This window comes from Pleurodeles waltl, chromosome 4_2 (assembly GCF_031143425.1).
Source record: "Pleurodeles waltl isolate 20211129_DDA chromosome 4_2, aPleWal1.hap1.20221129, whole genome shotgun sequence".
Classification (NCBI taxonomy): Eukaryota; Metazoa; Chordata; class Amphibia; order Caudata; family Salamandridae; genus Pleurodeles; species Pleurodeles waltl.
Window position 1 is genome coordinate 335,950,674 of NC_090443.1, and position 72,089 is coordinate 336,022,762.

The 72,089-nt window shown below is 44.5% G+C and overlaps 1 protein-coding gene and 1 long non-coding RNA gene across 6 annotated transcripts; one reads left to right on the plus strand and one right to left on the minus strand.

Moving 5' to 3' along the window:
- Positions 1 to 6,948: 6,948 nt before the first annotated feature.
- Positions 6,949 to 22,134, minus strand: LOC138292654 (uncharacterized). Of its 3 annotated transcripts, none has more exons than XR_011202748.1 (3): positions 21,997 to 22,134; positions 18,711 to 18,875; positions 6,949 to 7,763 (listed from the first exon to the last, which is right to left on the minus strand). It is a non-coding gene; the product is annotated as an uncharacterized lncRNA (long non-coding RNA). The 3 variants fall into 3 exon arrangements; XR_011202749.1 differs by lacking the exon at positions 21,997 to 22,134 and adding an exon at positions 21,605 to 21,640; XR_011202750.1 differs by lacking the exon at positions 21,997 to 22,134 and adding an exon at positions 21,550 to 21,603.
- Positions 22,135 to 22,156: 22 nt separating this feature from the next.
- LOC138292652 (ras-related C3 botulinum toxin substrate 1-like) lies at positions 22,157 to 56,952 on the plus strand. Of its 3 annotated transcripts, none has more exons than XM_069231366.1 (7): positions 22,157 to 22,295; positions 34,637 to 34,708; positions 34,845 to 34,962; positions 46,592 to 46,654; positions 48,309 to 48,468; positions 48,872 to 49,007; positions 50,348 to 56,952. In XM_069231366.1, exons 1-6 carry the CDS (start codon positions 22,255 to 22,257, stop codon positions 49,003 to 49,005), a joined length of 588 nt encoding a protein of 195 aa, XP_069087467.1. In that variant the 5' UTR covers positions 22,157 to 22,254; the 3' UTR covers positions 49,006 to 49,007; positions 50,348 to 56,952. The 3 variants fall into 3 exon arrangements, with proteins under 3 accessions (XP_069087467.1, XP_069087468.1, XP_069087466.1); XM_069231367.1 differs by having other exon boundaries at positions 53,937 to 56,952; XM_069231365.1 differs by having other exon boundaries at positions 48,872 to 56,952.
- The last annotated feature ends 15,137 nt before the right edge of the window (positions 56,953 to 72,089 follow it).

Below are 72,089 nucleotides of genomic sequence, written 5' to 3' on the forward strand. Positions count from 1 at the left end.
TTGCCACTCTCTCCTATTCCCAGGTATGGTGGAAGAATGATGTTGAGGAATGCTCCTGTCTACAGGCCCCTGGTCGACCTTGCCACCCTTGAAGAGAGGCACGTCATCCAGTGCTATCGGCTCAACCGTCAGACCATCATAGACCTTGTGAGGCTGTTGGGTCCGGATCTGCGGCCTTGTATTTGTCATCCCAATGCCATCACACCCACAGTACAGGTGTTGGCAGTCCTCCACTTCCTTGCCTCAGGGTCCTTACAAATAACAGTGGACTGGGCCGCCGGAATGTCCCAGCCTATGTTCAGTAACGTCTTAAAGAACATCCTTCGTGCCCTACTGAAACATATTGGCAGCCATATCAGGTTCCCCAACGTGACGAACTGCCCACTGTGAAAGCAGCCTTCTACGCTGTGGCACATGTGCCACATGTGATCGGGGCTATTGATGTGACCCACATTGCCCTGGTGCCACCCGGGAGTGAACAGATGTTTAGGAACCGTAAAAACGTCTACTCAACCAATGTTCAGGTGGTATGTCTTGCAGACCTCTACGTCACTCAAGTGACTGCCCATTTCCCACGGTCAGTGCATGATGCCTACATACTGCGGAACAGCAGCATCCCACACCTGATGGCACCACTGCAAAGGGAATGTGCCTGGTTCATTGGTATGTATTGTGTCATATGTGTGCCTCTGTATTCTGCACACTCTACACCACCTTCCAGATTTCAATACAGTGTTCAATATGCCTATTACCTCTGTGCACATAGGTGACTCTGGTCATCCCAACCTGCCATGGCTACTAACACCTCTCAGGCATCCAACTAGAGCAGCAGAAGACCGTTTCAATGAGGCCCATGGATGGACCCGATGGGTAATCAAACTCACCTTTGGAGTGCTGAAAGCTAGATTCAGGAGCCTGCATCTTACTGAAGGGGCCCTACTGTACAGACCAGCAAAAGTGTGCCAGATCATTGTAGAGTGCTGCATGTTGAACAATTTGGCTATCAGATGTCACATCCCATTACTGGATGCTGAGGAGAGTACAGCTGTGCCAGTGGCTGATGAAGGGACAACACCCAGCTCATCCTCTCACTCACCAAAGACCCGCACACCGCCAAAACCAACCTCCACGAGGGAATGAAATCCATCGCCGAATGGACGAGAAACAGCCGTCTGAAACTGAACTCGGACAAGACGGAGGTCCTCATCCTCGGACCCACCCCCTCCACCTGGGACGACTCCTGGTGGGCCACCGCACTAGGAACCCCACCGACACCGTCCGACCACGCTCGCAACCTGGGCTTCATCCTCGACTCCTCCCTCACGTTGTCTAAACAGGTCAACGCAGTTTCCTCCTCCTGCTACAACACACTCCGCATGCTCCGCAGAATCTACAAGTGGATTCCGACAGAAACAAGAAGAACAGTGACACAGGCCCTCATCAGCAGCAGGTTGGACTACGGCAACGCACTCTACATAGGCATCCCAGCAAAAGACCTACTATGCATCCAAAACGCCTCCGCCCGGCTGAACCTCAATGTACCCCGCCACAGCCACATCTCCCACCACCTGAGAAACCTTCACTGGCTCCCCGTGGACAAAAGGATCACTTTGAAGCTTCTTACCCACGCTCACAAAGCGCTTCACGACACCGGACCAGCCTACCTAAACAACAGACTCAGCTTCTACACCCCCACCCGTCAGCTCCGCTCCACTAACCTCGCCGTCGTCCCCCGCATCCGAAGAAAGATCTCTGGTGGCAGATCCTTCTCATACCTCGCCGCCAAAACCTGGAACACCCTCCCCACCAACCTGCGACAGACTCAAGACCTACTCACCTTCAGAAGACTCCTCAAGACCTGGCTCTTCGACCAGTAACACCAGCTCCCCCTACCTCCTGCGCCTTGAAACCCTCACGGGTACGTAGTGCGCTTTATAAATCCAATGATTGATTGATTGATTGACAAGGGGAATGATGAGGATGATGATGATGAGGATGCAGCTGATTCCAGGGCAGAGATGCTACAACAATATTTCCACTGACATACAGGTGTGTATCAGAGCCATGCTATGTAACCAGTAGCATTGTCTGCCATGTGCAGGGCTACTACCAGGGTTGTGTATTCAATATGGGTGTAGTGTGTACACATTCATTTAGATGTGGTGCTGTTAACTCTATTACAGAACATGTATATGATTGCTCCCCCTTTTGGCACAGTCACATCATTCAGTAGGTCAATGGTCTTCCTGTTACATATGTGATGGCTGTACATAATGTACTCATGGTAGATAAAGACGTGGACAGAAACTGTGCTCAAAGGTGTTTATTTTTATGATATAAGTGCAAGGGCTGATGAGTGGGGTGATGGCGAGTGGGATCATCAGAGTACTTAGCCCACCTGTGGGGAGTTGCTGTCCAGTATGATGGCCATGTGAAAAAGGTGTTATGACAGTGGACAGTCAACAGGGAGTCGCTGTGACACACAAGGTGGTATGTTCTGAAGTGGCTCACATGCTGGGGGTGGTCTTGGTCTTGGCATCAGTGGAGGCAGTATATCTGTTTGGATGACCTTGCTTGTGTGGGGGCTCCTCAGCTACAGGGGAAGGGGTGCTGGTGTCCTGCGTGTCCTGTGGCAGGGCCTCCATTCCACTGGTTGCTGCTGACGTAGAGGGCTCAGATTTGATCTGGATTATGGTAGGGGCCTGCTGGTGGGAGGTGGACTGACATTGAATGGTGGCAAGTTCCGTCAGCACCCTTGCTATGGTCGCCATTGTGGCATTGTGGGTCTGCAACTGGTGCATGGTCTCCTGATGGTTCTCCCTCTGTAGCCTCTGGGTCTCCTGCAGGGCAGTGAGGATCGGGGCCATGGTGTCTTGGGTTTGGTGGTATGTACCCAGGACCTGGTTGAGGGCCTCCAGGCCAGTCTGATGTTGTTGCTGCCCCCTCCCTTGGACCATAGATCTCCACCCACTAGCCCTGGGCCCCTTCGTCTGTGCCCCTGGTACAGTGTGCCCACTCCCAGTAGCACCAAGGCCTTCATTGTCTGGGGCGGGTGCCCTTGACTCAGGCCCCTGTACTGTGGGGCACACCTTTAATTGAATGGTCCCTGAGGCACAGATTTGGGGAAGAGGGGCTAGCTGTGGTGTAGTAGCCACACAGGAGGGTGAGTCCAGGGTGTCTAGGTTGGGGCTGCTGAAGGTGGAATATCCAGTCGCCCCAGGTGGTCCAGGCATTTCGTCGTTCTCCATACATCCATTGGGGCCTTCATCCTGGGGAGGGCTGTCTGACCCTGGCATCCTCTGCTGGATGGCAGTAGCAGGGTTTGTTGTGGATAGATAGGGTGGGAGTTATTACGTGGAAATGTCATCGTAGTATCAGAGTGTGCCGCTTGCAGTGGGTGGAATCGTTACCCAGGGATGACAGTGACATTTGCAGCAATGACACTGCATGGTGAATGGCCTTTGGGCCATGCTTGTCATGTCAATTGTAGTTGTGCGTTTGCTGTTTGACATTGCTCTAATTGGCATTGGTAGTGAGGTTGTGTTGGCTGGCAGTCTGGGTGGGCTGTGGAATGCATGACCATGCAGGTGCACCATTGTGAGGTGTGAGTATGACTCGGGTCCAGCATGCCTAGTAATGGATTGTGGGAGTGGTAGTTGAGGAGCTAGTGAAGGTTTAGCATGCATTGTGCGGGGTGGGTGTGTGGATGGTGGGAGAGGGGTGGTGTGGCATGCAGAGTAGGAAGGTGGGGTGGTAATGGGGGGTGCATTCTTGTGTTTTATAATATGATGGGGAATGGTCGGTGCTTGGGAGGCATGCAGGACTGGAGTGGTTAGTGCTCGGGGGTGTAGGTTCCTTACCAGTATCAATCCCTCCAATGAGTCTTATCAGGCCCTCAGGATGCATGATGTCCAATATCTTCTCCTCCCAGGTGGTCATGTCAAGGGGAGGAGGTGTGGGTCCACCGCCAGTCTTGTTGATGACGATGTTGTGTCTGGACACCATGCAACGGACCATTCCCCTGAGGTCGTTCAACCTCTTTCTGATGTCTTCCTTTGTGCATGGGTAGCTGCTGACGGCATTCACCCTGTCGACTATCCTCTGCCATAGCTCGGTTTTCCTGGCCATTGATGTTTGCTGTACTTGTGCTCACATCAGATGTGGCTCAACTCTGACAATCTCGCTCACCTTGACCCGCAACTCATTGTCGGGGAAGAGTGGGTGCTTATGGCGTGACATGTTGTGGAGGGGCGTGCAACATATGGATTCTTGCTCTATGTGCAGTGGTTCGTGGGTCATATATCTCTGGCTCATGGTGGTATTCACAAGCGTTTGTGGGGGGGTGAGGTGTGTGTATTATAGTGCGATGAATAGGTGTGTGTATGTGTTTCAGGTGTGGGGTATTCGGCCTGTCCAATCTGGTGTTGCCTTCTATTGGCAGTGATTTTCTAGCCCGCCGCAGTGTGCACCGCCAATGGTTTACCACCGTGCATGTTCCGCTGTGCTGAATTGTGACTCATAAAATGGTGGGCGGATTGGTGTCAGTGTGGCGGGCCCGGCAGACGGACATTCGCTCTTTCGCTGTCAGTGGCACTGGTGGTGTTGGATTTCTAGCTGTGTTTCGTCGGCTTGGTGTTTGTGTCTCGTAATACGGCGGACACTGTACCGACAACACTGGCAGGATGGTGGCAGGATTTTGCATGGCGGTCTTGCCCGAAGACACCAAACTCCTAATGAGGGCCTTAATGTTTAGCTTCCATTTCAAATTCCTTCAGATTTACAAAATGTTTTGAAATTTGAAAAAAATGAAATTTTGCCTTTACTACACACACACTCACGCAAGCACACACATGTGCAAGCAAACACGACCCCAGGTTTAGAACCGCAGGTCTAGCGAAATCCCTGTGAAAGCAAACGCATGCTGCTGCAATGTGTAAAGTCTGGAAAAATCCCTATTCAATCCTTCCCACAAAAAACCCTGCAGTGATTAAGGCTTGGAGATACCTCTCCTCAAACAGGGCTCCTGCAGTTCTGGAGAAAGCCCTATTTGTAGGCTATTCCTGCCCCATAGGGCCCTACACTTTATTCCCGCCTGGAAGAATTTCTGTTTAAATTTGGATACCTGCTCCCTAGGGTTCTGCAGTGTAAGAAGTCTGGAGAACTGTCTGTTTGAGTAGGACATCTGCTCCATAAGTTTTTAGGCTGTGCAAGGTCTGGAAAAGTGTCTGTTCAAATGGGACACAAGTCCTATAGGGCTTGTAAGGTCTGGAGAAAGCTCTATGTAAAGGTGGGAGGGGTCTCCTTGTTCCAGATGGCCTTGTATTTTATTTATACCTGGAGAAAGCTATATGCAGAGGGGTATCTTACTGTTTATTGGGCCAAAATATCAAGCTAATTGTATGCACCTATGTTCAATTTAAGAGGAGAAAGAAAAGTTCAAAAGTGTTTGCCCCACATTTCCGTATGTTGAAATTTCTATGTGCCTAAACGGTATGCATGTGGGCAGTCAATCACAATCTGTGATGCACATGAGCAGTCCATGGCACTCTATGACTGCTACAGGTTCCCAGCCATACTCCTGGAATTCTATCTGCACTCCTTCAAAGTTGCAAACTTATTACAAACCCAGCCATACACATATCGAAGTAAATGTCCACACTTTAAATCCAGGGACACTTCCTTGTTGTCATTAAGCTCCCGTCTGTGTATTTACCCCCTATTTCTTATTTACTCCTAACTCAGCTCACCACGTTATCAAATTGAATTATGACAAATACTGATGTGTTTTTTGCTTTATTTCCTCTTGTACCATGCTCTGTCACCCAAATAAGCTTGTCTGTGCTATATAAAACGGCATGTGTCAACTTATAAATAATGCTGGCAAAAGACAGTGATCTTGAAAGACGGTCAACAGTTGTTGACATGTTTTGGCCAGCAGGGTCTCAGTGAAGGGTTTTGAGAGTTTGCCAGTCATGGTCATTGCAACCAGTCTCTGTAACCCAGCTCACTACACAATACTTCTAGCATAAGAGTTCAGGCCTGGGTTACTCCTCACCTGTTCCCTACTGTTTCAATCAGAAGTCAGACACCATGGGAAACCAGAGCTTTGAGTCACTTATATTAAGTCAGCAGCTGAAGACAATGCCATCATTAAGTTATCGATGCCTGCCAAAGACAAACATCTCTTATGGATGATGATTAATCATTGGCATGTTTCGGCCTGCTTTGAGAGCCATTAAGTTCTATTTGTGGCGAGGATCACTCAGCCTACGTAATTGTTAGAAATCAGAATTTTTTAATTTGTGGCTTTCACACTGTGGAGCCCAGTGGACCCTTCAAAACAGAAATGATGTTCTCCCATCTACCCTCCGAGTGGGCTGCGATTACTATTCTGCACACTTACACCACAGTGGGACTTTCTGCTCCTCCCTCTAGGACTCCCTTTTCCAACTCAATGTGGCTTAGCTCTGTCTTAGTTTACTGAACTGAAATAGTTCAATAAAATATACTGTTGTGAAATAGTGAGAGTCTGGAGGGCGATGAGTCACACAGATGCACACACGCTGGCAGCGAATCCCTGCAAACATCACCACACAGCTGCTCTTGTCCTCTCCTTGCTGTCATCTTCTCTCTCTTACCTTTTATTTTCTTGCTTCTATGTCTGCTGCTTCTCTCAACATCAGCTGTTTTTACATTCACCCTCTCCTAATCTTCTCTCGCTTTTGAATTTTTCACCTACCTCGCTTAGACTATTCCCTTTGTCTTTTTTGTTATCTACTTTCCTCTATGTCCACCATCCTCATCCTCAGCTGCCTTTCTTACATCCATCCTCAAAAGATCATGAAGTCAGCAAGGAGAGAATGCAGACAGATCTGTCAAAGGTATATTTTCTTTCACTACTGCCCACCCCTCGACATTCAGCAGTACAAAATAGTCAATTAAGGGGTGATAAAGCCTGGGGCCCTTTAATTAATTCTTGCATCAGATGATTTTATTCTTCTCAGTCCTGAGGGGTGAACAGTAATCAAGTTCAATTTCAACAGTTTCTTTATAACCCAAATGTCACAAAATAACATTCAAAGTCAATTCACAGGATTATATGGGTGTATTGCAGACTCAAAGCCAACGTTACAAAAATAAGTCTCAAAACCATAGTAGAAACATATAATATCATTAAAAGAGAATTAAAGTGTCGCACAATGTTAAAGCTAGTTAGCATATGCTAGACTAAAACGTCTATTGCAACAATACAAAAGATCAGGAAAAGCATATGATTCTTGGTCACTAGAACCAAGCTTTCCGGACTAACCATTTCAAACTAAACTTTAACCATCCTAATACTAAAAATATTTGAGATAGGTCTGCAAGCAGAAATTCTGTAGAATATTTGTTAAGAGAGGTGTGATGGCATGAAGCTATACAAAGTATGAGGTCTATACCTCAAAAGGGTCCATTAAGATTTAAAGATAGGAAATGGTCTGAATCTTCACTAACTAAACCTTCCTTAAATCAAAATTTCCTAAGACGATGATGTCACAGTCGAAGCTTTTAGAATGAAACTCTAATTGATTTTAATTGGAAGTTACAATTTCCAACCCCTGACACATCCCATCTTTATACTGTTTGGTCTCAAGAATTTCAAAAGAGTTACGACTGCCAAGCTTCAGAACAGTTCTCTCTTCGTCCTTGGGTAGTTTGTCGAAGGCTTTCTTATCTTTCATGCAGAATTAGCTTCTTGTTGACTCAGTCTCTGCTCCTAACACCTGCATCTCGAAAGAAACATTTAATAAAACAACTTCACAATGAATATTAAGTGCAAAAGGAAAATTATATGTGTAGGCCTTTACTCCAACCAAGTTAATAAAACACAAATATATTTTCAAACGGCATGACTTCTAAACACTACATCTAAGAATATACAAGACGGGTATGCTAAATTATACTATTAAAACATTAGTCTCAAACAGATATTCATAAAATGATGATTATAAGCCATAAACAAAGATGCACTCCACTCATATGCTTTGCAGTGCAGGAATCAAATGAATCACATTAAATGTTACACAAAATGTGGCCACCATCTTCTGTTTCCCACTGTAAACATGCATTATGAAGTAGCTTGGTGCAGCTCATTAGTGCCCTGCACTACTCCTGTTTTTTTAGGGATAATGAAGACAGAAGCAGGAAAAGAAGGCCCTTGGAGCATTGTTTATTCCCCATATTTCCTTATAGTCTCCTCACCTTCCTTTAAGACCAAAACAACCAATACAGGGATTAATTGTAGTTTGGAATGCACTCAATGAAAAAAATCGAAGCACAGTCACAATGTAGAGTATCACTTTTCAAAAAAGGAGCACAGGGCCAGATGTAGCAAAGGGTTTTTCCCATTCTGTGTTAATGGGAAAATGTGTTCGTACATATGGCCCACAGATTCTTGTGAATCTTGAGAATTCTGCCACAGCTCATCATAACTATTTAACTCTATGAGCATCTTTCTTTACCCCCTAGTGGTAAGCAGAGTTGACTTTTCCACCATCATCTGGATAGCAGGTGTAATCACCTGTGATGTTCTTCTCAGTATGACTTCATAATGAATGTGGGTAGTGTGCCAAAGAATCCACAATTACAATTGGAAGAGTGATTCTGTACAATGTGACCCTATACCCAAGAATCTTTGCCGATATACTGAAGAATGAAACACTTGTATGACTACACTTTCTTATGTCATGATACTAGCCCTGAAGAAGGTTTTCTAGAGAAATTGAACGAAACATGTTGGCTATTTATAAAACATAATGGATTAAAGAAACAAGCATTTGCAATGCAATAGGGCTCACAGTTGCAAGAGTTAGAACTATTGGCATTGTAAATGCATAATTGGACTTTTCTTAACACAAAAATAGGTCAACTCTGCCTCATTTGGTCTCTTCCTGCCACATAATTCCGATGGCCCTGCAAATAACTAAAGCACTTTAATTTACCTTATTCCTCTATCTGCAGCAAAAAATGAAAATGTCATTTAGCATCCTAATTTAAATCTGCCTTGCTAATTCCAATGGAATACCACTTTCACCACCCCGTCAACAGAGTTGCTGGCTGGCTAACACAATTCCCAAGAAAAAAGACACAAGACAGCCACAGAGGAGTAACAAGACAAATAAGAGAGAAATACACTAGAAGGGTCACCCTAACATTTCACGAGTGTTCAAACAGGCATAGTGTAATAAGGATGTTACATAGGCCTGAAGCATGGTCATAACTGCAATAAGGAGAGATTAAAAAAACATATACAATCATCATGTAAACCCAATAAAAAACGTTATCAGAAATACACTTTTGGCATTAGACTCGAATGCTCAAAACACTACAACAAAAATAGCATTTGGAAGAAACATGATCATGTAACCATACAGCCTGCGCCTAGAGGGCATAAACAGAATGGCAGAATGTAATACAGTGTAACCATATATGTTACCTGTAGAGAGTGTAGTGCTTCAAACATTTTTAAGCCTAGCAGACCTACTGCAATACTATTACAGACAAGGCTTTTAAAACGCAAACTATTCCCAGCTCTAAAACAAAAGTTCCAGCCTTGAGAATGTTTATAAAGACACTGAGGTTTGGGAGGGGTTATTATTTTGGGGTCCCCACTAACCTAATGAGTGGACCCAGAGATGACGTAGACAGAAAGAGTGTCCTAGGACCACTACAGGCTGGGTGATGGGAAAAAATGTTTCGTAAAAGGAATGTCCCACAAAGCATAATGGGGCAAGTTTTCAGAGTGTAGTGAATATTATAGTATTTGCTCTCCCGCTGTGTCGAGAGAGCCGCTGAGGATTCCTATCGTTTTCCTATTGAAACAGCTGCAGTTTGTATATTTTTTAACTGCTAAACCTAAAAAATGTAGCAATGGAGTTGCAAATTTAAATGACTCAAATTTGGTAATAAGATGATGTAACTGGTGCTTATGCAAAGTGCTCCAATGCCTCCAATCAAGCTTGCCCTTTAAACTGCCATGGCCGCCAAGGATCACGAAGGGGAGAGACAAAAGAAAAATGTAAATTACTCCAATTCCATAACAATGTGACATAACAGATACTCATGTAAAGCACTGCAATACCTCCGAACTTGTTTGCGCTATATGAAACTTCAAAGCCCCATGGCCGTCATGCAGCGAAAAGCAGTGAGACAAAAGACAAAAGTAGTGCACACACATGAAAGTATATGGCGGATCGTGCTGTAATCCATGTAGCAGGGTAAGTCTGCAAGGCGTAATAAAGCAGTCTCAAGATAGGACTTATGTAAAGCAGTTACCTAGGAAATCAAGGGAATTTTGAAAGGCAAGCCCGGGAACAAATGAAAGTGATGGGCTTGGTTAAAGCCCACAAAATAGATAAAAAAAATGTCGAGAAGAGCAGTGCTTACGCACTGCTATGCTCGACCTATAAATACGTTTTGTAGAAACTATTGGAGAGCATGTGTTTTTCTTTGGTTTTTATTCATTAAGTACACTTCAATCTGTAATTCATTACGTTTCTGCTTAAAGAGCATCAGTGCCCTTTACAGCTGGGTATTGGTTGGAAGGTCACTACAAGGGACTGGCTATGGAGGCCGGTTATTGCTTAGCCACCACTGATGTTGTACATTCTTCAGCTCCCATGAAGTTGCTGAGGGGCTCAGGGTGGTACAAGGGGCCAACCCTGTGATGTAATCGAGGGCTAAAGGGTATGTTTGGTCACTTCCAGTACCCTGGTGAATAGACATCCTTATTTTCTGAGGATGTCACAGGTGGACAGAAACTGGGCTGCCTTTTAAGCCAGCTGTGAGGCTTTTGATGGGCTGGAGCACGCGGCATGCCATACACTTCCCTAGGACACAAAATCTATTTGAGGTTAGAACGTTACAACCATTTTAATATTTAATATTTATTGGATGAAATGTTAAATTAAGCAAGAAATATTATGCTATTACATTTAAATCGAATAATATATATATATATATATATATATATATATATATATATATGTATATATATATATATTTCTTTTTGTTACATAGAACTTTTTACCACACTTCCGCAGTTTCTCAGTGCAGTAAAATAACAGATGTTATGATGACTCAATTTATGGGACTTAGTTTGCCCAGCTCAGAAAGTTGAAAGGATATGTCGGCCTTACTGGGAATCACACGTGTGACCTTCAGATCACCACGTTTGTCACTGGCAAACATTTGGCTCACTGTGCCATTCTCCAGGTAATTTACAGTGCTGGGAGTAGCACAGTGTTTGAGATCCATGACAATATTATTGAAATGAAAAGGTGGTCACAATGAACCAATCAACAGTAGGGTGTAGGAGTGTGAGGATTACATCTCAGATAAACATTACATTTCTGTCGCCTACTTTTGAATGTATTTCCAGACAGGACATCAGCCACCATTCTTCCCCTAAACCCCTCAAAAGGAAGATGCTGGCACTTACATCCTCCAAAAATATGTTAGTTCTCCCAGGTTGCAAACTGATAGTGAAGGAAGGATTGACAGGGTATGAAACACACAGGTCTCGGAATCATCGCCCCAAAGGGGTGGGAAGGGTTATCTGGGGCAACAACCCCAGGGAGATCAAAGGATACACAGTCCCAATTTTAAACCAATGTCTGCATAAGGAGTCCTTTAACCCAGACACAGAAGTGCTCTGTTCGCACTCTTAACAATCAACTACTGATCATGCCTTCTTAGGACAGATTTCTGTTCTTTTTATTGCACCTCACCCACTCTAGTAGTGGCATGCTTCCTCATCAGGCCTACCCCAGCCCCTCGAAGCCAGGGTGGCCTCAACGGACTAGTGGGAGCACTTAAGTAGATCCTACCGGGGGGGTCTAAAGATTAGAAATACCTTAATGATCACAAAGGTGTCCCTTTATTATCTGTAGGTATGATTAAAACAACATAAACAAAGGGGTACTCTAGGTTATTATGGTCCTATGACCCTCACCTATTGTTTTTATTGTGGTGACATGTTTCATAACTTCGAAGGCCATAAAGGACCCAGGTTTTCTTCAGGACCCGGCAGCAACATATAATGTGCAACGAGACTAGCTTGAATGGGGCATGCAGAGCAAAGCCCATGTGGGGTGTAAAATACAACCATAATTAGGGTGCAGAGGCCCCTCACATCCTTAGGCCCCCGTACCATTGTACGTACCACACGACTGATTGCTACACCCCCGGTGCCAGTGCATGGGGAAGCGCTCTCAATTTTTACAAGGCCCGGGTCACGTTTCTGATAGAATAGATCAAAGGATCAGCAATGTTCTAATTACGCCAAGGAATTTTATAGTTTGTGAAAAATTGGCAAGTTCCACAACTAAGGCTGGCATAGTTTCAATTTACCCACCACTGATATTAACTGTAGCGGAATGTTCTATTGGCAATTGTGTTTATTGGCTATCACACACACTGCAGTGGAAAACACAATAGTCACTGCTTTTGGAAGGCTACCTTCAGATGTCTGATCAGAAGAAAGTGAAGACAGATCGTTATATTGCTGAAAAACAAGCATTAGCAAAGCCAATAAGTTTTGTCTTTTTGGCCTGTTGGTTATCCAATGTTTTTTGCTGATGTTGCTTAGCTTTGACGCCATGAAATGCTTTTTATATATGCTTCAGCGGCAGCAATGAAAAACTAAAAAGTGCAGTAACTTATATGTGATTATGCATCAAGACACATGCATGTGTACCTGCCGTGTCTATGGTGAGCCAATGTGATGACTTATGTGCTCACATGCATAAACAATGACACAGCCACCATTAAATGTATGTCTTTTATATACGTACAAAAGAGGTTGGGCATCAATCTTTGAGCAGTAAATAAAAAACATTAATTTAAAGTGTGCAGAGCAATTGCAAAAAGAAGTGGGCCACAGAAAATGGCAGCTACCAGGCCCTCTAAAAAATGTAAAAATGTTTTTTTAGGGGAGTGGTGGGGTGGAAGATGCTACACAGAACAACTTCTGGGGAAAGGAATGTAAAATGGGGGGAAGAAAAAGGGAGAGAGAAAAATATTTAAAAAAGAAAACAAAAAGCCAAAGATAAGTGGTGGAAGCAAAGGGTTTTAGTGGAGGAAGAAGCAACACAGAGAGCGTGAGGAGATAGTTCCGGAAGGATACAGTACATGAGGGAGAGAGCAAGAAAACACATGCGCTGCCATGGAGAGCTGACAGAAAAAGAAGAAAGTAGTTTACTAATTGTGATTATTGGAAGGATACAAATCATTCAATAAAAAGGCTGGTAAGGACGATATGCTCCAAGGAGGGACAAATGCCAGAAGAATAAAGGAATTAGCTGAATAAGAAGCAAGAAAGCAGTGACAGGAAAGACAACTGGTGTTATGTAACGGGCTAAGTCTAAGCCCACTGTAAGTCTTCACTACAATAGTATGGTCCACAAAAGGTTATTTCAATAAGAGACAGCTAAAAGCTATATGTATGAGAGACGTAAAAAGGTAAGCAAAACCAGGGCATCACACTCAAGTTCCTGGTGTACTCCTGCTGCAGCGCGCTAGCTGTTTTTTCTCAAATTCTTTTCTAAACTTTGACTGCTTGGTATTTTATTGACGTAGTTTTAAAAATATGAAGTTTTGGACTTCATAACTTCGCCCAACCTTTAGGTCTTGTCTTTCTGTTCTGTCTGTGCCTGTTCTGGTCATTTGTGTGTTGTCGCTGGCACCGTATGTGGTCATTACTTGGGAGCCTATGCTTTCCCTTTTAAGGGGCGGGCACACCCACAAACGTTAACAACTTTATGAATGCTATTTAACAGAGATTTAAAATGTTGGGAAAAGGCACATGAAATTGGGTTCACCTGATGGCGTTCCCTTGCGAAGAGCAATGCACTCAGATGAATTGTTGTATTAGAAGAGGCCAGATTGAACATTCAAGCTTGCAGCCCGTTAGACTTTTCATCCTTGGAGTGGTCTCCCTTAACTTTTTGCCTCTGTTTCCCAGGTTGTTGATGTGTGCTGGACTCTGATTTTACTGTTTTTGTTACTCTGGACACTTTACCACTGATAACCAGTGCTAAAGTGCAAGTGTTCCTTTACAAAATCTGTATGTAATTGGCTTATCCATGATTGGCATATTTGATTTATTAGTAAGTCCCTAGTACAGTGCACTAGGGATGCCAGGGCCTGTAAATCAAAATGCTACTAGTGGGCCTGCAGCACTGGTTGTGCCACCCACATTAGTAGCTCCGTAATCATGTCTCAGACCTGCCACTTAAGTGTATGTGTGTGCAGTTTTTACTGTAAATTCGACTTGGCAAGTGTACCCACTTGCCAGGCCTAAACCTTCCCTTTTCTTACATGTGAGGCACCCCTAAGATAGACCCTAGAGAGCCCCAAGGGCAGGGTGCAGTGTATGGTTAAGGTAGGACATAAAGTAATGTGCTTTATATGTCCTAATAGTGAAATATTACTAAATCCGTTTTTCACTGTTGCAAGGCCTGTCCCTCTCATAGGTTAACATGGGGGCTACCTTTAAATATGATTAAAGTGTAGATTCCCTTTGGGAGCGGATGGACATGTGGAGTTTGGAGTCTCTGAGCTCACAATTTAAAAATACATCTTTTAGTAAAGTTGTTTTGAGATTGTGGGGCATATTTATACTCTGTTTGCGCCGGATTTGCGTCGTTTTTTTTTACACAAATTCGACGCAAAGCTAACTACATATTTATACTTTGATGCTGGACCCGCCTAGCGTCAAAATTCTTGGAGTTTGCGTAATTTTTTTGCGTGGACACCTACCTTGCGTTAATGAGATGCAGGGTAGGCGTTTCCACGCTAAAAATGACTCTAAGGCCTTTGCGCCTTATTTAAACTCCTGTGCAAAAATGACGCACGGGAGGCGGCTGGCCTTAAAAAAGGATGCGCAGCCGCATTTGCGTAATTTTTTAACGCCTGGTCAGGGCAGGCGTTAAGGGATCTGTGGGCTCGGAAGGAGCCCAGAGGTGCCCTTCCATGCCCCCAGGGACACCCCCTGCCACGCTCACCCACCCCTGGAGGACACCCATGGATGGGGGGACCCATCTCAGGTAAGTACAGGTAAGTAGAGGTAAGTATTTTTTTTTATATTTTGAAGTGGCATAGGGGGGGCCTTACTTGGGCCCCCCTACATGCCACTGTGCCCAATGGCCATGCCCAGGGGACAGAAGTCCCCTGGGCATGGCCATTGGGCAGTGGGGCATGACTCCTGTCTTTGCTAGCACAGGAGTCATTTCCATGGTGGTTGTGCGTCATAAAATGACGCAAGTCAGGTTAGCGTAAAAATTTTTGACTCTAACCTGACTTGCACCATTTTTTGACGCACAACCCCCATTATTCCCTACGCCAGCGCTGCCCGGTTCGCGTCATTTTTTTTGACGGTCACCAGGCAGCAACGCCGGCTAGCGTCATTCCATAAATATGATGCCCGGCTGGCGCGTTGGAATGGGGTTAGCCTGCATTAAAACATTTTACGCAAAACTGCGTTAGCGCAGTTTTGCGTCAAAAAGTATAAATATGGCCCTGTGTGCTTGAAAATGCCACTTTTAGAAAGTGAGCATTTTCTTGCCTATACCATTTCTTTGACTCTGCCTGTTTGTGGATTCACTGTCTGACAGTTGGTCTGGTTGCACTTCACACTAGACAGTGACACAAAGGGAGCTGGGATGTAGTCTGCATTTCCTGATGAGCCATCTGTGCTAGGAGGGAGGGGAGGAGTGGTCACTTACACCTGAAAGGGCTGTGCCTGTCCCTACGCCATGCAGTCTCCAACCCCCTGGTGAGTGTCTGGGGCCTGGCCTGGGCAAGGCAGGATTTCACATTCAAGAGAGACTTTGCTTTGAATTAGGCCTAAATCAAAGGAGAAATTGGGTATTAAAAGGGCACCCAAAACCACAGACTTTAGAACACTTCTGGAAACCAAGAGGAACCTCTGCCTGGAGAAGAGCTGAAGAAGAGCTGCCCTGCCTGTGACTGTGCTTTGTGGAGCTATCCTGCAGTTGCTGCTTCTGCCACAGTAAGAGGGCAAAGACTGGACTTTGTGTGCCTTCCATCTTGTAAAGATCTCCAAGGGCTTGATTTAGAGCTTGCCTCCTGTTGTTTGAAGTCTCAGGGACAGCAAAGACTTCTCTCTGCCAGCACCTGGAGTCTCTGGAGAGACTCCTACTCTGCCAAGTGGTGCCCATCCAGTTCCTGTGACCCTGAAAGGAGAAGCTGGCAGCCTAAGAGGAAGAAACCCGTGCACAGAACACTTGAAAATCAACACTCTCCTGCAACGCGACCGAAGAATCAACGCACGGAGCTGGAGAAACGATGCGCAGCATCACTGACGGAGGCTGAGAGATCGCAACCCACGCTGCGTGGTTTTCTGATCATTGTGCGGCTAGATTTCCGACGCAAGTACCGCTGGGTGTGTAAAAACAACGCAAGGCCTGCCCGGACCCGAGAGTGCTGACCGGATCGATGCATCGTTCTCCTGCGGAGAGAAGAAACGAAACGCACCGACACGGTGAAAGGCGAAACATCTCACTCATGAGTGAAATCGACGCATCACAAGCCCTTTTTGACGCACACTCGCCCGTGCGGGGTTATTTTTGACACACCCAAGGTATATTTTCATGCTAACAGTGTTAGTGTGTGTTTAAAACTACTTGAAGACTCTTTTTGCTTTTTAATTGATAACTTGACTTGTTTATTGTGGATTTTTGTCGTTTTGGTCTTGTTTTGTTTAGATAAATATTCTCTATTTTTCTAAATCTGTGTTGTGTCATTTTGTAGTGTTTTTATTAAGTTGCTGTGTGTTTTGGTACAAATACTTTACACCTAGCACCCTGAAGTTAAGCCTACTGCTCATGCCAAGCTACCAAGGGGGTAAGCAGGGGTTAGCTGAGGGTGATTCTCTTTTACCCTGACTAGAGTGAGGGCCCTTGCTTGAACAGGGGGTAACCTGACTGTCAACCAAAGACCCCATTTCTATCACAGTCCACCTTAGTACTAGCTTGAAACCAAACACCGGCCTACGTCTGAACCCCAGCTACTTTGCTACACTAGCAGGTGACCCCAGCCTACTAAAGGAGAGTGGTGGGAAAACAACTTGATCCACATACACTGCTAGACAAAGAGGCTGGTCAGCATGTGCTTGCTTTCTAAAGTGGGATTTTCTATGTTATTGTGCATTACAGGTGACACCATGTTACCGATGCAGGCACGTCAGGTGAGCTCCTGAGCAGCCGAGAGGCACCATCTCATGTGTGACACCTCCATCTAGTTCTGATTTTATTTGCCACTTTGCATGCCAAAGTCTTTGTTTTTTTCCCTTCTTATTATAGATAGGGAGACAAAGCTCGAGAAAAAACTAATGTTGTCTAAAAAGGCCAACATTGGCTGAAAGTGTCATGTTGCCGCTTCCAGCTATGCTGCATGCTTCTGGATAACACCTGGCAGTGGCTGCCTGAAAGACCTACGCTGGAATCACACGATGCTTACTGAAAGCACATTCTAAAACTTTTTTTAAAGTTTGCCACGTCTCTGCCTGTTTTGAATATTGTTATTTAGGAGCAGTGCTTAATTTGAGCTGGTGGTTTTCGGTGCGCCGCACCCGCATTTGTCAACATCAGCACTTGTCACAGCTGCCACCTGGTGGCCCAGTTTGTGGAATTTTAAGTTGAGCAGAACAGTTATTTATTAATTCACTATACATTAAAAAACTAATAGCTGCCGCCCAAGCCATTATCATAGCTTTGGGGACCTCGAACAGTCTGATTTGTGAGACTTGTACTCATGCGATGGTTAGTATTTATGTAGGGCTGTCATTGGCAGCATTGACAGGGGCAATGGGTGGTGCAAGCTGTGGTAGCTTCCTGACAAGGACTCTGGCACGCATGTGTTTTACAAATTAAGCACTGCTCAGGAAGTGGTTTTGCTGCTTCCAGTAACACTGACTTAAACAAGTTATAGCAGCTCCTCAATATGTGGAAAACCAAAGATACAGCACAAAATACAACAGTTCATAAATGGCTGCAAGGTTTGCTAAATATCCCCCTTCATCTTTAAATCACTACATTAATTTAAATCTACAATCCAGCTTAGAATTGTCTCTTCAGACCTCATCAGCAGAGACTCAAAGTGGACATTGTCAAAACTGTGGAAGACATATGTGTTTTTTCATTAGTGAAAAATTAAAAAATATCTAATTCAGCATTTGCTGAGCTGATAGGGAGTGTAAGCATACAGCCACCGTGGGTTGTGTGCATCTGTGTTTGTGAGAGAGACCACAAAAGTGAAAATATTTTTGACAAACAGAAGGTGAAAAGAAAAAGGTCCAGGCCAGTTACTTGAATTTTGAATGTTGATTTAGGTTTTTTTTCTTGATATCACTATCATGAATTTAGTTTTGTTTTAGTATTGATGAGAAGGTTTTTGAGGCTACTGTAAGTTTCAAACCCTTTCAGTAATCCCTGTATAGCCACCTCAGTTCCTTCCAGTAGTTCAGCACCTTTGACAAATGATAATAGCAGTATTTTCTTTCGACTGATTACTGGCACGCCCAAATTTAGGTCCAACAACCCTTTGCCCATATTATATGTTACTAAGTTGGGTGTACGTACACAACCTTGTCTTACTCCAGTTTCAATCTCAAATTGCAATGTGCATCCTACTATTGGCCCATACCTCACCTGTGCTGTATTTTTCCAGTAGAGCTGCTGTAAGGTAGTGAGGAGTTTTTCTTGTAGTCCTTGTGACCCAGGATAAGACACGGAGAGCCTGGTATCCAGAGCTGTTAAGCATTAGCATTGGTCCTTCAGCCCTCCAGGTTGCCAGTTTGGGAGCGTCATCTGAAGCTGCAGCTCGCAACCAACAGAAGGGGCGGCCCGGGCAGCGCATAGGGGGACATAAGGGGGTCGGGGATAAAATTAAATAATTAAATAAAAAATAATTTTAAAAAACACTTACAGCCGCCACCCTTGCCGCTCCCTCCGCGCCTCTGGAGGCACAGGCTTCCAGCCTGCCCTGAGCCATCCCTGAAGCTGCTCAAAGCAGCGTCAGGATTGGCTGGTAGCACCCAGCCAGGGTGCTCCCAGGCAGACTGGGAGCCTGTGCATGCTCTCTCCAGCCCAGCAACCGTTTATTATCGTTTTCTTGAAAAGGTTTGCAGCTGCTGCTGCTGGTGGGGGGGGTTTGAGGGGAAGGGGCGACGCTCCTCCGCCCTCACGGAGGAGCCACCCCTGATCATCTGTTGAGGCAACAGGGCAGGGTCCTGCCACAAACATGAAAGCGCTCCGCCTTCACGTGTGGAGATTGAACAGCCACAGTAGATAGCTTTTGACCTTCCACCCGAAGTTTGCAATCTTATCCTGGCAACCAGGTCCACTCCACCAAGATGGTATACATCTGTCATTGGAGTAAGTTTGTGGCATGGTGTGCAGAGAAGCATGTTTACCCTCTATCTAGACCCCTTTCTCAATGTGTCCTATTTATTCTTTCCTAGGCCCAGCAGGGTTCTAATCTGGACATCTTAAAATGTAACCTTTCGGCAATGTCTGCTTTTCTAGGATTGCCAGATCAGCAAGGCATCCCTTTTGAAATCCCTTATTGTACATAGGTTCTTTAAAGGCCTCCAAGAATTTTCCTACTAGTGCACTTTATTATGTCTCAGTGGGACTTAAATCTTGTTCTCCCTTGTTGATGTATGTTCCCTTTGAGCCACTCCACGACTGCCCACTCAGACTTTTTAGTGGGAATGGCATCTGCCCAGAGGGTCAGTGAGCTACAGGCACTCTCTATGCATCCTTCATACCTCACTTTCTTCACTGGCAAACTGGCTCTGCATATAAGGGCATCTTTCTTACGGAAAGTGGTTACCTCTTTTCATGTAGGCCAATCCATCTCTCTGCCTTTGTGCTCCACCTCACCCTTCTAAAGAACAGGAGAGACTACATACACTGAATGGACCCAAAAAGAGCTTTGTCGTTCTACTGTGATAGCACTCCTGAGTTCCAGGAGATGATCAACTCTTTCTTGGGTATGTTGGAGCCAATAAAGGGAAGGCAGTGCAAAACTATACCATATCCCAATGGATAGTTTTCTGCATCATAATCTGCTATAAAGTGGCCAAAAAGCAACCCCCCAGAGTGTTTGTGTGCTCCGTTTACCATAGGCAAAACTGTGAACACTGAGTTAACTTGCAAAGTTCCTGCCCTGGATATCAGTCAGGCTGCAATGCAGGCTTCTTTAAGCATGTTTACGAAGCATACTGTCTAGTCAGTCAAGTCCAATGAGACAGTCATTTTGCCTGTTCAACCCTACAGGACTTCTTAGTATAATCCATATTTCAGCCCTGCCTCCGGGGCGGTATTGCTTGGGTATCTCTACTAAGGTAAGGGAATCTGGCTAAAAGTCTCTGGCAGATGGACAAGTTACTTATCTTTGCTAGTGCCTTATCTTGTAGAAACTCTGTCTGGTCACAGATTCCTTACCGACCCACTCATCCTCCCCACTCAGTGATCGGATTATAGAGTTAAGCATTGATCCTAACAAGGGCTATAGATTTCCACACCAGTGCTCAGTGTTCCTCGTGGCTCTGCACTTCCTGTGTGGAAAGTCATGATCATGAAAGAAACTAATGTCACTGTGCTGGGATGGCGTCTATATAGGCACTGCTCACTTCATTTCTGGTTCGAACGATGCAGGGAACACAATGCAGAGCTGAACTATGCCACCTACTGGCGTACAGGGATACTGCACACTAAAAGTTTCTGGATCCAGTCTGACACCTGGGGAATATTCGAAGGTAAGGAATCTGCATCTAAAGTGTCTGTCAGATAAAGTGTTGTACAAAGGCAAGTAACTTGTTTTTTTATCGATAGAGCCTCAAGCTAATGGCTGAAAAAGGCCCAAAAAAGCCAGTGGCTGAAAAAGACAGACCCAAAGGCCACACTATGTATTTTGCAGGCAATAGGGCAGCCGCACTGTCAAAACCCCGACGGAAAAACAGTTTGCTGCTTCTCCTCGCAGCGCCTCTAGCCCCTTGTGAAGTGCCGAGCAGTGAGAGGGCGCATTAGGCGCTGCCAGTGCTTCTCCGCGCAGGCCGCCCGGGTCTCCCTCACATGATGTTAAAACATATAACTTATCTCGCTCTCCCTTGCCCTCTCTACTTTTTTACATCAGCCCCTTCTATTCTTCCTGCTTCCTCACTCTCTCACATTCTCCCTTACTTGTCTCTTCCGCTCTGACAATCATCCTCACACACCGCCTGTTCTCCGTCTCTCACAGTCTGTCACTTCCCCTCTCTTTCGTCTCTCCCTCCCCTCCACTTTCACATTCTTCCTCTCTAATTCCGCTCTCTCGTAGGCTCCCTCTCTTCCTTCCCACGCGGCTCTCTATCCCAGTGTCCTTTAGATCTCCCTCTTTCCTCTCGCACGTGCCCCTACTCCATGTACCAGTCCGCACTCTTTCTATTCCTCTTTCTCTTTTCACTTTCATATTTGGTCATCCCCTTCCTCTCTTTTCTCTTACCGTTCCACTCACCACATTTTCATATCCCACGCACTTTCGTAACTCTCACATTTACCTCTCGTCCCTTCTCGCTACTCAGTCACAATGTTCACTCTTTCCCTCGCATCTACCCCTCCCTCTCCCCCCACTCCCGCTCGTCTGTACTCTAGCTACCCATTCCACTCTACCTTTCTCTCCCTCCTCCTTCCTCACCTCCGGGCGAGCAGTACCCGCAAAACCCTCCCCGCCCCTCCTTTTCACACACCTACTCCAGGAAGTCTGAGAAGAAAAAGTCCAAGGTTCCTCCAATAGGGCTCTGGGGAGGGGCCCTTGCTCTGCCCCCGCTCCCTGTCCCAGGAAACTATTGAGTCACCTGGAAGGACTGATTACTGCAGTACACCCTGTACAGAGACGCCAGGAGGCAGGTGGACACCCTCGGCCCCTCACCTGAGCGCCTGGATCCCTTACCTGTGCGCCGGTCAGGGCCCCTCCGCTTTTCCAGCGTCGGGGGTTGTCCATTCTCTACACGTCTCACGTCAGAGGGCGCCTCGAGGACTTTCTCCCGGTCACACACATGAGCAGTCCCCGACTGCTGGTCCATTCCCACACCCGAGCAGCCTGAGAGTGCACTTCCCCCGCACCGGGGCAGGCGAACCTCTATTCCTCTTCTGGTAACAGTGACTGTGCCTCCGTGGGGGACAGGCCTCCCCTCAGTTTTCGGCAGAAATGCAGAGCCTCCCCATCAAGTGTGTGGTCGTGGGAGACGGGTAGGTGAAATGCTTTTCCGTGTCTTATTTGGGGGGTTAAGGGTCGTGGGCTGAGGTTTGGAGCGGGAGGTGGCAGCCACGGTGTGCGTACTTTGTGAACAGTGAATCTTGTCCTGGCTCTCATCTGCCTGCCTGTACCAGCGAGGGACTGAGTACCCTCGGAGTCACAGACGCACACCACATGCGGTGCACTGCCGGAGGAAGGTCACGGTGGCACCACTGTCCTGCGGGTCCTGCGGGTCCTGCGATCCGGCAGGCCTCTGCTGGGGGATGCTCACACTGCCATTGTTACCTGTGTGATGTACTGTCAGGACACCCTCGGCTGAAAGGAGATGTCATTGCTGGAACAATGGTAACACTGACAGGGCACTGGTTAAGGAAGCTCCCACTGCGTGCTGCCTTGGCATTGTGACAGGAATTGCCAGTTAGACCGGTATTGCCGAAAAACCCTTCTGTACATTCCTCTTCGAGTTAAAAAACGCATCTGTTTGACATGACATTTCCTGTTTCCTCATTGGATGCCAAAGTTGCTTAAATCTGAAAAGTTTTCATGATCTCATCACCGTGGCCTGATTGTTCACCTCTCTCACTCCCTGTGCTTTATACACCTTGCCAATGCCTAATGCCCTGCTCCCTGGATTGGGCTAGTACCTGTAAAGCGCATTCTCATGCATTGTGATGCCAAAAACTCTTTCAGGGAAGTTAGGTACGCAGTGATTTATTTGTCTAATTTATATAGCGCTTCATATCCCTGGCAAGGTTGTGAAGCGCTCTGATATGTGTCTGCTTGCTGTCGCTTCTCAGTGCATGATTAAAAAGGGTATTATTTGTAGTATGGAATATATAGGCCATGCTGGTTGAGGCGCATGGGGTTTGAAGATGTGTTATCAGCATGTAATGTTATGTGCATTTGTAAAGAGCACTGTCACCAGCAAGGGTATCCTGGCGCTGAGCAAGTGTGTGTGCCTAGCCCTGCCTATGGTAAGCTGTTTGCCTAAGTGAGAAGCCAGGCTTCAAGAAGAGAGAAGGAGGCGCTGGTGTGGAGTGGGAGGACCGTTCCACACTTTAGGAGCGATGTAAAAGAACACCCTTCCTCCTGATCTGGTTCTGTGTATGGGTGGGATGTGTGCGGGTTCGAGTCATGCAGAGTAGAGGTATCTGGGTGGTTGGTGGAAGGCGATGCAACTGTTCAGGTAGGAGAGGCCTAAGCTGTATAGTGCCTTAAATGTTTGTGTGAGGAGTTTGAAATGAGCACTGTTGTGTATCAGGAGCCAGTGGAGCTCCCTGAGGTGTGTTGTGATGCGATTGTTGTTTGAAAGGTTGAGGATGAGTCTGGCTGCTGACTTCTGGATGGTTTGGAGTCTTTTTTCTGTTGTGTGTACGGTGTGTTGAACCTTACTGTGTATAAGCATGGAGTGTTTCAGAGAGTGTTAGAATGAGTACAAGTACACAAGTAGGTGCTTGCCAAGTTTATAGGGTGACTGTGTCCTACATCAAAGGCACAAATTGGTGTGCATCAGAGGGGTACACCAGGGTATATACTATATAGAGTCCACCTAAAAGTGACAAAAGCTCAACCCTTTGGTAGCATTGTTAAACTGTGAGGTTGATGGCTGGGATAGACAGGGTCTGGCATCCTGGAGGCACAATTTTAGTCGGAAGAGAGTTGTATATGTGGTCCACTCAGAAGCGACATATAAATAACCCAAAAAAGCTATGACATAATATATGGGAGCGTGCAATTTCTGTATAAAAACATGTCTCTAATTCTCTCACCATAGGCGGCTTGTGACGATTCTAGTAAAAAATTCTCAGTGGCTTGTAAAATCCTTATAATTCCCTTTATCCCAGAGATAATGCCTCGCACAGAACTACTGGAGTCATGATGACTAACTTGGCTACACTGGTGTGCACTGCAAAGTGTTAAAAAAAGTGACATATGGATTGTTTGAATAAATCTCAGCCACTGGTAATTACTTGGGCCGTATCCCAATTTATCATTATTTTGGACACCATGCCTCTTCAGTTTGGACCCAGCCATATGCCAATCAGTCTTGTCCCTGCTCTAGTAGGCACAATCTAGCCCGAATTGCCAGGCTGTCTTCCCTGAACTGGAACACAAGGAATCCAGGACCGGTTTGGCCCTAGCTAGTGCTCATCAGCCAGGTATAGCTTGGTTCCAGTGGCACAGTATGCATGGAACCTACTTTTGATCATACATGTGCCACTTAATGCAGTGCACTAGTGTACAAAAAAGTGATGAATGGAATGTTTGAATAAATCTGAGCCAGTGCTAATTAATCGGACCGCATCCCAATCCATTGGTATTTTTGCACACCATGCCACCTCAGTTTGGACCCAGTTACATGTAAATCAGTCTTTACTCTGCGCCAATTTGAGCAGTCCAACCCAAACGGCCAGGCCAGGTCTTCCCTGAACTGGAACCCAAGCAACCCAGGACTGGTTTAGCCAGTGCTTAATTTGTAAAATAATGAGCATTTTTACCAAAACTCTGCTCAAAAGGCTGCTGCTAGTGCAATTCAATGTCTGTGCACCAAATACCACAGCTCGTAGTTTTAGATCCACCTCATGCCTCTTTAATCCACAACCAGACACTCCCTGACCCTTTATCTCACCCTTGCATGTTCCTGATTTCTGCCTTCGTGATGTTTTTTCTGTTTATCCCTTCCTCTTTCTTTCATAATTGGGTGTTTTCCCTCTCTTGCTCTCAGAGCACTTTAAGGGCAGCAGGGCACCCCGGAAACCATTATAAAGGCATATTTGTATACCGTGCGGATATAATTGCACGCACACTGTTACCTGAACCAATGATTGTATGTTACTATACTATGCAGGTATAATTACATGCACAGAACTACTGGAACCATTATAAAGGAATGTTTGTGTACTTTTTGGGTGTAATAGTATGTACTACTGGAGCCATGAAAAAGACATGTTTGCATACTATGCGGATATAATGGGTGCACAGCACTACTGGAGTCATTATAAAGACATATTTATATATTATGTGGACAAATGGCATGCACAGCACTGCCTGAGTCAATATAATGTTAGTGTGTATGCTGACGGAACGGTGCACACAGAACTACTGAACTCATTAAAAAGGCATGTTAGAACTATGTGGAGTAGAGGTGTGCACAACACTCCCGGGCCCATTAGAGAGGCATGTTAATGTGCACGTCTGGAGGCATTACGAATGCATGTTCGAACACCGTGTGAATAAAATGATGGACGCAGAACTCTCAAAGTTAGAAGCCAGTCTGAATGTGTGTTCGTATAGTACTCGGATATGGTGGCAAGCAAAAGCAAAAGATAACGAAGCTCGTACAAAAACAATGAAGGAAAACAATTGACAAAGAAAAGGGTTTTCCATTAGAGATCAGAAGAGGCAGCTCGAATCTTCATGAAAAAAATTGAAATCCTTCATGAAATGTTACATTGTACATGGCACGTCTAACAAATCTGCATAAAACACGATAGATGTATGGACATTTCTATTTGTTTAATACCAAAAGAATGAACTATACTACACAAGACCGCACCTCTTGTATTCGGATGTTTGCAACCTTCTTAAATGTTTGTGAATAAAAATAATTGAAATATGTCAGGCCTCTGTTACCCTCGCTTTCCCTTCAGTGCTTAATTTGTAAATAAAAACGTGCAGGGCCCAGAGCTCTCCTCTGAAACATGCAGCTGCTGCAATTAAATGTGCGAGCACTGAATATTGAGGCGCGGTAATCCTGAAGACATCTCGGGCCTCTCCAGTCCACTTACAGCCACTCCCTGCCCCTTCAGCTCTCTTGCAGCTCTCTGGTTTCCCCCTTTGTGACACTTTTTCGTTTTTCTCTTCCTCCGTCTTTCTCATATTTGCCTTTTGCTCGTTGTAAATGCTTGAGGCAGACAAATAATCTGTTCTCCTCTCACATATAGTTTGTCAGCCTCCTGTGTAACCACACACCCACCGCACCCACTTGTTATGCTTTTGTGCCTTTAAAAGCACACACGTGGTCTGCCACATTCGCTATCAGTGGGTGCAGCAGAGCCTCCTCTGCGTGGCTGAATGACTGTGGCTGGATGACTTTCGTGAAAGACATCATACAGATCCCCGCTACTCAGCCTGGTGGTCGAAATATGGACCTGGACAAATACCATAATTACAATAGTGAGGGGCTTTCTGTCACCTCTCTACATCTATTGGTCTGTTAAACAGTCATTCACGTTTTGTTTCTGCTCAACACAGCATGCAGTTTGGGAGAGTTAGTCAGCCCACTTCAACCACTGACTCTTTTGCAGAGTGAGTGACAGCATTACCTGATCTCATGAGCACATCTGCCTAACAAGAAAATCACTACAGTGCCAGAGCTTGTCAGGCAATACTTTAAGTTGTCAAGGCTTTTTTTTTTATAATTTCTTTTTTATTAATCCTTGTGCTTTTGAACCACCATGTCTTCATGGTACAATAATTCAAAACCTTTGCTAACTTTGCGCCAATAAGAAAAATATTTTCCTGTGATGTGCATGAAAAGTAAAACGCTTTGTGTACCTGCATCACACATGCTTGCGAGGAAGTAACATACTGTTCTACTAAAATTAAATGCAATGTTGTTTTAATTAGACAATTGTATTGTAAGCATTTGGAATCTATGTATAGGCCAAAGCAAGTTTTCTTCAAAAAAATAAATATATATATTTGTAGCATATGCTTACAGTAAAAGACATGTGACCATGGAGCCAGCACTATTTGCTTTGCTGAAACTTGTTTAGATGCTGAAGTAGGCCTGCAGTGTAACCTTAGCTCCCACACAAATCTTTTTTTAAGATGTATTTAAATAGTGGCACAAGAGCATGAAAGTAACTATTGTTACCTTTCATTTTTAGAGAGATTTCAAAGACCGTATTTTACCTCAGACTTTGGAATTATTGCCTAAAGGCCACCACATTTTGGCTAGTCTCTTAACACGCACACATGCTTGCACAACTGAAATTTCACTGATCCAGCACTATATACATTAAAGTGAGTTTTGTTTAAACCTTTTTGTTTGTCTTTTTAGTTTGATGATTATCACTGACTCGGCGTTTGTGGTGTGTGCCTCTTTGTAAGGAAAAGTAAGAAGACGTTTGCATTCATAATGTCTTTTCAAGAGTGGATGAGTAGCAAATGAGGGTTAAAAAATAGTTTTTGTAAGTTATTTTGCTTTTTTATTTTTAAATGGGCTTCCAAATACTGCACCTCACAACAAATTCCTGATAGCTGTGCATAACATCAAATATGGCACGCACAAATAACTGGTATTAACTTTGTGCACATTTCACAAATGGTTCACAAATTTCAGTCATTGCCCACACCACAATAGATTAGAATGGAATTTCTCTCCATTGTGGCAGACCCTCCCTCCCACACCAAGTCCAAGGAGAGAATGTAAACCCACCACATTTATAATCAGTCCAGTGGCATCAGACGTGCCCCTGACAGAGTGGCTGCATCTGCCACTGAAGGAGACAGTCTTTGTTTCAAGTCCTCTGAAAATACTCTGCCATCGCTCCTGTCAGATGGTGTAAATTCTGCCTCTAAATGTACCACTGAGGCCCACCTATAGGTGCCCAGGTCATTGTAGTGATAGTTATTACACCTGATAAAATCTGACTCCCCTAAATTTCACCGAGTACCAACCGCGTGTAGGTTTTTGCGTAAAAACATGCAGATTTTGGAGCACACCACAACAAAATCTGATTTTTTAAATTAAATGATTCTCTGTAATTTGTTTTCACGAGATAAATAGTGGCATGCTTAATGCTGATGTTTATCACAGAATTCGTAATTGTGATATGTACGGTAACAGCAATTACCGCAAATTTCGCAGTTAACAGGGCCTTTAAGCACCCACCCATGACCTCTCTCTAACATACTGAGTAACTCCACTAGCTCTGGTGGCAGATCCAACATTATAACCTTAGTTGTGGTCTCACCGCTATTTTTGGTGGTGCAACCTCCACACCATCACCATGACGGACAGGGGCTGTATTTCCATCCACCGGCCAGACTCAGCCCTCATTACCAGATGCGTTAGTTCACATAGATGTAAGCATTTTAGGGCCTGGGTACCCCAAGCCTCGCCTGCAGGTAGCAGCATTGCCAAGCACCTGCTCACCACCTGCAGCAGTCCAGTGGGAAGCAGAAAATGCTCACCTTGGACAGGCACAAGCGTACCTTCAAGCACTGTGCCCGCGCCCAACCCCCATATACTCTATCAGCACTGCTACATATACCTTCTGCCTGCTCAGAGCAGGAGGGAAAATGGATGCCATTTGTTCACTGAAATGGTCAAAAATGCATGTCAAAACACACAGTTAATCGAGGTGGGAGCAGTTTTTTCCTATTTCGGGGAAAAAAACTCCTAATGGACAGACTTTTTAGTGGAGATACTGGCCAGTATATGTAATTCTAGCCCCCCAGTATCTCCTCTGTGAAGTCCGACCCACTCCTAATGAGAGCCTATGTAGGGTTTTTCTTGGTAATCCACAGGTTTCCATTTCGACCCACCTCCAAATGATGATGGCCAAATTCACATACATGGATTCCTGCTTAGACCCCCACATGCACAACACATAAGCATTCTTTGAATGCTTCTGCTAAAGATGCAGTTTGAGAGATGATCATTCAAAGCTGACACTGTTGCTCCCAAACACACACACTGCATGTGTAGGAGTCAATTTCTTCAACAACAATGCCTCATATATGCACTTGGATGGTCTCCAAGCTCTCACAATTTGTTTCAGCAGATCCATGAATAAAGGCACAGAGTGATGACGTTATTATTTGTCCAGATTCGCACAATGTGGCCAAATGAAGAAGCTGGGATTTGGAACCAGGTCTCCACTTCCCACATTTAGCAACTTCACCAACCGACTGTATCAACCTTGACCAGAGAGAAGAAACCCTATGAAGTACCAAACAAGCCCTCACCCCTCCACATTTTTCCAGACTCACAAATATCCACACTGACAGCCTACTAAATCCAAGCCCCTCCATATCTGCTTTTCATGCCTCACAATCGCTCTGCATTCCTCTTTCTCAATGTTAACATGGTTTCACATCTCTCTTCTCCACTCTAGGTTGCAAGTGATGGAGCTTGGGAACCCTCTCCTACTGGACATTCATCAATAGCAATTTTTTTTTTTTAAATAAAAAAGCTCAATACTTTCCTGGTCCCGTAATCGCATGCCCGTTCCTTCAACCTTTCACTCTTACTTTAACCTTACTTATGGATAGCCTGTTGATATGTGTTTTTATTTTTTTAGGTAGAGCTGGGTTGGTGTTTTTGCAGTACCAAATCGTACCATTTCTCTGGATTTGGTCTGGATCAATAGATTGAAACTGAGCCCTTTATCAGCAGATGAAATAATGCATACTGCATGAGGTCTTTACACTTTTTGTACGGGTGCAGCCCTTTTCTATTTCTTTTTGATCAATGTAGAATTTTAAAACCGCAGCCAGTGGGGTTAACTGCTTACTAATCGGTGGAGTATTTGTAAATCACTGATTGCTTCCTTGAAAATAAGTTTTAAAAAGAGTCCACATCAGCAAAGTATCTCTATCATCATGCCACCAGAAGAACCAGTGTTTGTGAACAGATCACCAAGGAGCAACTTTTTCATCTCAGGCAAGGCAAACGAAGAAGAGTTGGTTAATTGCAACTACGGAGAATGGATGACTGGAATGAATGTGTACATTCCTGCTTGTCCTGGGTACGTCCACATTGTTGAAAGCAGATCGCTTTGTCCTACCTCAAAGGCAAACAACGATTTATGACGTGACACAACTCTGGTACGCCTTACACCTGTTACAGTTTTCATAGGAATGACTCAATTTCTTTGGGAAATCCCTTCATAAATTTACCTTATTGAAAATCTTAGAGTTTGGTAGAATGGATACTCCGTCAAAACGTTTCAAATCTCCCGGTCACTGTATTACAAGTACCGTAAACTAAAATGCACTTGTTATTTGGCAGACGTGATATCCACAACGTTTGTGACAGAGTATTTTGTTGGACAAACTAAATAGAACCCGGAGCCTCAACAGTGCTTAATTTGTAAATAAAGAGGTGCCGGTGCTCAAAGCCCTTCTCTTAAACACAAGCCCCTTCAGCTCATCCTGCAACTTTCTACTTTCTCCCTTTATGACGCTTTTTAGTTTTTTCTTCTTCCGTTTTTCCCATATGTGTCTTTTGCTTGCAGCCAATGCTTGAGGCATAAGAATAAGCCCCGGCCGTCACAAATAAGTGCCGGTGCTCAGCACCGGAAACAACAAGCACAAATTAAGCACTGAGCCTCATGTTAGTTGGTAGATAAGGAAAAGTAGGAGTTCCTGTCCCTTTATCCAGCTTTTCTCTACCTCATATAGTACTTCTGTTGTTCTAGACTGCCTACTGTCAGGCACATGCCAGAGGGAGATCAGATATGGAGTGGAAACATATGGCAGATTGGAGCTGTGCCACATCAATCAATCAAAATATCAGCACAAGGAACAGTGAGTGAAGATGAAGAGAGTAGGGTGACCTTTCACCTCCAATTAGGATTCATGAGCATCAAGACCTTGGCTTTAGGTGACAATAAGGCAATTACATTTCTTGGGAGGCAATAACCACAGGTGATGATGGAAATTATGTTATTGAGTGGCTCCAAGCTATCTAATGCCTATTGTCACAGTCTTCAACTCACGATGCTCATTCTGAACAGTTGAATATTTTCTTTGCATTCCTGGATACAGAAGGGACATATGTATCTTGTAGCTGGGCTTGACTGACCCTTTCTGGTGTAGGTGAACCATTTGAGATGCTGACATGAAAGACCGAGATAGAGGCTTCTAGCACAGCAGTAGTACAGTCTATAATCATCTAAACACCTTTAAACTGGTACACCAGACTAGGATGATTATGAAGAAGATTCAAAAGAATGTAATGCAAATCATGTCTTGTGGAAGCATAAATGTGACCCGATCATCTCTTATCATGATATTTAGGCAGGTTTGTAAGCTTTACTCAGTTCAATTCGTCTTTTTCGGTTTGTTATAACCATAGAAAAGGATACAATAAAATCTACATCAAAACATATAAAAGAATTGCAAAGTAAACACTGATAACATCTTGAAAATATTTAATCGAGTTAGAACGACGCCTTGTCCCTATTGATAGCTGCAACACCCAAAAGCGACTAGCAGAAAAATAAATGAAAGGACATGATAGCAATTACAGAAAAAGAAAAACATCCCTACATCTCGTAAAACCAGAATATCTCAGTATTGGACAAAATAAATCCATGTGTCTATGATTTGAAACATTTTCAGAAAAACACAAAATGTATTGTGGTGTGTACAGAAGAGAGATCACAGGCCATAAATTCGTATTGGTGAATTTATCTTTTGGACATATCTATTATCTATTTACTTCAAGCTAGGTCGTTGTCTCCACCAATGAGTGCTTTCTTGCTTTGTGTAATCTGGAGGAAATATTGAGCTCCAACCCATACTTAGACATCTTCTCCCACAGGCGACCATACTACAGAATTTAGCAGAACTTTTTCTCTTGTTTGGGTGCCTGCAAATAACTATTGTGTGCTCATAAACATTTGCCAATAAGTAGCTGATCTTCTGCCTTTGAGAGATTTGCTAGCATCAAATGCATGTGCTTTAACACTTTACTATAAGTATCACATGGCCTACCCAATGTCAGGGCCATGTTCTCCTATCAGCACTGCATTTACATACCAGGGAACAATCATAGACACTGACATTGTCGCTGAATTCTTGTTTTAAATGAATAATCTTATGTTACCTGCACAGGACGTACCTCAGACGGGGTGAAATAAACAAATATTTCCAATCTACTCATGCGGCATGCTCCTGGTGAGGTGCAGTGGGTGCTGAGCTGCTACACATGGTATGGGAATACCCCCATCTTATGGAATTCTGGACTGACGTAATGATGTTTCATAATTATATGATTGACCTCAATATTGCACAATCCCCTGCAACATGTCTCTTTGGTCTATTCCTGAGGCTGGACAAATGCAAGGTGACCACTAGGTTTATAGATCTAGCGCTAATATTAGCCAAGAGACAGATAACTATTAACTGGAAAAACTCTGGGGGCCAAACCTTGGCGCAATAGCGTAGCGACTTGGAAGAATGGACACAATATAATGGCCCTTATGCAGGATGCCAAACAAGGGAGAGTTCCAATGGAGACGGCCAAAACCTGGAAGGGCCTACCTGACGACCATAAACTGGAAGATACCCCTGACTGCAAAAGTGTGCAACGCCTTAGCTAGTCTTGCTTCCAACAGCCCAATACTACACACATTTCCCTGGATGGGTGTGATGCCAGGCCCACCAATGACCCCTGTACTATTTTTGCATAGCACCCTGAGCTATATACCTTCTGCACCATAGTGTACTCCCCCCGTGTTTCACATACTGTGGACTTTATGAGAACTTATCATTATGCCTCCTGTTGGGTAACAACTGGGCTGGGCGTGGGGGTAGGAGATTTAGGATTGTTATTTCGGCTCCACAGGAGTTCCAGGGGTAATGATGGCATAGAGTCCCTTTGTGGTAAGTGCAAGCAAACAGTGCTGGGTGGGATTTTCAGAGACCCGACTGCTCTTTATTGTATTTCTTGAGTAAATGTACTATCACTATGTATGATATGCTTATCACTTGCTTTATTTTGCCGCTTACCCTGTTGCCTCTTTCTAATTTCTCTAAAACACCAAAGAATGTGCACACTGGCACTTAGCAGGTTAAAAATGGATTGGAGAGTAGACTTTGTTGCCGTTTTGTAGGCCTTCAATAGTTCGTCAGTGTTGGAACCAGTGTTGGAGCCAGAGTTGACTCTTGCAAATGATGAAGAAGTCATCTGCATTCAAACACTTCCTCTTTACACATTTGTGTGGACAGAGGCAGGGTTGAACCCATGGTATCTAAAGTAGATTGCATTCCATTTGTGAATTTTATTTTTATGAATTTGGTAAAATTCTTCAATCTTTGAAACTAGTCCTCATCTCAGTGTCAAACAGTGCCTCGGACTCAGGAATAAGATCAGATCAGCAATGTTCACTGTGAATCTGTATTTTACTTGCATGTTGCTCACTGATTCTTTGTGGGGAGATTTTTACGACTTTCGGGGAAGAAGATCCTAGTCGTGCATTCAAAACCCTACCTCGGTGGTACATGTACCAGAGTGACAGATTTACTACCTCTGTCTCACATGTTTTGGGTGAGACAGAGGTAGTAAATCAAGTTTAGTTTCTTTTGTATCAACAACAATAAGTTAGAATTTAGGGAACAAGTACACCAGCAAAAGAAAAGACAAGAAAATACATTGTTGCTATACTGAACAATCACAGGGTTCAATCCCAAACACAAAGGAGAGCAGGAAACTGAGGGCCTACCGTGACACTGGGCAGCGCAGCAAGTGTAGTGCTGCGTCACCGGGAAAGGGCAGAAATGAACTATATCTACAAGAAGCAGCACATTTCTGTCCTCTCCCCCTGTGCTGTCGCACAAATTGCTGCCTAGCAGCAACATAGGCTCCCTTGCACTATAGTGCAAGGGTGCCTGCGTTGTGGGGAGGATTGTTTTTGTGCAGGAAGGTATACCTTCTTTTATAAAAACAATCACAAGAGGTGTTTTCCTCTTCCTATGTGTGCTGCAGAATGAAAGAAAGAACAAACAGTGAGAAGCAAAGATATTTCTCTCTGTTGCATCATTCTGAGGTGGTGTAGGGATCTGACACATTCCCAGACTTGTGAATCTGGGAATGTGTCAGATTCCTTCGGGTTCCATGGCTGTCACATGAGAACACCCCAAGCAACACTCATGGAACTCCCCTTTCACGCAGTGTTATGAGTGAAAGTGGTCCATATTTGAAAGGCCGTTAAAAGCCACGCAAGATGGCTTTACGTGGCCTTGTAGATATGGGCTTGCACATTGCACCACCAGAGCGTAAAAAAAATGATGCTTCAGTGGCATAGTGTGCGGTTAGGGCCTGATTGTGTTTGGGGTTGCTGGTTGGTTCAGGAAATGTGCTTGATCCACTATCCCAGGAGTAAGATACAAAAACCTTTTAAAAATAGGTATGTTTTGGGGGTTTTATTATCTGTATCTTTAACTGTAAATAACATTCATCTTTTGCTTTAGTTCACCATACACGGTTATTGATATAGGCCACACTCTAACACTTAACACCAAAAGATGACAGAGGATGACCGGTATGTGTTTGCAGGTATTGTTTACAGCAATTCTCTCTTTTGCCCCCTTCTAGGGCCGTGGGTAAAACCTGTCTTCTAATCAGCTTCACCAGCAATGCTTTTCCTGGGGAATATATCCCGACTGTGTGAGTATCTATTAATACCATGAAAGAAGAGTTGTTTGGCCTGGTAGTCACTAGAATTATAACTTCTAATATCTTCCTTTGCCTTTATATATCACTGTTGTTTTCTTCTCCAATCTCATGTATGCCCACTTTGCAGATTCGAAAACTATTCAGCCAACATGATGGTGGATGGCAAGACTGTGAACCTGGGGCTCTGGGATACAGCTGGACAAGAGGAGTATGACCGACTCCGCCCGCTCTCATATCCACAAACGGTGCGTTACTCTCAGTGCCCAACTTTCTCAAGTTTGCATTGTGGGGTGTAGGTTGGAGGGATAAGGATACCTAAATACCTTAGGCCATGAGGTGTATGGTCACACCTGATGCAGTTCAGAAGTGCTTGAAACTCACCTCCATCTGTGTTGTCCTTAGATCATTGTATGTCAGAATATGTTATCCAGAAATATCCTCAGACATAGGGCCTCATTACGACCCTGGCGGCCGGCGGTAAGCTGGCGGTAACACCGCCAACAGGCTGGCGGTGTTCCGCCAGCTATTATGACCGTGGCGCAATAGCCACGGCCATACCGCCAGCCCCTCCACTATACCACCAGGCTTTCGCCTGCCAGTCATAATGCCCAGGGCAGCGGTGACCGCCAGCCTGGCCACAGCGGTAAACACCGCCATGGAAAAGCTGGTGGTAAGGGGGACTTTGGCTGCCCCTGGGGGCCCCTGTACTGCCCATGCACTTGGCATGGACAGTGCAGGGGCCCCCAGGCATAGTCCCGTCGCGCATTTCACTGCCCGAATTTTGGGCAGTGAAATGCGCATCGGGTGCTACTGCACCCACTACACATTAGCATTGCCGCCGGCTCTATTACAAGCTGGCAGCAATGTTGATGTGACCTTTCCGCTGGGCCAGCGGATGGTAACATTGTTACCGTCCGCTGTCCCAGCGGAAAAGTCATAATAGGGAGCCAGGAATACCAGCGGTATTCTGGCTCCTGCAGCCTCGGTGGTCTTTTTATTAGACCGCCAAGGTTGTAATGAGGGCCATAGTGTATCCAAAATAGTGGTTACAAATATATCATCCCATTGACTGTATATTTCTGTTATTAACTCCTAATGGGCGTTTTTCCTAGATTAAATTAATGCAAGAAATGATATATTAATTTATACCAGACGATATTCAGACAATAATATTCTAGTTCCATTCCCCTGAGGTCACTGGTGGTTTACACTGCTAAACAATGGTCCTCCATGGAAAATGAGATGCTAGTTTGAGCTCAGCTGGCATTAGGCGAATGTTCACCTCACAAAAAACACTCTTGTAGTTGACATTAATTGATATATGCTAAAATACTAGAAGAGTGACCAAGGAGTGACTGGATATTAAAGGCCTTTTCCCACTTAGAACTTGGGTCGAAATTACTCTAGCCCTGCGTCAAAGCAGCTTGAAATGCTGCTCTCAATTGGAAATCCTACAGCAAAATAAATAAACCCAGTGCTTAGAGGCAATTCACTTGTCAGTGCCCACTTTAATAATCATTTACCTTTTTTCCATCAGGATACAATTCTACCCAGCACTGGTGGTGACTGTAGAACATACTTTCAATCCCTCCCAGTAACTTGTATTACTTTACATGGACACCCACAGCTTCAGACTGGTGACTATGTAGATTGAATGCAAAAACAACAAGTGATGGACGGAATGCTGAACATTGTCAAACATTCACTCCCAGTACAGTGATCCGGGCCTAAATCCATCGTTTTTTTGCTGCCCATGCCATTCCAGTTTGGACCCAGCCATATGCAAATCAGTCTTGACCCTGTTCCCCATGGGAACAGTCCAGCCCGAACTGGTAGGCCAGGACTTCCCTGGACTGAAAACAAGCATCCTGGGACTGGTTTCGGGGTTTCACCCCTCATCAGCCAGGCGAGCTTGAATCCAGTGGCATGGGAAGCACGGGACCCACGTCTGGGCATTCCCTTCCCAAGTAGGGCGACAAATGCAAAAACAACAGGTGATGGACGGAACGCTGAACATTGTCAAACATTCACCCCCAGTACAGTGATCCAGGCCTAAATCCATCGTTTTTGTGCTGCCCATGCCATTTCATTTTGGACCCAGCCATAAGCAAATCAGTCTTGACCCTGTTCCCCATGGGAACAGTCCAGCCCGAACTGCTAGGCCAGGACTTCCCTGGACTGAAAACAAGCATCCTGGGACCGTTTTCGGGGTTTCACCCCTCATCAGCCAGGCTAGCTTGAATCCAGTGGCATGGGAAGCACAGGACCCACGTCTGGGCATACCCTTCCCACGTAGGGCGACAAATGCAAAAACAACAAGTGATGGACGGAATGCTGAACATTGTCAAACATTCACCCCGAGTACAGTGATCCAGGCCTAAATCCATAGTTTTTTTGCTGCCCATGCCATTCCAGTTTGGACCCAGCCATATGCAAATCAGTCTTGACCCTGTTCCCCATGGGAACAGTCCAGCCCAAACTGCTAAGCCAGAACTTCCCTGTACTGAAAACAAGCATCCTGGGACCGGTTTCGGGGTTTGACCCCTCATCAGCCAGGCTAGCTTGAATCCAGTGGCATGGGAAGCACAGGACCCACGTCTGGGCATACCCTTCCCACGTAGGGCAACAAATGCAAAAACAACAAGTGATGGACGGAATGCTGAACATTGTCAAACATTCACCCCCAGTACAGTGATCCAGGCCTAAATCCATTGTTTTTGTGCTGCCCATGCCATTTCATTTTGGACCCAGCCATAAGCAAATCAGTCTTGACCATGTTCCCCATGGGAACAGTCCAGCCCGAACTGCTAGGCCAGGACTTCCCTGGACTGAAAACAAGCATCCTGCAACCGGTTTTGGGGTTTCACCCCTCATCAGCCAGGCTAGCTTCAATCCAGTGGCATGGGAAGCACAGGACCCACGTCTGGGCATACCCTTCCCACGTAGGGCGACAAATGCAAAAACAACAAGTGATGGACGGAATGCTGAACATTGTCAAACATTCACCCCCAGTACAGTGATCCGGGCCTAAATCCATCGTTTTTTTGCTGCCCATGCCATTCCAGTTTGGACCCAGCCATATGCAAATCAGTCTTGACCCTGTTCCCCATGGGAACAGTCCAGCCCAAACTGCTAAGCCAGAACTTCCCTGGACTGAAAACAAGCATCCTGGGACCGGTTTCGGGGTTTGACCCCTCATCAGCCAGGCTAGCTTGAATCCAGTGGTATGGGGAGCACGGGACCCACGTCTGGGCATACCCTTCCCAAGTAGGGCGACAAATGCAAAAACAACAAGTGATGGATGGAATGCTGAACATTGTCAAACGTTCACCCCCAGTACAGTGATCCGGGCCTAAATCCATCATTTTTTTGCTGCCCATGCCATTCCAGTTTGGACCCAGCCATATGCAAATCAGTCTTGACCCTGTTCCCCACAGGAACAGTCCAGCCCGAACTGCTAGGCCAGGACTTCCCTGTACTGAAAACAAGCATCCTGGGACTGGTTTCAGGGTTTCGCCCCTTATCAGCCAGGCTAGCTTGAATCCAGTGGCATGGGAAGCACGGGACCCACGTCTGGGCATACCCTTCACACGTAGGGCGACAAATGCAAAAGGAACAAGTGATGGACGAAATAATGAACAATGTCAAACATTCACCCCCAGTACAGAGATCTGGGCCTAAATCCATCGTTTTTTTGCTGCCCATGCCATTCCGGTTTGGACCCAGCCATTTGGAAATCAGTCTTGACCTTTTCCACATGGGAACAGTCCAGCCCGAACTGCCAGGCCAGGTCTTCCCTGTACTGGAAACAAGCATCCTGGGACTGGTTTCAGGGTTTCACCCCTCATCAGCCAGGCTAGCTTGAATCCAGTGGTATGGGGAGCACGGGACCCACGTCTGGGCATACCCTTCCCTTTCCATGGGGAACAGGGTCAAGACTGATTTGCATATGGCTGGGTTCAATCTGGGGTGGCATGGTGAGCAAAAGAACGATGGATTAAACCCAGATCTATGACTGGGGGTGAGTGTTTGCATTGTCAGCACTCCGTCCATCATCCTTTTGTGTTACTAATGTTGCCCTAAGTGGGAAGGGTATGCCCAGACGTGGGTCCCTTGCTCACTGTGCCACTGGAATCAAGCTAGCCTGGCTGAAGAAGGGTGATACCTTGAAACCGGTCCCAGGATGCTTGTTTCCGGTCCAGGGAGGACCTGGCCTAGCAGTTTGGGCTGGACTGTTCCCATGAGGAACAGGGTCAAGACTGATTTGCATATGGCTGGGTCCAAACTGGGGTGGCATGGTGAGCAAAAGAATGATGGATTAAACCCAGATCTGTGACTGGGGGTGAGTGTTTGCATTGTCAGCACTCCGTCCATCATACTTTTGTGTTACTTACGTAGATTGAATGCCAGTGCAAAATAAAGGTCCTCTAAACAGGGGGATTCATTGTAAATCATTGTTTGAAAAAGAAGCTGCAAATATTTTGTAGAGAAAATAATTTATTACATAAAAGTAGGGAGAAGGTTTTCTAAGTTGAGAGAGACATTTGTAAATTATATTTAAATAATTATCTTAATATTCAGTACACAATTGTTGCTGACAGCATCATTTTGCAACTGTATTAGAAACAAAAGTCCAACGCAGAAGCCTTTCACACCCAGTGGCGGCCGGCAGCATTAGGAGGGAGGGGGGTGGGCGGGGCACACACACACAAACACACACACACACACTCATTCTTTCACACACAGACACGCACGCATGCACGCACGCACATCCATTAACAACACTCACACCATTCAAACATGCACGCACGCACCAAACATTCATTTTAAAACATTACACACACTCATTCTTTCACAAACGTACGCACGCACATCCATTAACAACATTCATACCATTCAAACATGCACGCATGCACCAAACATTCAATTTGAAACATCACACACATACACACACACACACACTTACCTTCGGCCTCCAGGTCCCAGGAGGGTTGGGACTGCTGCCTTCCCTCAGGTCAGCCAATGAGGGAAGGCAGCAGTCCCAGCCTGGTCACAGAGTGGGATGGGGTCAGTGAGACTGCTGACCCCACCCCACTCTGTGACGAAGTGTCACTGATTGACACTCGCCCTGGGCACTTCAGGGCTTAAACTGATGCGCCCAGGGAGAGTGTCAATTGGTGACGCTTTCCTCGTCACCCAGGGGAGGGCCTCGAGGCACCTTTGCTGGGCCGAGGAGGTCACTCCCATAGAAGCTGTGATCTCCTCAGCCCAGCAAAGTTCAGCTCAGGCAGTCAGGAGTGTGCTCAAATCGCGCCTGGCTGCCTGACCTGAACATGAAGAGTGCCTGTCAGGCTGACCTTTGTTCAGCCTGGCAGACACTCTTCATGGGGGGCAAAAGTTGGGGGGGCGTGGCCCCTCCGCACTAAAGGACGGGCCGCCACTGTTCACACCTCATATGGAATCAATAAAAGTATCTGTTCGGATTATCTAACTGCAAAACATATTACAGTTTCTACAAAAAAATAGTAGTAGCGGCACATATTTCAGTCATCTTAATAAAGATTGCAAGTATAAAAAGTAAAAAATATTTTAAGCTCTTGCAGTTTGCAACCTGTGGGAAGGGAGCCTCCCTCACTTCCGGTGTATTTTCTCGAGATATAAGGACTGAGGGCATTAGTGAGGATACAGACGGGGTTTCCCTCTTCTTTATGAATTTCAAAATGTATTGTTTTGCCTTTCTAGTTTTTATTTTTTTCGAACTCAATACAGCACCATCAAGTTTGTTTCATTAAAAATAGTTGTGCCATTTGCCCAAATATTTTGAAAAACGGACACGTAGATCATAACTAACACAAGCCAAACACTATTTCCGTGCTGATCCATTACCGAGTAAAAGTTTGAATTATGTAACTGTAACTGTACTTTTAGTGTAACCATCCATGTAACAGTTGTTAGGTTGGATTGAATTATATATTCATGCTCATGTTGCTAAATCAGTAAATTATTCATTGCTGTGTTTCAAAGATTCCAGCACAAAATAACAATTCCCTGATGAAACTTAAATTATGCTTTTATGAATCGCAACATTTCGTAAATTTCATGTTCCGCTTGTTATGCAAAATTCCTGAAATCACGCCATTATGTCATGTTGTGTAATTATGCCACAGTCTGTTGCAAAATGATTCCCTCATGTCAAAAATTGGCACAAGGAAGCGTTTCTCAATAAATATAGCGCTGACTGACAGATTTGTATTTTGCATATATATGCATACTTTTGATTAATTTTCTTGAAATTTCAAATTCTTACACAAAAGCTAATAAAGGTTTGCGTTCAGCTAAAAGTAGATTAGATTTAAATTATTATCTTCATAAACAGATTTATGCATCTTGTCAATTTTTGAGCGATCTATAGATGACTTCAGATTTGCCTTTTAAGAGAGAAACTGTTGCACTTTATGAAGAAGCATAAAGGGGCATATTTAAGAAAAGTGGCGCTGCACACAGTGCAGCGCCACTTTTCTTGCGCCCCTTAACGCACTCTTAATGCCACCATGTGTACGCGTATTTAAAATACGGTGCACCATGGCTGTAGTTAGGGGACTAGTGTCAGACTTTTTTTTAACTAGTCTGGACCTTTGCAGGATTAGCATCAAATATTTTGACACTAATCCTGCAAAGCACCCAGAGGCCCATTCTAACCAGTAGACGCTTCCTTTTAACACCTGGTCTGAGCAGGCATTAGAAGTGCTGAAACAAATAAACCAAAGAAATCTCATAGATTTCTTTGCGCCATTATTTTGCCCCCCCATAACGGGGGAACGCCCCCTTTGCATATATTATGCCTGGCGCAGGCATAATGTAGCACAAAGGGTTACAAAGTGGGTTACAAGTATGGTGTAGCATTTTCGCCTTCTAACTCCACATTAGAATTAAAAAAGACGCTAATGTGGCATTAGAATGGCGCTAGGGACTCTTAAATATGCCCCAAAGTTTCCCAACTTTGCTTGACTTCACCCAAGGTGAAGTTTTGTGTCACCAAACACCTGTTCATTGAAGCAGTATTTTTCACCACTGTTGGCCACACTTCAGTCTGCAGAGACCTGGCTGCTGCGAAGAGCTTTCCCTGCTGCAAGTCATATATGTACTGAAGAGTGGAAACATAATACTTGCTACTCAGCAGCCATTTACATCTCATTGCTGCTACTAGAAATGTGTGACTGTTCCTACAGAGTCTGCTGTAAAATGTCCTAGCTACTGTGAGAAAAACATTCAGTTCTGTTAAGCACATGGGGGTGGGGATAATGCAACCTTTTTATTTATTTTCTAAGCAGCCATAACCAATATAACATTATAACAGTCACCTCACTTCACTTAATATCCTTTTCATTTCATTTTGTAAGGAAAACAGCCAACCTGTTGCCAACCTTTAATAGGGAAGAAAGAGTACTCCTTACTTGAAGGTTTGCCCTCGGTGCTGGGTGCACCACAGGATCCTTTCTTTCATCCATGACCTCTGTCGCTGCTTCTCAAGGAGACGAAGCTTGGAAATTTCTTCTGGTCCTGCCACTGATATGGCTTCCATCCCCGATATTTTAGGGAGGCTAAGAAATATGCATGCAGGTGGAGAGCCCCGGCGCCTCTACTGGCACCTCCAATAATCTTTTGGCCAAAGACCTTCTTAATTGACTATTGTGCCGTGTGTAATAATGAGAAAGTCATCACAAAAAGCCTCAAATATTTAATAAATAGGTCTCCAAAAATTCCCCCTTTGCTACCACGCCAGCCTCTGTAGTAGCCAGTTCTTCCAACTTGGGGGATCTCTGGATGAGGAGAAAGCGGCATTTCTCCAGTGACAGAGCACAGTTTACATTGCCAAGAAACATATGGCATGCTATGCCCAGCCTGAAAGTTCATAAGGGGCTACTAGATTGCCAGCATTTTTCACTTCCTCTGCCTTATCCAGGATCTTTTTTATGGGGCCACATATATCCAGAGCTAGTCCTGACATGCCCACCAGGAATGATCAATGCTCCTTTTCAGGTCCTTAATACACTTTGCCACAAAAGTGGTTAATTTTCGATCTATGTTGCAGGTTTGTGCTACTTTCACCTTTAACAGTAGTTGTGGGTATTCTCCTTTAAGTGTGCCCCTCACCTCCTTGTGCAGAAGCTTTCTGGTTCTTGTGCTTACATACTCCACCACCTTTGATGCAGGGGCTCAATCCACTGAACACAGATGATAAATATCATCCGGATCCAACATGCCATACATGATTTAGTAGGTAACCCCAGTCTTATCAGTTTAAGTCACTATCTTGGGGTGTCTGGTACCATCTTCTGACTGCAACAGTTGGCTCAGATTGGGTCCAGCTTGTGATTTGTCATCCTGATAAGTGTCCCCTGAATCGTCCCCGTCATCAAAGATATACCCCCGTGGAAGGCTTCCAACTCCTTGTTGAGCCGTCTCTGAATCTACCTCCCTACAACCCTCAAGGGCTTGAGCCCGTCTCTTTATGCGTATCTCAACCTTTCAAAGGAATCTCAGAGGGTGGAGGCAGATTTAAGTGACTTGGCTTTGACCTTGCCATCGGTATTCAGAGCACCCAGGGATTCAGAGTCTTAGAAGACCAGAAATCTTCCCAGAGCAGGTGGTTCACAATAGGATTTGCCTGCCCAAGGCTTGCAGGGCATGTCACGCTGCCCTCTACAATGACACGTTTATGGTGTCTACGAATTCCTTGTCTAGGGAAGAAGGGGTTGTTCCACCTGCATCTCCTCCTCAAAGGCCTCCCCTTGAGAACCTGCCATGATGTTCAGGGCTCTACTAGTGCTTATACTGCCACTATAAGAATAAGGTAATATTACTAATGAGGCAACGTCTGGAGTAATCCTTGTTATGTTAGCAAGAATAGCCCTGTAGAGGCATTAGAGTTTAGTAGAGGTTGGTAGGATAGTGCAGAATAGAAACAGCACTACCAGCACAGCTGTCACTCCCACCTCAGGATCCTGCAGGAAGGCTGCTTAAAACAACAAAATAACCTCCCCGCCCTCACACTAAAGGGCTTCAGCCTGTGGTCTGCTTAATCCTGTACTTCGTGTGGTGTTCGAAGTCGCTCACTTGTTTCTTGACTCACCTGATACTAGAAAGACCAACGAGACGCGCGGAGGAGCAGAGCAGAACTCTACACCCTATAATGGTGCTGCAGTACCACTGTGTCTCTCACAAGGGGCAATCAGGCAAAAACGACGTCCAAGGGTGCAGATCCCAAAGCTCGTGGCGTTCCAATGCCACAACTGAAAGGCCCAACTTTTTTCTTTTTAAGATATGCAGCACTACTGGGCCTCACACTTAATAAACGATGCCCCCATACAATGAGCAGATCTCAGCATTCCTAGCCACAACCCCCTCATGTAGAAAGGTCGCCACCTGACGTATAACACAAAGCAATGAATGCACCAAGCAATCTACAAGGAAAATAATTTAATTGGCTGCTGAGCAGCGAAGAAAGAGGAAGGACTTCTCTTGGAGACTACTTTATGTGGAAGGGCAGTGAAATGCTTAGTGGGCTATGATTATTGTTACTGTGTTAATGTTTCTACAGGGCCTATGGAATATGTAGTCCTCTATACTGTTTTAATGTTATCCTGGTTATGGCTGCTGAGAAGATAAACTGGAGAAAGATTGCATAATCTGAGCTTCCGGTCCTGATATAGAAGTAGCAGCCACAACAATAAATCATTTGGTGTTTCCAAATAAAAATAACACTTTAGAATAAAGGCAGCACAATAATTCCCTCATCCAACATTGCAGCTGTAATTTCATTGTTTGTATAATTCCCGAAGTCTAGCTAATAGGACATCTGCAATTTTAATCGGCTATAGGTTTCTCCAGTCTGGTTTCCAGCCTTAGGGTGCTTTCACACTTGTACCTTTGACTATCACATTCAAATGTTGACCCCACCATAAACTACTTAATGAGATGATTCCATGAGAAGCTGCATGAGCATTAAGTCCATCTGGATAATTAATGTAGGGGTGCACGAAATTCATGTAATTTCCTTTTTCAAAATTACGTGATATTCTAGAGCACTATGTAAAATGTTGAGAAGTGCAAACCACGCATTTAGTTGAATGTTTTAGCACAAAATGCATTATTTTGTCAACTTTGGACACGAGGGCCACTTTTGCTCTAAAGAAATAGCAGAAAAAACACAAGTGACATGCACAACATTGTTGTGGCCATTCACATTGTATTGTGCTCCCACAAAAGGATTTTTATCTGAATACACTCGAAATTACACAACATATCATAATGGCATAATTTTGGGAATTGGGTTTACCAAATTTAGTGCGAAAGTCTGGATTACATCAGCATAATGAGGGTTTCACACAGCCTAAATAAAAGCAGCAATCCTTGTATTGTTTACCAGTCTGAGGAGTACAAGGGGCTGAAGTTACCTAGCCATTTGCATGTCTAAGTCAGACTTAAATGTGAAGTAGACTTGATTTACAGGTGTTAGGTATTTACAAAAGCGAATTATAACTAAGTTTGCTCATGTGCACGACTGATCCACGTTAAAGGACTAATATACGTGGCTAATTCCGACTGAAGGAATGGGGAATGGAGGTTCCAGGGCGGTTTTTACTGTTGGAGTGCCTTTTCATACTCCCTTTCGACCTCCTCCAATTCAAATTAAAGGCCAGAGGTGAACCCCTGCAGAGAAAAAGAAAATTGAGTTCTTGTAGACAAAAAGTCATCAGTGTTGCAAACAGGAATTCACAGAAGTGCACGTCACAGCTTTCCTGGCGTCCTTCTAGAAACATGTTTGTGTGAAGTGTTTTGAATTCCAGAAACGTACAGCCCTGCACCTGTGCAAGGGCATTCACCAGCAGATGTATAACCTTTTAAGGTAATCAGCCCCCCTTACATTTTAGGTGTGATTTAGATGAAATTAAAAACAAAGCAAAGGGGTTAAAACACAAACCCTTTTTCCCCATTGATGTGCTTTTGGTACATAACGCTTAATGACAACTCTTATATACAAGAAACACAAGCCTTACCTAACAACCTTGTAAGATTACACTGCTGTTCTTTAAGTTTGATTTCCTTAACAATGGAATATGATTTTTATTTTATTTTAAACCTGAATCTTTGACCTGTGAAGAACATGGTATATTTTGAGAGCATCGTCCCTCCATTTTAGTGAAGTTATGCACAAATGTCAGGGAAAGAGCCTAACTAAGGACCTGCGCAGCAGAGTACAACTTACAGTTATTTTCTAAAGTGCTCTTCAAAATGTGGATCATTTTAGTTATACATAACTTGTCTAGCCTTTGGAAAAAAATGGCCTGTTTTACACACACATTATACACACATTTTAAATTGTCTAAAAGACAGGCTAACAACTTAAGAATAGCTTGTATAATATTTTTAAAAGTGTGGCGTTTCAAGAAACAACATAAACATTTGAAAACGTTTTGCATGTCATATATGATATTTAAGTGGGAGTCTGAATATACGTTTTTAATGATCTCCTGGCTGTTCCTGCTGCGAGATCTCATCACAGGAGCAGGGTTTATTTTATGCAAGCAAGAATGCACATGGATGAGCGATGGACGTTTAACCCAGTTGTATTGCTTTGGCGATCCGGACTGAAAAATGAGAACGTAATGGTGATGCTTTGCATGTTTAGTAGAGGGTTGATCATATCCAAGTACAGAAGAACGTTCAAAGGCTGGCACTATTAGAGGAGGGCAATAAACTACAAAAATAATACAACTAACCTTTGTCTTGCTATGCCCCCTCACCCCTTTGCACTTTGAATACGTATATTAAATATGTTTCTTTCTTTCTTCCCTGGACCTTCCTTCTCAGGATGTTTTCCTTGTTTGTTTCTCAGTGGTCAGCCCCGCGTCCTATGAAAACGTCCGTGCGAAGGTAAGTGTGTCCTGGTGTCAGCTCCTACTGGGGAGGATGCACTTGTGGTTTGACCATGGAGGGAAGAGGAGGTAACAAATCCCTCCTGCTTTTAGTTTCAGAATGTCAGAACTGCTTCATCCTTCACAGGGAGATAGGAGCTGAGATGTAAAAAAGGTGAAAGGAATGAAAATAGAGAGGAGATGTAGAGATAGACCTGATGAGTAAAAGGCCAAGGGGAGAAGAAAATATGTTTATTACTTTCACCAACAATAAGAGAAGAGCTCATCCCAGGCCAAACTGCTCCACTTAAAATGAGTGTCGGTCCTTTTGTACCACATTGTAAATTACTGCTATTGTGGCACACTTTTGACAATCCAGGCTTTAGTCTACAAACTTTAAATCCAGATCTCAGCAGTGCCTCCAGTGTGCTGGCGTTTGCCTATATTTTGTAGGAAAATGATATACTGGTTCATCATAGCACTGGAACCTGCAAAGAGAATTTAGTTTGGCATGCTTGGTAAGGGCAGTGTTCCTTTGACAGATAACATTGCTTGTACAGCTTTTCAGTGCCAGTAGGCCCCATCTGGAGAGTTTTACAACATTTGTAATATTACAGTGGAAGTAAGTAAAACAAAGATTTGAAAAACATGTTTTAAAAAATCATAGATTTTAAAATATATGCAACCAAGCTTTTGACCATAAAAATATCTCAATATAAAAAATTCGACCTGAACCTAATCCCAGTATCAAGCACTTGTCCTAAAATATGTTAGAACTGATGTTAACATAGCATAATACACCATCCTTAATATATGTAGGAAGTGAGTTTGACTGGATTTACGAATTAACTGCAGTTCGAAAAGGTTTGAAGAGTTATATTTCTGGAAGCTCGTGCTGTTGCTACTGTACTTTTTGGAGACTATGGGGTGATGTGCAAAGCCATATTGTGGTCATAGACTCCGTGTGTCTCAAAATCACAGGGTTTAGACTGCAAAAAAATCATTTTTCTCTTTCCTAAATCTACTCCAAATTCAATTAGGAGGTAGAGTGAAAGAGACGTCACCTCTTCATTGCGAGACATTTAGGGCCAGATGTACCAAAGGATTTTACCCATTCTGTGTCTATGGGAAAAAGCTTTCGTACATATGGCCCTTAGTATCAATGATGTGCGGACTCAGCTGCAGTAGCAAACCATCAGTTACTGACACTTCCAAGGAGAAGGTAATTGATTAAAAAACATAAGCAAGCCTTGAAAAAAGTTTTTCTTAAATGCAACTCTGTTTACTTTCTGGAACACAGGCTGCTTTAAAAAAAGTTTCCTATTTGGGATTGCCAACACAGGGATGGTGGTCTGCTGTTCCTATTCTGCATCCTTGCGTTTGTAACCAATCAAGAAGGTTTTAAGTAACTACCAAGCTAATAAAAAAATAATTAGGCAGGTCGAACTGCGACCCCCTGTGACTGAAGTTTTTTCTGAACAACCTTTTAGTTTATAACTCACAATGGAAAATCAGAGACAGGATGCAAAAAGTTGGTGCACAATTTGCGACCACTTTTGGCGACCAGTTTTTAATACATTAGCCCCTACGTTCTTGCAAAATATTTTTCGCACATTGTATTTTTACATGGAGCTGTTGCTGTGTCTCACTTCTCATTTTCGCTGCTTCCCCAGTGGTATCCTGAGGTTCACCACCATTGTAGCAACACACCCATTGTCCTTATTGGCACAAAAATGGACTTGCGCGACGCTAAGGAAACAATTGAAAAACTGAAGGAGAAAAGGTTGAGCCCCATCACATATCCACAAGGTCTTGCTCTGGCTAAAGAAATAGGTAAGTGTATTCTAAGGACCAGGGTACAGTGTGGCTCTTACAAGTGTGAAATTTCACTAGCGGCAGACTTTCTTTCGTTCTTCTAACCTTTGTATTTTGCAATTGTTTGTATTCTGTACCTCAACCCTATACCCTTTTTTGCAAAACATTCTTATTTTTGACCCTCTTCATAGCTCACTTCAGTGCAGTAATGGCATCTAGTGACCACTTAGTCTATGGCATTGAGAGAGCTCTTATGTGTATGACAGTGACACCTCGTGGCCAGTCAAAATAGGGTATTAGTGGACATCTTAGCAGAGAGAGCAGACTGGTGTGGGCCATCTTGGTCAGGGTGGTTCTGAAGTCCTCCTTGTGGCGATCTAGTTTCCTAACAGAAGTCCATTTTACTATCTTTCCACCGTAGGCGCTGTGAAGTATGTGGAATGCTCTGCCATGACGCAGAGGAATCTGAAGACAGTGTTTGATGAAGCCATCCGAGCCGTCCTCGAACCACAGCCAAAGACGTCTAAAAAGAAGCATAAGTGCCTACTAGTCTAGTGGTAAGGAGGTGTGCTGCACCCCGTGGGACATAAGCACATTGCGTCTTCCAAACCATTAGGGTATTATTCGGCAAAGTGTGGATCATCCACTCACATCTTACACCACTAATGTGAACCAGTATATATACACACACACACACACACACACACACACACGTGTGCACACTACTCCACAGTGCCAACTAACAGTGACTAAAGAAAACTAAATGCAGGGGACTAACCTATCTGCAAATCTTCTGCCTGAGACACTTTGAAGACTACTGAACATTAGTGAAAACCAGGGTTACCCACAGCTGTGCCTCTGTGACCCAGTTCTCTGTAGGCTTTCAGTCCTCAGGAACATATCAGAGATAGTTTTCAGGAGTACATACAAACATACACCTAGCTAATGCAACATTCACCATAAAATTAGCAAGAGTGTTTGCATCGGAGAATACATGTTTCTAATGAACATACAGCAAAAGAGAATGTCTCTGTCAAGAGTTTGCCATAAAAGCATAAGGCGGCATTGTTTGAGGCCTCTGTGCCCACATTGCCACTCCAACCAGATGCAGAGAGTACTCCTTTGCACCCTGCCAAGTTTGTGTGAGCTAGTGGGACAACAAAGGAGTCCTCACAGATACTCCCAAATCGATGGAGGTGGGTTCAGCTCTTTCCGTGTTCTCCCATACGCAGTACTAAACCAATGGCAATCAGTGTTTGGGAGCAACTTCCTCCTTCCATGCTACCATACCCATGGGAGACTGTTTTTTCAAAGTGTTTACCCACATATACACTTTCAAGCCAATAAAGATTGGCCCTTAAGAGAAACCTCTCACCCACACACTGCTCAACAAAGGAGAAGTGGTACCTAAGAGACTCCTCCACTAAACACCGCCCCACCAATGACAACAAACAATGCATAAACTAGGCATCTCAGACTCCTCCCCAGCACAGTGCCCACCAGTGAGAACTAATGATACATGGGGAATGGTATCCTAACAGAACCTCGGCAATCTAGTAAAGTTTTACCAAAATATTGTGACCAACAAGTAAACTATCATGAAGATAAATATGGATATGTAAGTATAGATTTAATAGTGCTAACTCCTCCTTTTTGTACCTTAATGATAAATATATATATATAATTCCATACTTACCCACATATACTTACCTTCACGACTTTGTGATAGTCGATATTTTTAATATGATATTTTGGCTGAACGATATTGGCATATACTCAATATGCTCTTACAGATCTAGCTGGGGTAGAAGTTGATTTTGTTGGAGAAGGCAAGGCTGGTTATTGGCCTGAACACTCTGATCACATTATAAATGGCAGTGCCTTACTTCCCTCACAGGTGTGGTGCCAGAGACATTCTGACGTCACTTTCTTGCACACCTGTGTCGGCGCCACAGAAGGTTTGGCCCTATGCTTTCACCGTCCACATTTCCCATCTTCTCTGCTGCTGACATTTGCACATTTTGTCACTGACTTATTTCAGGAGTTTGCAGATTTCAGTGGTGATCTATTTTAGTCCACCAGTCTTGGCACCTTGCCTCCGCATGGATGGACATGCTTCTGCCTCCCTAGCCCACCCAGGCACCTAAAGGATGTGGTACCAGTTTGAGGTTTTGTGGATATGTGACACCAACTCTAATGATGGGAATGCCAGTGATCTCGCCCCATCAAGCACCTGTCCATCTGGCATTATTCCGGGTCCCACCCAACCCACCTCCAGCGACATCCATTAAAGTGAGGTGGTAGAATGTGAAGCATCACGGCTAAAGTGAAGGAATGAGACCTCAGCCTCTGAACGTGCCTAGAGTACAAAGATGCAAACTCCTTGATGACTTATATTGCCTTCAAATATATTGTTTCAGAATCTGATCCGAAGCTAATCTGTTTCGAACATGCTGCTGATCTGTCGCTTTTGCCTTTCTCAGTGACATTTTCCAAAGGGGATTATGGTCGCATATTGCATCATTACTCACCGTTTTCATCTTTTCCTCTTTCTTTCTCTCCACTGTCTCTTTTCTCAGATTGTTTCTTCTTCAGACTCATCAGCAAAGCTGATACTCCGTTGCTATCCTTCACACTGACATTCTCTGAGTGATTAGTATTGAACTGTTTTTGTGAGTCATTGAAGGAAAATGTGTTCAGCATGGGAAAGAGGGATTGCAAACAAGCCGGAAACAATAGCACCGGATACCCTGCCAAAAGTTTCAAAGAAAGTTGGGAGCAGAGCTATTCAGTTTCATTCACACTTTTACCGCCTCCTCATGGCCATGTGAAATATGTACGTGTGTCTTTCTGAATTATTGTTTTTCGTGAGGTTGTTACGATGTTAGGAAAGTCCTCACATATTCATCATCTGACAGTATCGCCAGTTTATGCAGGTCAACTTCACCTATGACAACACTGAGAAGTATTTATTAACCTTTGGAAGGTTAGGCCTGACACACTCAAGGTTTTCTGTTCCATCTTACAAGGGTCTTGAAACTCATGTAAACCAGGAAAGACGGCCGTGATTTAGAACTGGTTTGGTCCTTGAAAAAGACATCTTTAGGTCTTACTGGTTTTCACTTCCTACAGTCGCAAGCCTGTTTTTATATCGTAAAATAATGAGTAAATCTGACCTCCGTGTTCTGGGTTCAAGCAGTCTGCAGGCTGTTTTAAGCATGGCACTGTACTTAATAAATCAGGTCACATGTCAATACTGAGGGTTGTATCCGGAAAACAATGGACCAGAAATCACATAATAGCAGTTGGTATTGGGTGCAATAGGCGTTCCGTCCCCCTCTTTTGTAATTTTCTAGTATGACATTCTTATTAGTGAAACGAGGTACCTTTGTAAAAACAAGCAAGAAGATAACTGAATATTCACTGTAGCGCTCCATTGCTTGCCAAGCAAATAATTTGGATTCCTTTGAACTATTCTGCCTCAAGCAGTATTTAAGCCACTTTGGTAAGGGAATTGCCATACCCGCAGTTCCCATCTTTGCCACAGGGCCTGCAGGTCACACGAGTGGGTGGCCTACGTACGTTAGGAGCGAAAGGCCCGTCCTACGTATGTAAGGTGTGAGGTTGACGCAGCGGTCGAAGGCATTTAAAAAGTATGAAAATGTGAAGCTGCATGCAGTGGAGGCAGGGTCAGTGGGGGTGGGGTCAAAAATGTGGCAAAAAATAAAAATAAAATACTCTGTATGTTTTTTCCGTCTTTCACCGTCAGGTACCTAAATATAACATAACATGCAGCTTAAATGAAAAATAAATTTAAAAAAAAGTTGTTACTCATTGGGAAACGCACTATTAGTGCACTGCAGAGGTTCGTGTGTAACCAGAGAGCCACAGAATTAAGTCTTGGTTGGTTCAGTGAACCGTATTTTTAGTGCTTCGAGGGAACAGAAAGCACTGTAAATATGTAATTCATTATTTTAAGCTTGCATTACGCACATTAGCAGATAGACTGCTACAAAACGCGTAAAAGATAAAATGGTGCTTCCAAAATGCAGATTTAGTGTACAGCGTGCACGTAATGCAATTTGTTTTACATTACTATCCCTTAAACACCTCCAGCTTTACTAAGCATGATATTAATACAATTAAAAGCATGCGGTTCACAGCCCAGTTGTTAACTCTTTGCACTACCACTCCAAAAAATAATTTTTTTTCATTGCAAAACTTGAGTGATTGGGTCAATAAAAGCCAGTACTGGCTCTTAAGCATCCTTTGCAGAGGGGGCTGCTGCAACCTGCTCCAACCTGGGGCATCATGTACAAAAGGTTCTTGCATTCTCAAACCTGAACTGGTAAATCGGAGGGTTTGAGAAACCTTTTTTGAAAGTACGTAACCCATTTAGGGATTGAGAAAAGAGGTCATGGCCTGCCTGAATACCCGAGAGCAGTGACTAGCCTGTATATACACATTTGCTCCTTGTTCTCAGACATTAACCACCTATTCAATTGCTAAACAGGAGGTGAGACTGTATGGTAGGGGTGAGGGTGAGACAGGGCATAAGTCGCGGGTGCACGCATGTACACGGCCTCTTCCCACTATTTTCACAGAGTTAATGCTGTCCACCTTGCCAAGAAGCTGTGCCCTATAGAAATATGCTGAACTCGTCGTGAGGGTTTCAAAGCACTTTACAGAACATACACATACATTATACATTGACAATGAATCATGTAAGTTTGTAAGTCAATGGATAAGATGTGTTATTTAAGACAGTGATGGTTACGAGGTGTAGGAGTCACATATCCTTCGTAGTTTATTGTGCTACATTAGAAGGATTACAATTTATGAACAGCAAGTAACAAAACAATTTCCATTTTAAAAGCAGTAACCCACTTACCTATCTACATAAAATACAACTTTGTCATCTGCATGTCACATGAGGTGTTTTGCAGGAGGCACGTTAACCATCTATGGTACTTTGATTAAAATCTCGGACTAGACAAAACACAGATTTCTTCAGCAACTTTTATTTTACCATTATTATTATTCTCTGAGATTTACTGGGCACACAAAGATCCCTGCAGCAGGCTCCTTAATCCCATAAGATATTTAAAGATGCACTTTGCAACCAATGAAGCAGAACAAATTTACTGCCATTTTTCTCCTTGTTGCCAATATCTTTGTGGCAGAGTTAAAAAAAAAAAATGTATTAGTTGAGGTCCAGATTATGTGAGGAGGTTGCGCCACTTTTTTGGCACAACCTCGACAAAAAATCTCATTGTTAAATCTTGTAATGGGCTTACATGGACTCATGATAAACCTGCTAAACATATGTGTGAGGTGTCAATATCTGATGTCACTTCTTGTGATGTCAGTTTCTGTGATGCCACGTGCGATGCCATGCACCCTGCTGTCATGCACTGTGATGTCACATGTCATGAGGTCACTTGCATACTGCCTAACTTAATTAGTCTCCCCCCTTCTTTTTTTAGGACTTGTCCCCTGTGGTGGTAAAGAGAAGGAAATGAAATGATGGGGTACAAAGGTAATTGGAGAAGGCTAACAAGAGTAAAGAAAATAATATTTAATAGACAGCCTGAAAGTAATGAACTGATCTGGTGGCCTGGAATAAAAGCATTATTCAAGGCCGCTCAGGAGGTCAGCTGCATGTGCCCTCCTCTAACTCTATGCATCCAGCTTGCCCATGTCAAAGGCCGTCTGTCTTGCAAGCAAGGACTGCAGATGCACTGAAACTTAAATCGAATATGATTGCCTCTTAGAAACCAAAGCAGATTGGCAATATACAGACAGATGATAGCAGGAAGACCCAAGCCAAGAATGATAAGCAGAGCTGAATATTCACGGACTTGCACTTTGGAGAAAAAATAGATAGTTGCCAGGCCAATATAAATGGCATTGCCATTATCCAGCCTGAAACACTATCTTCCTGCCCTGAAAGATAAAAAAAACAGAAATGGTTTTACCCAAGGTCAGAAGTAGGGGGAAGAATGTAGAATCCACTTTGTTGCTTAAACAACAAAGAATCATTCTTTCAGACCCCCAGGTTGCAGATTGTGGTTCCAGACTGGGGAGGGAGTTGAAGGCTCTACCATGCCCTTTATTACAAGTGACCCAGAGAGGTATCCCAGGTTGAAATAACTTTCCAGGGCATTGTGAGCTGACTGTGTTTCTGGCTTTGGTATTGTTGGGTCCAAAAATATCTGACCCATTAACCCCGGCCCAGGAAACATAGGGCCAGGAGCCTTATGCATTGCTTTAGAGGCTGCGGGCAGCCCCCTTTCACCTGCTTACTACAGCATGGTGGAGCAGGACGAGATTCTCCCATCTGTAAGTTAACCCACATTTTTTTGGGAGAAAGTGGGTTTTTGCAGGAAAGCCTGCTGCCTATGCACTAAAAACCCAGCAGCCATGACAAAGTGTGTAAAGCTAGCATTTTTTAAAAATCTTCATTAGATTTGCAGAGAAAAAAACTTAGCACACACTAAAATATCAGTACTCAAGTTATTAACTTCAGATGATCATAAAACGTGCTGATAAGTTTCTTAGAGATAGAAGCCACTCTGTTTTTTTTTAGGTGCCAATTTCAAGGTTGAATCAATATTGAGGTCATCAGTGTTTGTTACTTTACACACAAAATGTTGAAATTCATTTGTTAGCTCTACTTATAAATCAGTAAAAGCCGAAGTTAAAATTTGATTAGTTGAATCACAATTCTGTGGAGCTGTACTTATACATTGTTATCCATGCTGGCCTGAGAAAGTAAATTTCAAAAGCCTCAAGTTCAAAATTGGTATGCTTGTTAATGCAGTATGTGGAAGTTACAATTTGTCTTCAATTTCCAAAAATGTTACTACTGATCTGTAAATAGCTCATAATATTTCTTATCTGTGTAAAACGTTTTTTTTTATTTTATTTACTGCCAACAACTTTTATGTTCTAGGTAATATTAATCATTCTTAGTCATTTCTTAAAATATATTTAGATTAGATATAGAACATTCCTGTACAAGATGTTGGTTTATATGATTAAACATTGCCATTAAAATACATCTAAACACATGCTGATCATCGTTAAAGCAGTAATTCGATATGTAGCTACACACTTGCAGTACTTGCAATCAAACATGAGATGGCATTGATAAAAGGAGTTTGAATATTCTGCTCCACCCTGCTCCAAGCTGGGGCATCATGTACAAAAGGTTCTTGCATTCTCAAACCTGAATTGGTAAATCAGAGAGTTTGAGAACGCTAAAACCTTTTTTGAAAGTAGTTAACCCATTTAAGGATTGAGAAAAGATGTTTCAAATTGTTAAATTGGTTTAAGAGATATTAAGAAATTGCTTTTTGGAAAGGGCAATTTAAGGGTGTTGCTTCCATTACCAATTCCTTATGATAATTATTAATGTTTTGCGACCAAAAGGAGGTTTTGTGACTCAAAGGTGGCATTTACCCATTTACAAATAGGCCCCCAGAGGACACCTTCCTCTTCCTGAATGGTGAAAGAACACTTTTTATGAGTAAGTAGTGGTCCCAAAAAATTGGTAAACATTTTCATTTTCTTTTTTTAAACACATCCCATTTTCCTTTTAGGAAATCTGTCTGTGTTAAGAAATTCTCTATTTAAAAGTAATCACAGAATTGGTGGTTTGCTGACACCCGCAGGTCACCATGCCTGTGACTGTAGGGAATCATAGTGGGTCAGAGTTTCTGACCTATCTAATTAATATTCATGAAGTATTCGAATTGCAACCCACTACAATTTTGTATTGTGTGAACTTACCTATTAATACATAGGTTGGTTCTTAAAATATGGAGGCCTTTGGTTAAAAGTCAGTGCTCAAACTGTGACACCTTTTACCTAATGCATTCATCGTACATGAGGCCCCTGGTCTATACATAAAGGCTGCACTTGAACTAAGTGAAGGACTGTAACAGGGAGGTTGATATATGTATCTATGTAGAGGGTTAATGGCATAACACAACTGTGGTTGTGTCGATGAATCACAATTGTACCTGGTCTTACCCACTCACTTTACCATTTCCATTTTTATACATTTTTTAAAATTTCTGTTGAAAAGCTTCACGTTTTAATGTGGTGTGAATACTAAACACCTGTCAAAAACATGCCCAAGACATTTTAAAATGTAGTGGTTTCATCCCAGCTGCTGAGAAATGTCCAGCCTATTACAAGCGTATCAGCCTTCTTTCTAGGTTCATTTTAAGAACAGGCACATCAGGAGTGTGATATCACAGAATACCATTGCCGTAGAGCTCCAAAGAAATATTTGGGATAACTGTGTTCTTACATCACCACCAGTCCAATGATTGTTGTTGTACCTTATATTATCAATTGTATTTGTATTGTACTCTGTCCAGATTCCATCCAATCATGTACAATGATTTGGCAATCGCAGGTCCGGCGTTTGCTCTATGTTAAATCACAAAAACACAGTTAATAAATTGTAAATTAAAAGAATTAACAAGTTTATCTTCTTTCCGTAGCTTGAAATGAAGAGACAAAGATGAGTGTGGGTTAAAGAGGCAAAAATGATTACATTTGTGACGTCATGTTTTCACTTAATGATCTGTGATTATATTTTGAAAAGGCATCTTGTGCGTTTCTTTTAAATGTGCTGCTGCTCTTGGTTTTTTTTTTCAGTGTCACAGTTAGTATCTATGAGCATCCTTTTCCAGTTCCTGGAGCAGCCTTTCCTTCTACATCTACATAATGAGCACTCTAGATGGGATGCTTCCCTTTCCAGTGTATCTCACACCATCTGGCGCTGGTCCACTACACATACGATTCCGTAGGGGAACTCAGTTTCGCACATATCTTTGGTAGAGGAACTTCCTTTTAAGTATTTCTTTCAAAATCTTGCATCAGGGCACAAGGAGTTACACTCTTGTCAATGCACTGTATGTTTTTTGTTGTATATTAAGGGCCTTATTACGCCTTGACAGAGGGGTTTTCCTCCACCACAAATGTGGCGGACATCCTGTCCCCAGTATTATGATCCCACTATATTCAATGGAGATCGTAATATTGCGGACGGGATATCCGTCACACTTTTGATTGAGGAAACCCCTCCGTCAAGGTCGTAATAAGACCCTAAATGTTGAAATTTACTCTTTGGCTACTGAAGTAGGATATTGTATGAATTAACCTAATTTTCCATGATGAAAATCCCATTTCTTCCAGCTTGCGTAAATGCATAGGTAGCTCTTACCAGTTGCATGATAGGTTTTGAACATTTGGGACTACACCTACCAGCCTGCATAGGGCCCCAGGAGGCAGCCCTAGATCATTCCTAACAGCTGTGGCCATCAAAAGTGTCATATATCTCAAAGCCCGGGCCAGGAACAGGCCATCCTGCAACCGTCCATGAAAGGAAGAGGCAGGGCAGGGCCACCCAGTTGGTCCTGTGGCAGTCTATATTACTCTTTATGTCCTAGTTCCTGGCTGTGATCCTTCCTGTCATGCTGGATGGTTGACTTGGCACCCCGTTGTGTACCACCATTGGAGGGATGTGATACACCATATCAGGTTAGTGTTACATTGTTACTCCATCATGCGTTCTGAAATCCTATACGCTAGACACTCTTGTGACATCTCTGCCAAACCAGGGTTTTTTGATCTCATCAAGTTAACACTCACATCTAAACCCCTGGTGTATGGGCTAGTCAGCCTGAAACTGTGCAAAAACAACCCTCTGGTAGTACTGTCCAGTTTAAGTTACATTTATCTCTGGGTGGTGATTTACAGCAGAATCCTCATCCTATGTTAACCTCAGACACCTCTATGGTGGGCTGACTGGGAATCAGGCCCCTACCAGTCCCCATCTGGGTATTGGGACATCCATCCCAAAGGAAGTCAGGGACATAAGACCTTAATTCAAGGAGGGGTGGACAAAATGTCCCAGATAGGAGCCCCATACTGATGAATCCCTCCCCAGATGCCCACGCCAAGAAATTGACTATAACCAACCTGTTATCTTGGAATGTGTCTGGGGTTAGATCCAAGCTGAATTACCCAGAGTGGGGATCATTTATTGATCTATTTGATATATGTCTTATACAGGAAACCTGGACCATTGATCCTGTCCACATGTGTGGGCTTGCTAATTTCTTCAGTTCTGCATGTCATAATGAGAAGGGCAGCCCATCAGGAGAGGTTTTTAATTTGGGTTTGCATATCACTGAATGCAAAACTTTGCCTTTTTGATATTGCGTCCCATGATATTCTAGGTGTCACGGTCACAGCAGTTGGCTCCCATTCATATCACAATTACAATGTCCATAACTGAGGGATTGGGGGGGTGGCAAATCTGAGCATAGACACCAGCTCACTACCCATAGGAATTCCTGTGCGGCGCACAATTGTTTAATTATTGCAGGGGACTTCAATGCAAAATATGAACCCCTTGACAATAGTAACTCTGCCCCCTTTGAAGCCGAGGATGAGGCATGGGGCGTTCTATCTATTGAGATTGCTCCGATAAAGCACTGGACAGATGCAACATACCAGTTTCTATCTTTTTCAGCTATGTTTAGGCTCAGAGCATGCATCAGTCGCACTCCATCCGACTGCAATGCAACCCACACTTTTAATTGCCCTGACTCTGCTAGCAGGATAGGCTATATAATGATAGCCCTTTTCCTTTGGCACGCCCTATTAAACATGATGGTACTACCTAGATCTGACAGTGACCATATTGCCCTGCACTGCTCACTTTAGCCAGCCAGAGCAGACTCCCCTCTCCCTTGCTACAGATTTGATACCTTCTAACAATAGATGAAGAATAAAATGAACAAAAGCGGCATTCAACCTAATCTCAGGGGCAAAATAAATAGGGCTTTGCTCCAAGCTACTGCTGAGCTAGAACACTTTCACTCCATAGAAAGGAGATTGCTGGCTATGCCAGTGATACATGAAACATTTTTTAGCACACTGGTAAAGTGCTTTATAGGCCATTACACTAACACATGTCGTACCTCTAAACCAGGTCTTACCTGGTTTAATAAAGATTGTAGTTGGGCTAAATCTGAACTGCGAGAGGCCCTCGCAAAAGGGGATGTCCCTTCTCTTAGAGCTTGTAGGAAAAAATATAAACAGATTCAACTTAAAGCTCATGATGAATGGAATACCCTGCTCTGGGAAAACATATGTGAGGCTGAGGTCAAATAAGACTATTGCCAATTTTGGCAGATGGTGACTAACAAGGGATAGAGCCCTGCAACTCGTCTAGCAGATTCTATTCACCTGGAGACCTGCCATAAACATTTCTCAGATCTTTATGGCTCCACCCCAGCTAAGAGTGTTGGAGATATAACCCCCTTGAATCCTTATTATACCCTCATCCCTCTTCAATAACTATAGGGATAAATGAGACAGTGAGGGCAATCAAGTCCATAACTGCTGGAAAAGCTGCAGTCCCAGATGGACTCCTGGGGGATCTTTATTTATCTGACACTGAGAGCTGGGCCGGATACATAAACATGCTAACCTCCCTTATATTAGCAGGAATGGAAATCCTGCAAAGTTGGAAAGCAGCTGAAATTGTTCCTTTTTGCAAGAAGGGCTAGAGAGACTCCCCTACGAATTACAGACCATCTCTTCCTGGTGCACCGGGATACTGTAAAAGGAGAGGAAGTAAGCCCATTCACCCGGACCACTGCCCTAGGAGTATTGTAACTACATTGTACCCATCTAAGGAACCGCTCACCCAGGCCCACCCTTCGGAGCATCGCAAATAGATAAGGCCAGTGCACCCGGTCAAATGCCTATTCGGCATCCACTGATAACAGTAGAGCTGGTATCCAGGTGCATTGGGTTTTATCCAACAGATGACGTATACGCTTCGAATTGTCACTGCCATTGCTTTCGTACATAGACCCCGCCTGGTCTGGGTCAACAAGGCCCTGCATATAGGGAGCTAGCCGGTTCGCCAAGGTAGCAGTGAAAATCTTGGCATCTACATTTAGCAATTAGAACAGCCAGTAGGAGGAGCAGTGTAGCGGATCCTTACCAGGTTTGGGTAGTACCGTAATGGTGGTGAATCTCATAGAATCCGCAAGATCGCCCTCGGTGCTAAATGAGTTGTATAATCGGGTGAGGATTGGTGTCAGTTGGCCGGCAAATAATTTATAAAATTCCAAAGTATAACCATCATGTCCTGGAGCCTTACCGGGCTGTAAGTTGGAAAATTGCTGACAACACTTCTTCTTCAAGGATGTCTTGGTCTAAACGCATGGCTTCTGATGGGAGTAGGCATTCTAACAGGATGTGTGTTAGGTAACATGTGGTGTCTCCCTCCGCTTGGATGAGCATAGAACTGTTCAAAGGAGTGGGCAATTTGGTCATCCTGTACCAAGCTTTCACCTTGAGGCCCCTCCATCTCCACTATCATCTTTCAGACAGCTTGAGTTCACAAGCGGAGCTCCAGAAGTCGTCTGGCCTTATTGCTCCCTGTAGGAGGCTGGCCTGGTTTGTAGTGGGTACCAAGGGGTACTTACACTCTGTACCAGGAACAGTTATCCCTTATTAGTGTAGAAGAGGTGTTTCTAGCAGCTTAGGCTGATAGAAGGTAGCTATGGAGAGCAGCTTAGGCTGAACTAGGAGACATGCAAAGCTCCTACTATACCACTGGTGTCAAATGCACAATATCATAAGAAAACACAATACACAGATATACTAAAAATAAAGGTACTTTATTTTTATGACAATATGCCAAAAGTATCTCAGTGAGTACCCTCAGTATGAGGATAGCAAATATACACAAGATATACGTACACAATACCAAAATTATGCAGTAGTAGCAAAAGGAAGTAATGCAAGCAATGTACAGTCACAATAGATTGCAATGAGAGCACATAGGTTTAGGGGCAACACAAACCATATACTCCAAAAGTGGTATGCGAACCACGAATGGACCCCAAACCTATGTGAGCTTGTAGAGGGTCGCTGGGACTGTAAGAAAACAGTGAGGGTTGGAAAAATAGCCCACCCCAAGACCCTGAAAAGTAGGTGTAAAGTGCACCTAAGTTCCCCAGAGAGCACAGAAGTCATGATAGGGGAATTCTGCAAGGAAGACCAACACCAGCAATGCAACAAAGGTGGATTTCCGGACGAGAGTACCTGTGGAACAAGGGGACCAAGTCCAAGAGTCGCGACAAAGTCGAGATTGGGCAGATGCCCAGGAAATGCCAGCTGAGAGTGCAAAGAAGCTGCCACTGGATGGTAGAAGCTGTGGATTCTGCAAGAACGAAGAGGACTAGGAACTTCCCCTTTGGAGGATGGATGTCTCACGTCGTGAAGAAGCTTGCAGAGGTGTTCCTACACAGAAAGACTGCAAACAAGCCTTGTTAGCTGCAAGGGTTGCGGTTAGGGTTTTTGGATGCTGCTGTAGCCCAGGAGGGACCAGGATGTCGCCAATAGCGTGAGAAGACAGAGGGGGCACCCAGCAAGATAAGGAGTCCTCACAGAAGCAGGCAGCACCCGCAGAAGTGCCGGAACAGGCACTACGAAGAGGAGTAAACCGGAGCTCACCCGAAGTCACAAAAGGAGGTCCCACGACGCCGGAGGATAACTCAGGAGGTTGTGCACTGCAGGTTAGAGTGTCGGGGACCCAGGCTTGGCTGTGCACAAAGGAAATCCTGGAAGAGTGCACAGGAGCCAGAGCAGCTGCAAATCACGCGGTACCCAGCAATGCAGTCTAGCGTGGGGAGGCAAGGACTTACCTCCACCAAACTTGGACTGAAGAGTCACTGGACTGTGTGAGTAACTTGGACAGAGTTGCTGAGTTCCAGGGACCACGCTCGTCATGCTGAGAGGGGACCCAAAGGACCGGTGATGCAGTTCTTTTGGTGCCTGCGGTTGCAGGGGGAGGATTCCGTCATTCCACGGGAGATTTCTTCGGAGCTTCTAGTGCAGAGAGGAGGCAGACTACCCCCACAGCATGCACCACCAGGAAAACAGTTGAGAAGGCGGCAGGATCAGCGATACAAGGTTGCAGTAGTCATCTTTGCTACTTTGTTGCGGTTTTGCAGGCTTCCTGAGCAGTCAGCGGTCGATTCCGTGGCAGAAGGTGAAGAGAGAGATGCAGAGGAACTCTGATGAGCTCTTGCATTCGTTATCTAAAGAATTCCCCAAAGCAGAGACCCTAAATAGCCAGGAAAGGTGTGTTGCTAGCCTATCCTCCTTCCACAGGTAAGAGCCTATCAGAAGGAGTCTCTGACGTCACCTGCTGGCACTGGCCACTCAGAGCAGTCCAGTGTGCCAGCAACACCCCTGTTTCCAAGATGGCAGACGTCTGGAGCACACTGGAGGAGCTCTGGGCACCTCCCCTGGGAGGTGCAGGTCAGGGGAGTGGTCACTCCCCTTTCCTTTGTCCAGTTTCGTGCCAGAGCAGGGCTGGGGGATCCCTGAACCGGTGTAGACTGGCTTATGCAGAGATGGGCACCATCTGTGCCCATCAAAGCATTTCCAGAGGCTGGGGGAGGCTACTCCTCCTCAGCCCTGACACCTTTTTCCAAAGGGAGAGGGTGTAACACCCTCTCTCTGAGGAAGTCCTTTGTTCTGCCTTCCTGGGCCAATCCTGGCTGGACCCCAGGAGGGCAGAAACCTGTCTGAGGGGTTGGCAGCAGCTGCAGTGAAACCCCGGGAAAGGCAGTTTGGCAGTACCTGGGTCTGTGCTAGAGACTCGGGGGATCATGGAATTGTCACCCCAATGCCAGAATGGCATCTGGCATTGGGGTTACAATTCCATGATCTTAGACATGTTACATGGCCATGTTCGGAGTTACCATTGTGACGCTATACATAGGTAGTGACCTATGTATAGTGCACACGTGTAATGGTGTCCCCGCACTCTCAAAGTCCGGAGAATTTGCCCTGAACGATGTGGGGGCACCTTGGCTAGTGCCAGGGTGCCCACACACTAAGTAACTTAGCACCCAACCTTTACCAGGTAAAGGTTAGACATATAGGTGACTTATAAGTTACTTAAGTGCAGTGGTAAATGGCTGTGAAATAAAGTGGACGTTATTTCACTCAAGCTGCAGTGGCAGGCCTGTGTAAGAATTGTCAGAGCTCCCTATGGATGGCAAAAGAAATGCTGCAGCCCATAGGGATCTCCTGGAACCCCAATATCCTGGGTACCTCAGTACCATATACTAGGGAATTATAAGGGTGTTCCAGTATGCCAATGTGAATTGGTGAAATTGGTCACTAGCCTGTTAGTGACAATTTGTAAAGAGAGAGCATAACCACTGAGGTTCTGGTTAGCAGAGCCTCAGTGAGACAGTTAGGCATCACACAGGGAACACATACATATAGGTCACAAACTTATGAGCACTGGGGTCCTGGCTAGCAGGGTCCCAGTGACACATAACAAACATACTGAAAACATAGGGTTTTCACTATGAGCACGGGGCCCTGGCTAGCAGGATCCCAGTGAGACAGTGAAAACACTCTGACATACACTCACAAACAGGCCAAAAGTGGGGGTAACAAGGCTAGAAAGAGGCTACTTTCTCACACTCCCTGTGTAATATTTTTGTTTAGTGCATACTAGAGCATATGCCGCTCTGTTTATATCCAACACTTGAAGTTGTTTGCATGCCATGGTCAGCTGTTGGCGGATCTTGTGCGACCCAGTAGAGTTCTTTTATCCCTCCTTTTTATATTGAGTCACGCTGCTAGGGCGAATAAATGTCCGCCTAGTACTGATTTGAAGGCATCCTAAAGTGTAGCAGAGTGTGTCTGGGTTGTCAATATGCTGTAAATACTCAGTGATCGCCCCTGTTAGTTTTTTGACATGTGCTGCACTGATGATAAGTCTATGGTTGAGGTGCCAGGCGTGGCGTTGAGGGACCAGGCCTGGGAGGTGTATGGTACTGGTCAGTTGGGCATGATCTGAGAGTGCTGCTGTCCCTATCACTACACGAGTGATAGATTTCAGAAGTCGGGGTGGCCCAATAGAGATCTATTCATGCATATGTCTGCTGTTGAGAAGAAAGTATAATCCCTCTCTATAAGATGGCGTCTGTGCCATTCATCGCTGAGTCCATGTTTATTCAACTTCTCCAGACCGTGCGGAGAGAATGCCCACGCTTTGCACAGATCAATCTACACTCTTATTGGGTACTAAGTTGAAATCCACTCCAATCAGTACATCTCTATCAGTGGTGGCCATCACCTACCCCAGGACCTCCAAGATGAAAGCTTCTTGATGTTCATTGGGTGCGTAGTGGGTAGCAAGTGTAAAAGTGTATTGTTGTATTGTGATGTGAAGTGATAGGAGTCTACCAGGAAACCGGCCTGCATCTGGACCACTTTCAAAGGAAAATGAGAGGCCAAAACAATCAACAACTCTGCCTTTTTCCCGTGATAGTTGAGAAATATTGTCTGTCGAACCACCTGGATCAAAGACGCTTCTAATCCACTTAATGGAGATGTGTCTCCTGCACCAGGCAGATGTCACATTTGGATTTGCGCAGCAATGATAAGAATGCTAATCGTTTTGCGGGTGCATTAAGTCCCAGCACATTATAACACATGATGTGTACATACTGGTTCTAAATTAGAGGTGTAGCTATATGAACTATATTCGACCGATTGGCCACTATACGGCAAGCTAACAAAATACACCATTAATTTCTCATTCTATAGGTCAGGTAGGAGGATAGAAAGTGAAAAGTAGCGCAAAGTGTCAGATAAGAACAGAATATACAACCAATGCGGTCTCTCCCAGTACTGCCTCGAACATCATCCCTGAATGATGGAGACGGGATTTGTGTAACTCAATCACTTCTGATACATGGTGTGTAGCATTGTAACTGTGTTGGGGCCCCCGGATCTATATTACCATATGCACAGTTTAATCCTTGCCAGGGCCAGGGGCCTGGTTGTGGGGCTGTAACTGATGTAGAAGAGTCGCCCTCTCATTCAGACTCTCTGTTTCAGTAGGCTTAACTGGTATCACTTTCTTCTTCCTCCCAAAATGCCTGAAGGTTGCCGACAGGCACAAAGGGTCCTGCTCCTGAACAGGAAGGGTATCCTCACCCTGTTGGTCTGTGATGGGCAAAATCATCTGCGCCTCCTCCAAAGTGCGTATACTATGTGTCTCGCTGTCCCAAATGAAGGTCAGGCGAAAGGGGTGACCCCACCGATATCGCACCCCTTTCTTTAAAAATAATCCTGTGGCAGGTCACAGTTAAAGGCGACGTTGCAAGGTGATGGGTGAAAGAACTTGATACAGCCAGATCTTAAGACCTTCAAAGTCTATGTGCATGTGGTCCTCCCACAATGCCGCCATTATTGCTTCTTTTTGATGGTACTACTGGAGGCAGGTCAAAATGTCCTGAGGTTGGCCAGGAGATGTAGCAGGTATAAGATTAAGATTTTGTGCTGGATAGAACCTACAGGGCGGGGAGCCCTGTGGGTTCTATCCAGCACAAAATCTTGAGGTGTAAGCTCAGGTACAGCTTGCTTGAATAGTTTGCTAAACAAGTCTTCCAGTTTCCCTCCAGTGGCCTGCAGCGGGACCCCTTTAATTCATATATTGGCCCTCCTGGACCTGTTTTCTAGGTCCTCCACCTGATAACGTAACTTTGCATTTTTGTCTTGTAGCTCCAGTATTTCACAGCGATGGGCATCCAGCTTCCCATCATGTGCATCACTAGCGTGTTCAAGGTTAAAAACCAGATCCACCAGTTCATTCATCGCCCTTGAGATCTGCTGTAAGGTCCTGCTTTAGTGTTGCAATGTCCGTGCACAGGGCCCCAAAGAGCGTTTCCAAGAAGACACGCATGACTGGCTCTGCTTATCTAGCCCCCTCAGTGGAACCATTGTACGCCATTAGTGGAGCTTGGGATAGAGCTTCTTCAGGTCGGCCCCTCTTTTTCCTGGTCGGTTTGGTAGGGAGGTCTCTAATGAATGCATCCTTCTTGTGAATGCGTGCGCCTGCCATGTTGCTCCTGGGGTCCAGCACCTATAGATCCCTGCGTCTTCTGCCGTTGAGCCACCACCAATGTGTTGCCCTCAGCCACCATGCCCTGTCCCAGACAAAGACGACCAGTTACCGTCCCAGGCTCCAGTCCCCTGCCTGCGATTCTGGTGCCTCAACCCCGGCCTGATCCAGAAGCTCTATCTATCAATTTCGACACACACCTCGGGTGCCGTTTACTCAGCATCAAGCGGCGCGTCCTTCAGACCAGCAGTGTTCCTCACAGCCCCAAAGCTACAGCTCTCTTTTACAGCACCATCCTCCATATCCACTGCCACAGGCATCCCTAATCAAGTTCAGGGGAAGGCAACGGCACTGCCTCCACCCACCACTGGTCCATCGCTTAAATGAGGGGTAAGTTATGTCTCAGACTGCCGGGATGCTGCTAGGTCCCCAGGTCGCCGCCACCTCCACCTGTCCCAGAGGGCACTCAATCATGCAACGTTCCACTGGTCCTTGCTGTCCAGCCCGCTTTGTGCCCTACTAGCGTTCTGCGGCAGGCCTACCGGTGGTGCCGATTATCTGTCATCCCGGTGACCCAATCAGCAGCAGGTCTCTGCCACTGTAGGATGCCTGCCTTCTCCGATGTAGTCAGGGAAAGGGAGGAGGCCCTCTTCCCTGCAGACTCGGGGCCACTCCTGTGAGGTACCTTGTTCTGCTGCAAGGCCTCTCCCTTGTTTAGCTCCAAGTGGCTACCATCTTAAGGTCAGACGGACTGCGGAGCGCGCTGTTGCAGCACCAATGGAGGCAATGAGGCTCTTTCTTCAGCGGTAAAGTGGGCCCCCACCTGTTCCACCAGCCGCATCTTTTGCTCACCACCACTTGTACTGCCTGAACTCTGCCAATATTGGCAGGCCGACGGCAGAGCTCTGAGAGTCTCCTACCGCCTGGTCACCATCTTGGACACGCTTCTCTTAATTTGACTTTAAACATATAGGACTGCATCTACTACAGTTACTTGTCAACGTTGCATAGCAGTTGTGCCGCAGGAGGTATTGACCTATTTATAGATTTTTGAAACTATTTTTATCAACCAGTTGTTATAGCATTTGAATTTGTATAACTTTACTCACTTGCGTGCTGTCGTAGCGGATGTGCCCTTGCGGCGGGTGAAGATCACAAGAAGAAACCAGAGTGCGAACGAGAGGATACCGCAAGGGGAGAGCTGCAAGAAGAGTTTCGAGAAACAGTCGCAAGACATCCGATGCGCACTCAGCTGTATACGTGCAACGTCCTGATGTATCACTTGTCTTTGCATGGGCGCCATCTCGCTTTGAACCCACAGCATTGATACGCACACCAGTCATTGTGCATTGCATATCCTGGACATGGGCATTTATTCTATTGCCTGCGCACAGTAACACACACACCGGTTTTTCTTCTATCTCACATTGAACAACTGTGGAAATTCTTTGTTTTGTTGTGCATCACATGATTCATACACAGTGATTTGCACACTTTCTTCAGTGTGAGTTTGTTTTCAATGACTCACAGATCCTACTAATATTGTGGGGGTCATTCTGACCCTGGCGGTCTTTGACCGCCAGGGTCGCGAATGACGGAAGCACCGCCAACAGGCTGGTGGTGCTTCCATGCCCATTCTGACCGCCGCGGTCAGAAAACCGGGACCGGCGGTTTCCCGCCGGTTTTCCCGCCGGTTTTCCCCCGGCTGGGCGAATCCGCCAGGGCAGCGCTGCAAGCAGCGCTGCCATGGGGATTCTGACCCCCTTCCCGCCAGCCTGTTTCTGGCGGTTGTCACCGCCAGGAAGAGGCTGGCGGGAACGGGTGTCTTGGGGCCCCTGGGGGCCCTGCACTGCCCATGCCACTGGCATGGGCAGTGCAGGGGCCCCCTAACAGGGCCCCATGATGCTTTTCACTGTCTGCCTAGCAGACAGTGAAAAGCGCGACGGGTGCAACTGCACCTGTCGCACCGCTGCAACACTGCCGGCTCCATTCGGAGCCGGCTCCTGTGTTGCGGCCCCCATTCCCACTGGGCCGTCCGGCGGTAACTTGGTTAGCGCCGGCCGGCCCAGCGGGAATGTCCGAATGCGGGCGGCTACCGCCGCCCGCCAGAGTCGGAATGAGGGCCTGCATGTCAATTTGCAACTTTTGTATTATAGACAGAATTGGTGGGATTTTCACAGTTATTCTTTGGCGTGGTCAATTGTTTTATTGTGTATTATTGCCTATAATTGTGTTTTGGAGGGAAGGGTTGCAGTTTCTCAAGGATCCTGCAGGTTCTCAAGTATCCCTCAGGATCAGCTTGATTTGACAGACTAAGCCTAGAAATTTCTCCAGATCATTTTCTTTATACTGTTGTAAGCTGGTACTAATGCTATGCAGTTTTATCTACCAACCACATTTTTACAAACTAAAGGAGAACCTCCCAATCCCTGGACCAAATGGAAAAAGGAGTTGATCACATACATGATGGTGAACTCATGGGTGCAGAGCGGAAGAAAAATATTCTATTACACTGCCTTAGCTCGGAAGGTCTGGTTGTTGTTAGGATTTTGCCTCAAGTGATACCTGCTGGGGAGCCTTTGATGTGTATAAAGAAGCCCTTCTGAGAATGGAAGTAAGGTTTAAACCTACCACTAGTATTGCGCTTAATAGATTCAAGTTTTATACCAAAGCACAAAGAGAAGAAGAGTACTTTGATACATTTTTTAACGCATTAAGAGTGTTGTCTATGAATTGCAGTTTTGGCACTATGTCAGACAAAATGATAAGGAACCAGATTATTGTGCATGTGAGAAATAAGGAAACCCAAGAATAGTTATGGGCTATGGGTGATCCCTAGCTACAAGATGCAATTACAACAGCGAAGGCTCTAGATCAATCCGAAAGGTGGATGCTGACTGAAAAGACCAGCATACATATAGGGTTAGTTGAGGATGGGTGTGCAGTTAAACGTTCATATGAAATTTGCACAAATAGCATCAATGCAAATGGGCAAAGAACAAATAGTTCTTCACCTAGTTGGAGATCAGAGAAGCCAGAGAGAGGAGGGCCGTGTTATAGATGTGGTAGTAGCACGCACATAGCATTGTATGAGTGGTGTCCTGTGGTTCACAAGGAATGTAAGAAGTGCAGTCACGTGGGGCATTTTGGAAAAGTTTGCAGATATGACAGGAGGAATTCTACTCAATCACAGGGCAAGCTATCTTGCACTGCTGCTGTGGGACTAAGCAAAAATATGTGTGAAGGTGAAAAAAGTGCTAACTCTAGCAGTGGCATTGTTTTATCTTTACAACGATCTGGAGAAAGTAAGAATGAACATACTGTGAAAAATCCTCCTAGATGCATGGTCAAAGTAGGGTGTGTGAAGCTTAATCTAATGGGAGAGTTGGGTTCTCCTTGGACTATAATTACCAGGGAGAATTTCATCGAAAGATTTGAAAGAAGTAGAGTTATGCTGACTAAGGATGGATGACATTAAAATTATGCACCCCCCTGAAAAAATTATGCCCCCCCGAAAACATTTCTGCGGATTCCCATGGATGGGAGTAATGGTGAAAGGTTGATCAAAGAACGATTCCCAAAAGTGTTTACCGAGAAATTGGGTACATTAAAAGGTTTTGTGCACAAGATCAAAGTTAAGAGCAATGCTGTACCAGTGAAGTAGAAATTGAGGGGGGTGCCCATCATGAGAGATGAATTGAGGGATGTGATGGATGGAATGGTCAAAGACAGTATTATTGAAGAAATCAAATCTGCAGAATGGGGTTCTCCCATAGTTTTAGCCCGCAAGCTTGGTAACAAATTAAGACTATGGGCCTGATTCTAACTTTGGAGGACGGTGTTAAACCGTCCCAAAAGTGGCGGATATACCACCTACCGTATTACGAGTCCATTATATCCTATGAAACTCGTAATACGGTAGGTGGTATATCCGCCACTTTTGGGACGGTTTAACACCGTCCTCCAAAGTTAGAATCAGGCCCTATGTGTTGATTTGAGGGCCTTACGTTCCAGCACGTTAGTGGACTATCATCCATTGCCCAACAGTACTAGTGTCCATGTTGGAGGGCGCAAAAGCTTTTTCCACTTTGGACCTTATATTGGCATATCATCAAATTGTATTATCTGAAGGAAGACTCTTAACATTTAACAGCTTTTATAATGCCTCAGGGTTTGTATCAATTTACAAGAAAGCCTTTTGGTGTAGCCTCTGTGGAATCTGTGTTTCTGAGAACTATGTTCCATATATTTAGAAATGTTATAAATATGTGAAATTAAATGTTTCCAAAGTGATATTTTAATTTTCTCTAGGATGGAAGGGGACCATGTACAGCATATCATCAAAGCTTGTACTAGGGTAAAGGAGCATGGTTTGACTCTCAAGGGATGCAAATGTCAAATGTTCAGGAAATCTGTAGCAGACTTTGGTCACACATTGTCGGGTGATGGGGTGGTGCTGAAAAAATCCAATGTGGAATCCATTACTAATGCCCCAGCACCTACAACCAAAGAACAGTTGCTTTCTTTTGCTGGAATGTGTGAGTATTACAGTAAATTCATAGGAAATTTTTCCACACAGATGAAACCTTTGAGGGAACTTCTGAGAGAAAATATAGAGGTTAAGTGGACAGACAAACAACAAGTGGCTTTTCAGCAGATAATACAAGAAATTGTGAAAGCGCCTATGCTGAAACCTTTTTGCATGAGGTAGGAGTGTGTGATCACTGTGGATACAAACATATATGGAGTGGGTGGTGTGCTTTCCCAGAAGATGAGAAACGAAAAGTGGAATGTGACATTTGCATCTTGCACCTTGATGGAGACTGAACATAGGTATGCTGTGATCGAAAGGGAGCTTTTAGCATGCATTTGGGCCATATAACATTTCAGAAACTATGTACGAGGCAGCAAGTTTTTATGAAGGACAGATCACAAACCTGTGCTTAATATATTATCTCCTGGAGAAGGATGGAATTCAACAGTGCGTATTGCCAGACTCACCTCAAGGTTACAAGAATATATAGTTTTAGAAAATAATTTGTTCTAGGAAGAAAATATGTGACGGCCGAGTTTTTGTCCCGTTTGTCATGCCAGCAAAGTACAGATGAAAATATTGTGGTTGAATGTGAAATGGTTGCATAAAAGTCATAGAGGCATAATTACAAGACCCTAGCGCTACCTTGCGCCTCTCTAGCGGCACTTTTTTAATGTTAAGGCAGTGTTATGGAGGCTTTTCTCCCGCACCATATTTACAAAGTGGCACAATACTTGCGCCAGGCATAATGTATGCACAGGGGCCGTTCCAAAGAGGGAGGCCCGAAAAAATTGTGCAGTGAAATTTACAACATTTCACTGTGCCATTTTTTCCATCATTTGCAGCGCTTGCTCAGAACAGACATTAAAATGACAACACATTTTCATCAATGGGTCTCCCTTAGCTTTGCTGCACTAGCATCAACATTTTTGACACTAGTGCAGTACAGCGCCACAATACCTTTAAAAATGTTGACGCTATTCTCCTAATGACCGCCATGGTGCACTGTATTGTAAATACGGTGCAACCATGATGTCATTAGGTGGAGCAGGGGCGATACAAGAAAAGTGACGCATCGGGACCGATGTGCCACTTCCTTGTAAATATGCCCTATAGTATCTA

Coding starts and splice junctions, on each gene's coding strand:
- LOC138292652 (XM_069231365.1), top strand. CDS start 22,255: ATGCAGAGCCTCCCCATCAAGTGTGTGGTCGTGGGAGACGG. Junction 34,709..34,844: donor GGGGAATATATCCCGACTGT/GTGAGTATCTAT, acceptor CCCACTTTGCAG/ATTCGAAAACTATTCAGCCA. Junction 34,963..46,591: donor CGCTCTCATATCCACAAACG/GTGCGTTACTCT, acceptor CTTCCTTCTCAG/GATGTTTTCCTTGTTTGTTT.